The sequence below is a fragment of the Spermophilus citellus genome, assembly GCF_964194105.1.
Source record: "Spermophilus citellus genome assembly, chromosome: 3".
Classification (NCBI taxonomy): domain Eukaryota; kingdom Metazoa; phylum Chordata; class Mammalia; order Rodentia; family Sciuridae; genus Spermophilus; species Spermophilus citellus.
In genome coordinates, this window is record NC_138184.1 from 98,561,000 (window position 1) to 98,633,088 (window position 72,089).

A 72,089-nucleotide genomic window follows, 5' to 3' on the forward strand; every position below is an offset into this window, starting at 1 on the left:
GTTAAGCATGAAGCTGCATGAGGTCTAGGTAGGCACAAGATGGACAGAAAGAGGGTGGCAAGGGACAGAGCGTGAATGCCCTGAAAGATGGACAACAAAGGGACCCTAACAAGACCTGCGTTCTCTGACTCCGTCTCTCCTCTCCCTCTGCAGGGAGTTCAGGGATCTGGGGGTAATCAGGTGAAATGGGTACCAAGAGGGGACAGTAGCTCACTCAAGCTTCGTTTGTGAAATGCTTACCCAGATTTCTATGCACGGATCCTTCCCTGTGTGAGAAACTCTGGAGGTTCTGACACAGGGGCCTCCATCCAGAAGCAGGGGAGGTCCAGGGAACTCCGGGAGTGGGTGGATTCACCTGCTCAGGTGACATCCCAGCAGCAAGGGGGAATCTCTGAGTCAGAGAGGACTGAAGCCACTGTGGTCTTTGAGGGCTAGAGATGGTGCATCTGTGATGAGCTGAGCTGGGCACAGTTTTCAGCATTCACAAAAGCAAGAAGGCCTTACATGATGAAAAATGTGCTGTTGAAGTTATATTGAAAATGATTAGACGGTTTGAAATTTGAGTTTGGCGCCAGCAGGGTTTTATGCTGGTTTCAGCCAGCTGTGCAGTAAACAGAGGCTGGTACCCGGGAGGCACTCTTTGGATTATTGATGCTACAATCTCCTAAACCAAATGTTTGTGGATTTCCATCATCTCATCTATTTTGTGTTGTGTCTAAATAGCCTGGAAAAAAATGAAATTAAAGCCACAGATGAAAGAGACGGTCGCAGCATCTTCCAGTTGGTGGCTCTTGTGAATTGCCTCCAATAACCTACCAAGGTGGGAGGGCCTCGCTTTCTTGAGCCCTGTCTGCCAGGAGAAGAGGAGAAAGCAAAACCAAATGCATGCCAACCCCGGTGGTCTGCAAGCACGTGTCCCCATGGCCCTGTGCACGCCAAGCCAGGCTGGGCTCCCAGCATGGAGGACTCCAGCTGCCATGTGGTGGGGAGTCTCTCTCCCTCTCTAGAACCTTTCCCGAGGCAGGACAGCAAAGGCCAACCTAGGACACTGCTGGACAGTAGACTGGTGAGTGTCTGGCCATAGCCACTGCTCATTTCCACAAGCTTGAAGCAGTTTGTCTTTTTTTTTTCCCAAAACCTTTCCCCTTAGTGGAAGCATCGTGTTTCTAAGATGGAGTGAGGCAGGGAATGCAGCCACAGCCTGGAGAAAGCTGCTGTGGTTCTGAGCATTGCTCCCTGTTTGGCTTAGTCTCCCAGCACAGGTGGGTTTGCATTCCTTCCTGAGTGTCCCAGAGTGTCACCTTTCTGAGACACAATCCATGCCTTGTCTTCTATCTTCTCAAAAACTCACAATTCCTCCTGTTAGACTGACTGTGCATGCACCAGGTGAAAACTACGGCTCTCCCCAGTAGCTTCTCTCCAATGATATCACCTTGTAAACTTTAGAAAATATGCTAAGTTCATAGAAGCTCTCTCTGCAGCTCATAGAATGGAGCGGGCTCTGACACACAGCTCAAGCCTCCAGAGCGCACAGCGGGGAAAGCGTCTGCTGTCAAGATTCCCTGGAAACATGATTTAAACCAGGCGTGGTCAAGGCGTGGTCCTTGCGTTGAGGACTATTGCAAGTAGCCGCTGGTTTACAGAACTAGCCCTGCGGTATGGAAACCCCAGCTGCACTCAAGCCAAGATCCCCACCTACCTCCAATCCAGAGACAGAGTCCACAAAATTAGTTAGTTAAAAAAGAAAAAAGAAAAGCTGGCAGAGGAGGAAGAGGAGGGGAGGAGGAAGCTTTGGTTGCAAGTGAGAATCTGGGCATCGGTGGTGACACTCCTCAGTCCAGGGCTTCAATCTTAAGTGACACAGACAATCTTAAAGCCTCAGACTCTTATACCCCAACCACAGGATAAAAGCCTACATGTCCTCTTTCCTCCAAGGACCAAAAAGCTACCTTTAGAAAGGTAACCACAGGTTGGACAGGGTGACCCCAGACACATGGGCACCTGGGGAGAGGGACGCTACCACCTCCCGTCATAGGCTCAGAATCTCTGCATAAACACAAGACCTTCTGTTCTCCAGGACCTTGTGCAGTCTTGGTCTGCAGCTCTCCTTCTCCTCATGTCCCACAGCAAGGCAGGGTCTTGCTGTCTTCCTCCTGAGTGGCAGCCGGATCCTGCAGGTGGTGGATGCTACAGCAGGACGGTGCTTGTCTGCTATGGATTCCCAGAACCAGGGTCTTGAAGTTCCACTTCCTGCACAGCTGGAGATGAACAGAATTTGATCCACACAGAAATGAATGCCACCTGACAGGGCGGGGGTGGGGGGGCATCTGTTCAGATGCAACAGACCCAGGAGGCTAAGTTCTATCTCTACGCTGTTGACCTCTGCAGTCCTGACCTCCACCTTGAACCTGGAGATCTGTGTCCAGCTGCCTAACATTTCCGACTGGATGGATGCCTCTTCAGCCCCTCAAGCTGTAATCACCCCAAATTGAACTCTTGGTCTTCTCCCCTATACTGGCTGCTGTGCACTCTCTTCCCTGTGAATGTGCCCCCTTCCTTGGGCCACTCTGGGGGAACCCAAGGAGACCTTGCTGAAGCTCTCTCCCTCCCACCCACCTGGGCTGTCAGTGGTCCTCTGTGTTCAGCTGCATTCTGACCACACCTCTCACCAAAGCTGCCAGCACTGTGTTCAGGCAGCTTGACTAAACCAATCTGGTATAAAGAGGAGTCTAATGATCACCAGGTTGGCAGACCCTTGAACATAGGGCCCAACTTCTTCTGGTTCTAGTTCTAGCTGCTCACAGGGGCTAATGGAGCTTGATCCTGTGTCGGAAATGTAATCTGTGTCCTGCAGGAAAGGGCTTGTCTACTGAAATCAGACCTGGATTGGGGAGAGAAAACAAGCCATCGATGCTCTTGTTTCAGTGAGGACTGATGGCAGGATGTGAAGTCGGAATGAGCATTTGTGTCAGAGATGGGCTTCACCCTATGGCATTTAACCAGGAGGTTGGGGGTGCTGGCGGAAACCCACCCCTGGTTGGACTTGGGGCTGTTTTCGGTTTGCAGAAACAAAGAAGCTGTGGGAAGAGTCCCCGGTCCATTCGTGCTGAGCGCTTGCGTTTACCTGGGCCAGCTGTGCGGCTGTGCTGCTCAGGAAAGCTCAAGGCAGGTTCAAAGCCCCGCTGAGCCTTTCAGCTTCCCCGAGCCTCAGCCTCCCTGTCCCTAGGATGAGCTGGTACTGCTGCCACTTCACTTGTGTTTTGTGTTTGTCATGATTTTGTTTTGTTTTGGAAAATAAAAGGATCACATAGCACAGCAGTCAGCAGGCAGTCGGTTGCTGTGGGCTCCAGCCAGCCTGCGGCCTGGGGGGGGGGTGTGATTTTGCTGGAGCCGCTGGGCCTGGGGGTTGCCTCTTGTCTCTATCTGCTCTCACCCTGCAGCACCAGGGTTGGTAGTTACAGCAGACGGCGTCTGGCCAGCAAAGCTTCAAAGATTCACTCTCTGACCTTTTATGGAGAACCTCTGCCAACCCCTGATGTCTGGCCTAGGGTGCGGCCCATGCAGTGCTCAGCAGGCGTGAAGGTGAGTAGTATCTGCGCCTGATTCCACCTGAAGTCTGCACCCACCCTGGAGAGCAACTGAATGGGCTCCTGGAACAGCCCCCTTTCCGGGGCCACCCTCTGCACAAACACTAAACTCAAAAGATATCTCCACGTGAACCACTGCCAACCCTTACCTCCCCTGTGTCAAATTTTGGGGTAAAAAGAATTCTGAAAGGCTAGTCCCTATTACAGCATTGGTATTTCAATAAGAACAACCTGTGATATAACCCTTCTCAGACGCCACCTCCTCTGAGAAGCCTTCCCTGCTCCCACCAGGCAGAGCCAGCTACTCCAGTTCCTTCCTTTCCTGACACTTGGCCCTTCGGCCTCAGCAGTTCAAGTGACCATCTAATTTGTGCTTCGGCTCATTGTCTAAGCATCTGCCTCCTTCATGAGAATTTTGAGCTCGTTGAAAGAAAATCCTGATTCTGAATAGAACCTTGGGATGAAGCTGACCCTTTGAATTTGCTCACATGTTAAACAGGGAGCAACTGGGATGTGGGGGAAGAGGACCCTTAAGATTCATCTACAACCAGCAGCAAAACAAAAAGTAGTGTCCAGGCAACACTGTGTCCAGAAGCTGCAGTCAGGGGCTGGGAGGGCATTGGGCTGCCTGGTGCCCACTGTGGGGTCCTGAGACAGCAACTTCAGAGCTGCAACAGACTTGAGAGCATGATATAAGACTAATTCTTAATGACCACACAAGAACTTGCAATGAGAAGACTTTGCCAGTGTTAAATAAAACAACTTAAGTACAAGTAAAGCATCCTGTGGATCTAAGTTCATGACTGTATACTTCAGAATAGACTTTTGAGACCTGTACTCTTCTTCCACTGAGTCAACCCTACTCAATCAAGCATTTCTACACACCTTGTATCAGTCAGGATGGGCACTATTACATGGTAGTAACAAACATCCCCCAACATCTTGTGACTTACAATAGAAGTTTATTTTCCTTGATATTAAATATCTTCTGTTGATTCTGAGTCATGCAGGATCCCAGGATAATAAAATACTGAGACATGGTGCTGCTCAGGAAGTTCAAGCCCAGGAAGGGTTTGCCATTAGCTGTTGGTGGAAGTGGTATGAGCTGCTCTGCTGTTAAGGTGCCAAGCAGGGTGATTAGTTCATGATATAAGGTGATGGAGAATAGGAAGTGTCTAGCCACTGCACCCATGTCCCCCACAGTTCTCCCCCAAACTCATTCAAATACAGCTCATGGGCTGCACAAGAGAGCAAGCCCAAAATGTAGCCTGCAGTCCCTCATCCAATCTCCACAGACCTGCCTTTGAGACCTTTCTCCTGACCGCAGGGCTGTGATCTGGATGTTTACACCCCACCCCTCATAGTGCTGGCATAACAGCACCCTGGAGAGCTCCCTCCTCCCTTCCCACAGGAGGAAATAAGCTTTCAACCCATGCTGAATCTGCTGGCACCTTGACCTTGGACCTTGACCTTGGGCTTCCAGCCCCCAGAATGTGAGGAATAAATTCCTGTTGCTCTTGGGCCACTCAGTGTGTGGTGTGCTGGTACAGCAGCCCGAACGCACTAAGACACTCCCCACCACTAAAAGTCAAAAAAGGAAAAGCAAAACCTTGCTTAGCATCAAGGATGGTCATGCCAGCCCAGAGCTGGCACCCAGGGACAGTGCTCATTGGGAGACCTAAAAGTCAGTCTCTAAAAGGTCGGCATTGATAGAACTGTTCTGCAGGATAAGACAGAGAAGGAAGGGAAATGTCACCATTCAGTGGTCTGCTGCACTGTTCCTGCTCAGAGCTCCTCAAGGTTTTCCATAACAGTGGAGGACCAGAGCTATTCAGGGGATTGGGGCCTGAACAGGGGTGAGCACTGCAGGTCAGGTGGTCAGACATGCCCCGGGGAACAGGAGCAGGCCGATCTGGAAAAAACAGGAAGTGTGTCCTTCCAATGTCTCCAGTCACTGAACCCCAACAAGGATTTGATTACACAAAATCAAAAAGTTCTTCTAAAGCAATTGTGATAATAACAAAACCAAAGACAGCCAAGTGTGAAAATGCTAGCAATATTAATAAAGCAGAACAAAAGAGGCCAAAATCCAAGGACGTTGAATCTCATCAGAAATTAAATAAATATAAATAATGAAAGATTTGCTCTGCTTACATTTCATCTGGGTAATTACGCCTGTCCCACTTATCTTAATTTTACTAACACTTTTTTTGTCATATATTTTAAATCTCATCAGAAATTAAATAAAAGCAAATAATGAAAGATTCTCTCTGCTTAGATTTCACCCAGGTAATTATGCCTGTGTCTTAGTTTTACTACCAATGTTGGTTTTTTTTTTTTTGGTATTTTTTTTTGCATTGTTTAAATATTTAATTGCAGTGTGTCTCACATCAGTCAATAATGCAATCCTATTCCATGTTCAGTTGCATAGATTATTTTCTGGATTAATGAATGTATACAAATAGAAATTGTCAAAGGAGTGGTCTCAGATTTCCAAACACGATAGCACCCAAAGGGAGATCTGTTGTTACTTCTTTTAATTTTTCTTTTTTTTTAATTAGAGCATTGAATTTATACATAGCAGTTGGGTTCATTTTGACCAAGTCATACATGAATGGAATTTGATTTACTCCATTTCAGTCCCTTCAGGAAAATCGGGTTTTGATCTTAATTATATCTGGCATTGGGGTTAGGATGGGGAAGTGTGTGGTCTCTTTAAGAAATCTATAAATGGGTTTTACTTTCTTCTCCACCATAAAACAGCCAAGTCCCTCTTTCTGTGGAGGACCACTGAGCTTTTCATTCCGTTTCTATTCCAGTTTCTAGGTCAAGGCTGGCTATAGTTTCTGCCCAAAGGAGAAGATGCAGTTCATTTTCTCAAGGCACCGGTTCCCAGAGACACCAGTGTGAATCAGGCCAGAGCAGCCCCCCATCGCCCTGTCTGACAGCACAGGATCCCAGGACAGATCCAGGAGGTGGCTGCAGTGCTGGGTTGCGGGTCAGAACCCGTCACCGTCAGTCAGTCCCAGCCTCGGTGTCTGCAGGTCTGCTGTCTGCGGCAGGACGGTTCCTGCACTGTGTCCATTTCTGCACACTGAGAGATCACCGGGATATTTAAATCAAGAGGGTTTTTTTCTGTCTTTAACAGAACTCTGGTCTTTCCTTACAGAACTCTTTTTATTTTTATAGCAGGAAGCTGCTTTGAGAGCAGTCTTAGTTTTGCATTAAGAGATGAGTAGGAAGCGCAGAGTTCCCTCCCGCACACAGAACGCGCGGCACACTTCCAAAGCACACACTGGCACTGTTCTGTACTAGAACTCGATTCCAGCCGAGGCTGGCAGAGGGCAGAGACGTGGACTTCTGTGAGTGCTGGGCTGGGCCAGACCCGCTGTGGGGTTGGCGGGGAACACCCTCATCCTGTCAGCCTGCGCACAGCTCACTCTGAGGGGAGCTGAACGCACCCGAGACAAGCAGAGAATGACTTCCTCACATTATGAAGTGCATGTCTCAGGAATAGTGACCAGGCATTCAACATGACCCAAAAGGAAACAGAACGTGCTTCCCACAGTCACATGAGTCCTGTAAGAGAGACCGAGCAGGAGAAGAAAGGAGGACACACAGGCTCTGCATTTACGTAACTTGAGTTATGTAATGTCCCCCTCCTGAGCTTTGTATCCCTTCCAAAGAGACGGAGACTCCTTTCATTTGAAGACATTGCAACTGGCTCAGTCACATATTTCAGCAAAACGTACTTCTTGTACCAAGACCAGAAATATCACCACTTGCACCAGCCGGTATCTGGGGACTAGAGCCAGGAATCTCCCCCAAGCTCCTTCCTCTGCCACACTGCCAGGCCCTGGTGGCCCAGCTAACTCACATCCCCCCAGTGTCCATGGCCCCCAGAGCCCCTCCCCACCCTTCATCTCAGTCCCTCATCAGGGGCCAAGGGCTGGCCACAGCGGGTGGTTAGGGAGGTACGTGATCCAAGTCACTCCATGCAGACAGTGACAACCAGGACCCTTGCTGGGCCTGTCTGGGGAGAACAGCTTCTCCACATCAGCAGATGGACGCTGGGAGCTGCTGGCCACCGTATTCCTCCAGGATGGAAGAGCAACTGGGAGGAATCCAACCATGGACGATGGGCCAGGCTATGAGGGACGGCTGGAGCCCACACCCCACACCCCTGGTGCCTGTCCACCCTGAACTCCACCTGTGTGAGGACCGCAGCTCCTTCTCCGCTTGGGCTTCGTTAGTATAATGCCCAACACCATAGATGGAACAGTGTCCACTGAGAAGCTCCCAGCCCCCAAGGGACATCTCCCATGGGACACAGCTCCCCATTACAGAGCCAGCAGAGAACCAACCAAACTCCAATCTCTGCCAGAGGCCAGGTTTGAAGAGCGTGGTGGATATTGTTGGCTGCCCACCAAGGGCCACTCACCAGCCTCCTGGGGTAGAAGCAGAACTGGCTTCCAACACAGACGCCAATCATGCCAGACACCTGCCTCCCAGAGAAGATGTCAGTCCATTCCTCTCCTCCAAGATCTGAGCGAAAAACTGCCAGAGAATTGTGTGAGAGAATCTCGTCCATGGTTAAAATGGGAGACCTGAGGACAAAGTTCCCTCTTGTTGATGGAGCTGGGTGAATTTGTGATTTCTGGAGGCCTGCAGCCATGTGGAGTTCGTGAGGCAGCCAGCCTAAGGAATGCAGGTGACTAGAAAGACAAAGAGCCTGGGTGAGGATTCCATGTTTCCCCTCCAAAATCAGGAGTTCTCAACATGACAACCTCAAGAGATGAAGCCTTCGAGAGGCCATAGGCCACCAAGGCACCTCCTTCATGCGTGGGATCAAGGATCCTCAGTGTACAACAAGCTTGCCACTCTGTCTTTGCCACAGAGGGACCCAGCATCCCTCCCCTCCAGGAGATACAGCAGAGAGCAGAGCCTGCATGAGCCTGATCTCTCTCAGATGTCCCCTCCTCCAGAGCTGCGAGAAAAGAACCCTCTCCTTTTTGAAACTATCTCATCCTGGGAGCACTGACTGTGCAGCAGAAAAGGTTTCCAGAGGTGGAGTGGGGAGACCAGGCTGCAGGCTCACAGCCTCGACTGCAGCACATGCTGACCAGACAGGGACCCGCACAAAGCCACCAGGCCCCTGGCCACTTCTGCCGTCTGAAATCAAACTTCAAAGGAAGCAGCAGAAGCCCTGGCCGCAGCCTGCTGTGGTCTCGAGGGTCCACGTCTCCCCCCGTCCTGCCTTCATTCATCTGCAGCAGATGTCCGTGGGCATCTACTTGGCTTCCCCACTGTGAACTGAAAAGGTGGCACTGTCCAGAGAAGAAGGGAAGATGGCGGAATGTATAAATGCACGGCGGCCAGCATCAGGCCCCAAGTTAAGTGCACCGTGAGCCAAGGGTGGTTTTTCCGTGAGGGCTGTAGCTTGGCCCAAAGGCTGAGCGGTACCAGACGGGTGCTCTGCTCAAGGTGAGGCGGGTATGCTGTGGACAGCTTTGGCATCCATGGCAATGACCTGCTGAGTGCTTTGATGCCAGGCTGCTGTCCTTGCAGGGTTTTGAGTTCAACCCCAAGCTCCGAGAACGACCTTCCAGGCAGAAAGGAGAGGATGGGGCTCTGGAATTCAAGCTCCCCTGGTTTCCAAGTCCTAAGACAGTTTGTGACTCAGCGGGCAGCAGGTACCCAGTGTCACACCTGCAGAGTGACCACACCTAAGCACAAAGTACCAACACCCCACAGCAGCCCTACCTAGCTTTGCACACCAAAAATCCCAAGCTTGCCTCTTAAATCACTTCAATTTTTTCCCATTTCAAGTTTGAACTCTGTGTTGCAAAATATAATAATAGCAACAATATTTTATAAGTATTTTAATCCAAACTTCCTCTGCAGCAAATGTGAACTGGGGTGACTTTGGCCACCTTGAAAGTAACTAGGTCATTAGTGCATGAGGCCCTATGGAGCGACACCCCTGTAATGGAGTCACTCAGAGGCTGTTTGGTGACCTCTGCTGATGAGCCCAAGGAGCAGATGTCACCAAGAACACTGAGAAGCGTCATTTCACAAAATCTCCAGAAATCACTGTCCTGCTTTCAGGTCTGGTGGGTGTCCCTGTGGCCTCCAGGGTTGAGGCCCAGGCAGGCGAGGGAGGCAGGGTCTGAACACCACGCCTCAGTCGGTCTTCTGTGTTGACTGCCATCATCAGGCACCTGTGACTGTCTTCTGCATGAAATCCTAGCTCTGCTCCTGAGCTCACAGGTCAGGGCCTGCTCTTCTGGAGCCCAGAGGAAGCCTGGTCCATGCTCACCTCCACGAGTAGCTAAGGCCCCTTGCCCTTCACTGCCAGGTCCCCTGTTCCTGTCTTCACCACACTGTCACCTCTAAGGCCCTGTGCCTGTGACTCAGCTCCCATGGTCCTCCTGCTCCTCCTGCCCCTGAGTCACCTGGGAACATGGGGCTCTCAGTGATGTGTCTGCCCTGACGCTTTCCTATAGAATAGGACTGAACAGTTTGGATCCAGGACATTCTTGAGCTGCCATAAAGGAAGAACCAAAAAGATCTCCTTGCTGCCTTGGCAGCTTCAAGTTTCCAGAAACATCTATCTGAAAGTCTGGGGGGGGCAACAAGTGAGGAAAATTGCAGCCACCAGTCACCAGCCCCCAGACCCTCCCCCTGAGGCTCAGCTCCCTTCCCCGAGGACAGGTTGCAAACTGAGCCAGCCCTCGGGGGAAATGCGAGGCGGACAGGAAGACCTTGCCCAAGCCCAGGAGGTGCCCTCTCACCCTCGCCTTGTGGACTGAGCACCTGCAAATCTATCCATTCTGCAGGGGCTGGTTTTGATCGACTGCTCTTTCCATTTTGTGGTGATGAGCTATTGACCACAGAATCTCTCTCTGTGATCAGTGGCAGATCTCAGCATGGCTGCGTCACCCACGTCTCAAGCCGTCCGACAAGTGCTGGGGGTGTGGCTTGGTGATAGGGAGCCCTCGGGTTCAATGCCCAGGACCTCCACAGGGGAAAAACCTGCAGCTCCATGGAACACGGCCCATGTCCCTTCCCTCGGCAAGCACGTTGCCCATCTTACATTTTATTAAGTCTCTCTGGATGTCCGTCATCCATGGATTTGTTGCCTGATCTCATCAAGTTATCAGGTTCCATAAAGATGGAGAGTCAGCATCAGGGCCATCCAAGCTCCACCAATGTCTAATAAATGAGCCCCCGGGAAAGGGCAGCGTCTACTTCCCCAGGGCCCTCAACACCTCAGATGTCTTCCTCAACAGGCTCCGTCTGGTTGTCAGATCCCACAGGGGCCAATCGATTGCGGAGTGGCTGAACGTCTTGTAGGATTTTGTAAGGTCAGCCCAGGCAATACCGGAGCCCCTGGGGTCCAGGCAAGGCAGGATGGGGTCCATGGCATACCCACAAACACAGACAGTTATCAACCAGAGAAGGGAGAGGTTGTCGCAGGAGAAAGGTGTGCGCAGACTTTAATCTGTGAATCCTAATGAGCAGTCCCTATGGCGCCCTGCAACTTCCCATGGCAAAGCTGACACTCAGGGGTGCCCAAGGCTGGCCTGACATCTGCCTGTGGCCTCCTTGCTCTTTGACAGTGTCATTCTTTCTGCCTCCTCTGTCATTCTCTTGAGAAGAATCGCTTCACTCTTGCCTCTCCATTTCCTTTTTCTCCCTCTTAAACACTCGGGCCAGCTGCACTCCCAGAGGGGAGACTCTGCCTCCATACAGCTCTCACCTACTCCCTTCATAATCTGTAATTAGACACTTAACCATTTAATTGTCTAATAATATTTGCTGTCCTCAAAAGCCACGATTATTATAGCACCCAGAGGCACGTGTGCAAGGCTCACTTCTGTGTCCCTGGCACTTAGCACTGGGTTTAGCAGGTACCATGTTCCCAGAGTAGGTTGGATGATCCAGCGTGTGAGCCCCTGAGGCAGCCCAAGGAGGTCAGCCTGAGGCACTTTGGAACAAGGATTAAAAGCCGGCCATGCAGAAGCCGATGAAGCTCATCTCACTGAATTCTTGTGCTTTAACTGCTTCCACTACAGAGGTTCTCAAGTAAATGCTTATTTTCCCAGGTCCTAGCTGGCCTCCTTGGGATAGCTTTGCTTTCCTGGTGAAGGAAACATATATCATAAGAGTTCCCCCTTGTCCTTCAATTCCCTGATGGAACAAGGTTGTAAAGGTTGGAATGACAGCAGCCATTCTGTGACCCTGAACCAAAGCCATGCCTCCTGTTTTTGTTTTTGTTTTTTAAATCAGAAACTGAGGCCTGCAGCTGCTCACCTCCAGATCCTGCTAAGTGTGAAGAAGCAGCACCGTCTGTGTGGGCTCCTGGAGTTTCTGTCATATGTAGTCATAGCCTGTCTACCGAGTGAGCAGCAAGTGTTGGGCCTCATCTCTCCAGCCATGAAATTAAAAATAGGATCCGGGATCTGTCACGCCCCACAGCACTAAGATGGTTTCTAAGACAATTCAGATTCGAATCTGGCACCTCCAGGAGGGAGGAGGGAGAGCCGTGAGAACACAGAGCCGCCATTGCTTTATTTTGTGAGCTGGTCTCATGAAGAGTGAGTCTGTCATTTCCTCTCACCTACCCGTGTTCTTATGAATAGCTCAGCTGCTGCGAGGAAGCCCTCGAAAAGATGTGACATGTGCGTGATGCCGTCTTACAAGGCCCAGGCAGCCAGCTGCTCCTTCAAGCCTGACATTAATTATGTCACTCACTGAAGTCTACATCCTGATCTGCCGATTCCCTCATGTCAATTCAATTTCTTTAGAATAAAAAAAATGAGCAAAGAACAATGTTTCTCTATTCTATGAGAATATATAATTAACTCCCAAAATAGCTGTCCTTTATCCCTTGACAGAACTTTTTTAAAGTCTCCAGGGAAGTCAGTGGTATTCCACTTCTGCTCAGCCTTCCCAGCGTGGCTAATGAGCATGGAGTGGGCCGTGAGCCCTCGGAAGCTCGGCCCCCTCCAGCCTGAGAGTGACAGCTGTATTTTCAACCGACCTCCACCACTGTGATCACCGAGCAGACTCGGGTTCTGAGACTTAGTTGCTTGCAGAAGTAAAAACCGAGCTGGATTCACCCTATGCACGTACCTGGGTGAGCTGCCGGGCTTCACAGCTCCGTCAGATACAGCAGTACATTCTGGGCTGATACATAAACCTCCTGACACAGTAGCCATTGTCTGTGAAATTGACACACATATGGCACATGAGCACAACTTTGCTTCTGCCCCACGGTCTGCAGTTCTTAAAGTCAGTAAATCCTATTAGGGGCTTTATTAAGCTGCCCAGTGATGGAGACGGGAGAGCAGATCTTATGGATTGAGCTGTGCAAGCCGCCCCCCAGGAACAGGCCATCCAGTTCCACCTGCTTCTTATTCTGCATTATGAAGCACCAAAATTGAGTTATTGAATTTCTGCTTAAAAAAAAGGAGATGTCTGCCCGACTCATTATCTAATAAGCCACAAATGATCTCCTTTTCCTCAATCCAAGCATGTAATTATAACCGGCTAGTGAGCTCCAAGAGACAGACGTACGCCAACCAAATAAAACTCAAAAATACTCCAAGCAGGGGTGAGGCGAGACCAGGAGGAAGGGAGGGTGTTTCGCAGTAAGAGCTGCCCTGGAAGCCTTGGAAGGAGACCCCAGAAAAGCTATAATCTGTTGAGAGCCACAGCCAAAGGGGCCCCAGCAAACTTCCAGCTGCCAGCAAACTTCCAGCTGCCGGCTGATGATTGGCTCACAGCGGCCCCAGCAACATCTAGCTGATTGGCTCCTCTGCGGTGATGTTCATTGGGCTGTTTCCCTGCCCTTTCAGACCACGGAACTACTCATTGGGGACTTCTTTGGCTCTGCCCACGTGACCCAGCCAATTGGCCTCAAGAGCAGAAGGATTGTGGGAGGGGGTGAGGCTTGTGTGGGTGAGAGGCTTGTGGGAAGCCGGTGGTGGCAGTTGGGCTCTGAGGGTTTTTTCCTGAGGAGCTGTTTTGTTTGGCGTTTGTAGTTCTAAAAATAAAGTTTGTTTCTTTTGACAAGTGGCTCCTGAATTGTGCCCAGCCAGACTGCGGCATTTGGTGGCTCGCACGGGGAGCGACTGAGGGTAAGTAAACTGCTCGCCCATGATGGCAGGGCGAGAGGATGGGTAATCATTCTAAGTTTTCTCTTTTTTTTTTGCTTCATTTTTGTTTTAAGTTGCCTGTCCCTGGAGATGAGTGAGACGGAAGAAAAACCGCTCACATCTGAGGAAAAACTATTTGCATCTGAGGAACAGATAGGGAGAAAGGACGGATGCACATGTCAGGAGGATAGAAAGGCTATAATGAATTTTTGTTATTCCATTTTTATTTCATTCTGTCTGGGTTTTGTTTGGCGTCATCTTGTTGGGTTGTATTATAGTAGAAATACAGGAACAGAAATTAGTAAAAAACAAACCGAAAGACTGTTAAGTAAATTGTTAGAGGAAGGAGGCATCTCAGTAAAATCAAGAACAGTCAGGGCATACGTTGATACAATACAAAAATGTAGCCCATGGCTTTTTAAGGAGGAGTTGTTAAATATATCACAGTGGGACCATCATGGTGAAGATTTAAAAAGAATAGAAAAGAACAGTCCAGGGACTCTGCCAGTTGGCACATTGCCATTGTGGATGTTTGTATCTGGTTTGCTTAGTCCAAAGCCTTCAGTTCAGACAATGGTAGAGGAAGGATAAGACATATTGATTCAAGTAAAAGAAAAGGTCTCTCAAGTTAGTCAGACAGAGGAAAAGATTCAAGTAAAAGAGAAGGTCTTTCAAGCTAGTGAGACAGAGGAAGGAAGTTTAGAGCAGAAAAAGCCATCAGGGGAAAAGTTACAACAGGAGACTGCTAATAACACCTTTCTATCAGAGAGCGTAAGTGTCCAACCAACAGCAAGACCTCTACAGGAGACTGCTACTAACAGCATTCTATCACCAGAGGGCATAAGTGTCCAATCAACAGCACCAGCTCCATATGCTAGGAGGCTCCCAACCCCTGCGGTTGATAGTTGGGATCCTGAGACAGGATCTCAAGTATTAACATGTCCTGTATTTGAGGTAGGAGGGCATCAAATTTACCAGGGTTTAAATTTCAAAACAGTGAAGGAGCTAAAAGAGGCTGTAACAACCTATGGTCCTCAAGAACCCTTCACTGTAAGCTTGGTCGAATCCATTAACAACTTGAACATGACGCCAGCAGATTGGGCTAATATGTGTAAAGCTGTGCTAAATGGAGGTCAATAACTGTTATGGAAGGTTGCCAATGAGGAATTTTGCAAGGAGATGGCTAGGCGAAATGCAGCAGCTGGTTATCCTCAGAGAAATCTAGATATATTGTTAGGAAAGGGACCTTATGAGGATCAGCAGCAACAAATTGCATATGATCCTGGCGTATACTCACAAATTGCTGCAGAGGCGATTAGGGCATGGAAGACTTTACAAGGACATGGAGGTTTACAAGGTCAATTATCTAAGGTAATACAAGGAGCTAATGAACCTTACGCTGAATTTGTAGATAGGCTTATTCAAACAGCTACCAGAATTTTTGGGAATACAGAACAAGCAATGCCATTAATAAAACAACTGGCTTATGACCAAGCGAATCATTGGTGCAGAGATATCATTAGACCATAGAAACAGGAAGATTTAAACACATATATTAAATTATATAGAGACATTAAATACAAGAGCAAGTTGTGGCAGCTGCAGTAAAACAGGCTTTATATACCAGGCCAAGAACATCCTACAATTGTCAACAAACAGGACATTTTAAAAGGAATTGCCCTATAGGAGGAGGGTTTAACAAAACTAGGTATCAAAGGAGTAGAATACCGGGTATTTGCCCACGATGCCATAGAGGGAGACATTGGGCTAATGAATGCCGTTCTCAAACCACCATAGAGGGTACTCCATTACATTGGGCTAATGAATGCCGTTCTCAAACCACCATAGAGGTACTCCATTATCAAAAAACGAACAAGGACAAGGTGTTTATCCACAATATCGTGGACAAAGGCATCTGGCTCCATTGCCAAAAAATGGACAGGGGGCCCCAATGCTCCGGGGCCCCAAACCACAAATATATGGAGCACTGGAGGAACCCAGCAACCCCATCAGGGTAGTGCCCAGGACACATTGTCCATTAGATCCCTCATTAGACAAACCAGAGGGAGCTCAAGGTTGGACAACTGCACCTCCGCCAGATCAGTACTAACTCCAGAGATGGGAGTTCAAATCATTCCCACAGGGGTGAAAGGACCTCTTCCCAAAGGAACAGTAGGCTTATTATTGGGACACAGCTCTTCTACTCTAAAAGGACTTTTGATAAGTCCTGGGGTAATTGATCCTGATTATGAAGGTGAAATAAAAATTATAGCCAGTTCTCCAAGGGGTATATCCATAATTTCACCAGGAGATAGAATAGCACAGTTACTAATAATACCAAGCCTACATGATAAATTTTCCAGTAATACTGTAGAAAGAGGTTCCAAGGGATTAGGCTCTACAGGTGTGGACTGGGCTATGCTTTCTTTAAATCTAGATTCTTGCCCCATGCTAAAACTAAATATTCAAGGACATGAATTTAATGGTCTACTGGATACAGGTGCAGACCTTAGCATCATCTCTCGTCAAGAATGGCCAAAACATTGGCCATTACAACAAGCCACTCAAATGCTTCGAGGCCTAGGAGTGGTGACTAATCCCCATAGAAGTGCAATAGTATTAGATTGGAAGGATCCTGAAGGATGTGAAGGAACTATACAGCCATATGTATTGGATCATCTTCCTGTAAATTTATGGAGACGAGATGTCTTAGATCAATTAGGTTTGACATTAACAAATAATATCAATCAAAATGCACCCACTGTTATGGCTAGACAAGGTTTTAGGAAAGGAAAAAGATTAGAAAAACAAGAACAAGGTATAGCAGCACCAATACAAATAGATCAAGGAACAGACAGACATGGGTTGGATTTTCACAAAGGGCCACTGAGACAATAAAAATTACATGGAAATCAGAAAGACCAGTATGGGTTCCTCAGTGGCCCTTGACTAAAGAAAAGATACAAGTAGCCCATGACCTGGTCAAACAACAATTAGCGGAAGGACATATACAACCTTCTGTATCTACCCATAATACTCCCATTTTTGTCATCAAAAAGAAATCTGGTAAATGGAGATTATTGCAAGATTTAAGAGCCATTAATAATGAAATGGTCATTATGGGACCTGCTCAATCGGGGATTCCTCAATTGTCTGCTTTGCCAAAAACTTGGTATGTTTTAGTTATAGATATTAAAGATTGTTTTTTTTCAATTCCAATTCATCCTGAGGATAATCCACGTTTTGCATTTACTATCCCTGCACTGAATCATGAAGGTCCTGATCAGAGATATGAATGGAAAGTACTCCCTCAAGGGATGGCTAACAGCAAAACTATGTGTAAAATTTATGTTAACAAAGTAATCCAGCCACTTAGAAATCAAAATCCTGAACTACAAATATTTCACTATATGGATGATGTATTATTAGCACACAAAGCTAAAAAAAAATGCTAGAATGTTATGCCACACTTACAAATTTATTAAAAAAAATTATAATGTAGAGATAGCAATAGATAAAGTACAATTAAATGTTCCAATTAATTATTTAGGAGTTCTATTATCCTCAACCATGGTCCATCCACCAAAAATTCAAATACAAGTAGATCAACTCAAATCACTTAATGACTTTCAAAAGTTATTAGGAGACATAAATTGGATAAGGCCTTATCTAGGTATTCCAACAGGAGAATTAGGACCTTTATTTGATATCCTAAAAGGTCCATCAGATCCAAATTCACCCCGAATGTTAACGCCTGAAGCAAGAAAGGCATTAAAAATCATTGAAACGTATATGGAAAATATGCATTTGGATAGAATTGATATAAGTTTGCCTTTATTATTTATTGTACTACCAACAAAAAATATTCCTACAGGAGTATTTTGGCAAGAAGGTCCATTATTATGGATACATTTATCTTATTCTCCTAACACTATTCTTACTAGGTATCCTGAGGCTGTAGGACAATTAATACTCAAAGGAATAAAAACAGCAAAGGGAGTATTTGGAATTTCTCCCAATAAAATTATTACTCCATTTACTATGAATCGAATTGATGAATTAGCTAATGAGTTAAATACTTGGGCAATAATCATGTGCAAATCTAATGTTTCATTTGATAACCACTTACCATCTAATCCTTTATTGTCTTTTTGGTCATTGCATCCTGTAATTTTTCCAAAAATGACAAGAAAAACACCTATCATGAATGTTCCAAATATATTCACTGATGGGTCAAATAATGGTACAGCAGCAATAGTTACACCTGATCAAACTTTTACATTTTTAGTACCCAAACAATCAGCTCAAAAGGTAGAGCTTAATGCAGTATTACAAGCTTTTGTGATTCTGTATTTAATTTATTTTCTGATAGTCAGTATATAGTTAATGCTATAGTATCCCTTGAAGATGCTGGTAGGATTTCCCCTTGTTCTACTGTTTTCTCTTTGTTTTCCACTATACATTTTTAATCTGGGACAGAAAAGATCCATTATTTATAGGACATATCAGGGCACATATAGGATTGCCTGGAGCCCTTAGTTTGGGCAATGATTTAGCAGATAAAACTACACATGACATACATATTTTCTCTACACTAGAAGAAGCTATAAATTTTCATAAAAGTTTCCATGTCAATGCTAATACTTTACAAAAACGTTTTAAAATAACTAAGGAACAAGCTAGACAAATAATAAAACAATGTCAAAATTGTGTGTCCTTTTTACCACAAGTTAATCTTGGAGTCAATCCTAGAGGATTGATACCTAACCATATTTGGCAGATGGACGTCACACATTTGCCAGAATTTGGAAAATTAAAATATTTGCATGTTACAGTTGATACTTCTTCTGGATTTTTGATGGGCTCCCTTCATGCTGGAGAAAAAAACTAAAGATGTTATAGCTCATTGCTTACAAAATTTTGCCACTGTGGACATTCCAAAAGAGTTAAAAACAGATAATGCCCCTGGTTATACTTCTACCTCTTTTAAACAATTTTGCTCATCATTTGGCATTACTCATATAACAGGAATCCCATACAATCCACAGGGACAAGGCATAATTGAAAGAGCTCATCAAACTATTAAAATGTACTTATTAAAGCAAAAAGACGGAATTGGGGAGGGGTATATATTCCCCAAAGATAAACTTAAAATAACCCTTTTTACTCTGAACTTTAAATATGGATTCATCAGGACTTAGTGCTGCAGAAAGGCATATGTGTCCAAAAAATGTACATAAGCCCAAGGTACTTTGGAAAGATATTCTAACAGGACAATGGAAAGGTCCTGACCCAGTAATTGTCTGGAGTCAGAGGTCTGTTTGTGTGTTTCCACAGGAAGAACAGCAGCCGATTTGGATTACGGAGAGATTAACTAAAGTCCTGACCCAGTGATTGTCTGGAGTCAGGGGCCTGTGTGTGTTCCCACAGGGAGAACAGCAGCTGATTTGGATTCCAGAGAGATTAACTAAAGCGATTTCTACAGACCAAAAAGAAAATGATTTGGCTCAAATCCATAACAGCTGATATCCAAAACTCTAATTTGGCTATCCTTACATCTGCGACAGAACCAGGATGCTTTTTTCAATAACTATTTTATTATTGCCCTTTCCCATATCATGAAGTTCTATTTTGTTTTTTGAGCTCATACAGACCTAGGTTAAGTTTTCCTGATCAGTTCTATTTTTTTTTTTTTTTGACTATAGAGTTTTTAAACATTGCAATGGAGGTTTCACCTGTAAACATTTATAAGGCCTTTACTATTATGTTATGTGTTATATGTATTATATTATGTGTGCACACTTGTGTTTTGTGTTATATGTTTGAATGTACGTATGTCCATATATCATATATGATGAGCGCTCATGAAAAAAATGGATCCAAATATTCTTTTTATTCATGTGATTTAATTTTTTTTAATTTAAATTGGGTAAATAACTGTTAAGGATTGTTTTAATATGTAAACAAAGATGGAGGTTAACAGATATGTTTGTTTACTTTCACCTTTCCTTTTCATTATATTTAATAATTCTCTTCAAGACAATGTAAATTGTTAAGAAAATTGTTTTCTTGACAATGTAAATTGTTAAGAAAATTGTTTTCTTTTAGTGCCTTCTGGAATGTTACATAATTTTTTTCTTTAGCCATTATTGACAGAATTCCTATCTTCATCCCAGTGCTGGTGAAGACAAAGGTAAAACTAATCTACAGCTTCTGCAATAGCCATCACTGAACTGCTTGCAGAACTTGCCTAGACTATGTGTCACTTGTATGCATTGTGAACTCACTTGTATGCATTGTGAACTATCTGTTGGTGCAGCGACTTGTGGTAGTGTTGGGGTATTTTTGCTGATGATGTCATCGGTGGTACAATTTTTCCAAGAGCCATCAATTGGCTTGGTGTATCTTCCTCCCTTCTGCTTGTCATGATCGTTCAGCTAAAATTTGGGGGCCAACAGAGGTGAGGCAAAGAACCTCACCCCCCCGCTAGTACAAAGACCTCTCCACAGGTGTGGCTGTATACTGGACCGGTAGTCAATGACGGGTAAGATCCAATTACAATGGTACCAACCTAAGACAGGAGGCTGATGCCCTGAGGTCAGCTCATCCGAAGACGGGTAAGGACCATATGTAGTATTGGACAACCTAAGGCAGGCACGGTCCCTATGCCACATGCTTGTTGTTTAAACAGAGAGGAGGAGATGTTGAGAGCCACAGCCAAAGGGGCCCCAGCAAACTTCCAGCTGCCAGCAAACTTCCAGCTGCCGGCTGATGATTGGCTCACAGCGGCCCCAGCAACATCTAGCTGATTGGCTCCTCTGCGGTGATGTTCATTGGGCTGTTTCCCTGCCCTTTCAGACCACGGAGCTACTCATTGGGGGACTTCTTTGGCTCCGCCCACGTGACCCAGCCAATCGGCCTCAAGAGCAGGAGGATTGTGGGAGGGGTGAGGCTTGTGTGGGTGAGAGGCTTGTGGGAAGCTGGTGGTGGCAGTTGGGCTCTGAGGGTTTTTTCCTGAGGAGCTGTTTTGTTTGGCGTTTGTAGTTCTAAAAATAAAGTTTGTTTCTTTTGACAAGTGGCTCCTGAATTGTGCCCAGCCAGACTGTGGCAATAGTCAAGTAATTTCTCTCTCTCTCTCTCTCTCTCTCTCTCTCTCTCTCTCTCTCTCTCACACACACACACACACACACACACACAGACACACACACACAGTTTTAAGTTGAACCATAGCAAAAAAGTTAAAAATTAAAAACTAGCAAATTGCAGGGAGAAGGCCTGGCGAGGGCCTATGCCTGAAGGACCCGCTGTCTCACGCTTCTGCAGGAAGCAGAACCTTCCTGCAGGTGGGCTGTGCACTGGACAAATCCACAAGGGGATGGAAATAAGGGAAAATTTTCTGGTGCCTTAGTAATTTCTGATTTTAAAGAGGAAGACATTCAAGACGGATGGAGGCAGGAAGTTGAAGGCTGTTGCTGATTCCTTTACGCTAACAACTCTGTCGCGCCCCCTCGCCCGCAAGGAAGACACAACAACAGGAATCTTCTTTCAGCCGTTTATTCAGGTCCTCGTTATTCCTTCTTCTTCCCCTTGGATGTCCCTCCCAGCCTTAATAAAGCATCCCAAGCCCCAATGCGAAGCTGCTACGTGGAGCTTTCTCATAGGGTGTTAAAAAACCCTGTGCCAACTCTCCCAAATAAGGAGTTGTTTGTTACAGACCACAGTGGAGCCAGCGCCATCTTGTGATGGTGACCACAGTCCGCAGAAACGGCTCACCACACAACTCCACCTCTTTCCTAAAAGAAAACCCCCACGAGGAACCTGAAAGCTGGAGCAGGTCCTCCTGGATCACACTTCCACCAAGCAGAGGCGCCAACAGGTCAAAATGCTCCACAACCGAAAGCCAGCTCCTGAGGTCTCCAGCGGGTGACGAACCACATGACAACTGTGAGCCACGCAGGCAGCACAGACAGGGGACGTCTGGCCTGGAGAAACTTAGAGTGGATGGGGTTCATCAACCCTATTTTATCCGTCTTTAGCACAGGTGGTCTCAGCACGGGGGTTAACGGGAAGCTGAGGAACATCCATCCTGCCAACATTTACCACGTGTCTGCCCAGGCCACACACCGTTCCCAGCCAGGGTGATGCAGGCATAGCTCCTGCCTACTCGAAGCTGGCATTCTAGAGAGGACCCTGGGTGTTAAACAGATAAGAAAACAGGATTATTTCAGAGGATCATGGTTGGCGGTCCCAGGAGCCTGCAGAAAGTCCACACAGCTGGAAGGCGGGAGTGCGGGGCAGACACTGGGCTTGGCGGTATCTTAGAGAGGACATGAGCTGGCACCCGGGGGGCGGGGGTGGTGGATTTTCTTCACCTTCTGCCATGACTCATTCAAAACCCAGTCTTTCTCAAAATTGCCAAAAAGAAAAAAAAAAAAAAAAGATACCTTTCACCTTTGCTCCCAACCCAAATTTCCAGTTTAATACCATCATTGAATCAGGTCCTCTGCCTAAGTCTCAGTGGTGGCTCCTCTGGGTCATGTGGCAGCTCCACTCTCCTCCTATTTTGTTGAGGAAACTGTTTTCCAAAAAGGCTGCAGTAACTCACCTCCTTCCCACCAATATGGCGTCCAATTGCCTTTTCTCCACATCCTCACCAACTCTCCACATCCTTCATGATTTGTTAATAGAAAAAACAGGCATGGTAGGTGGATAGCCTGATTGGGTCCTTGCACAACCTCCCCTTTCTACAATGTTGCACTGTATACCATGAACACAGCACAGCTATTATTGGTGAACCAGCACTGTTCAGGCTGGAACTTCTAGATTCTAAGCAATTCAAAAGGCTCCACAAAGTCTCTTTTTCTTCCAGAGAAGTGGATCCTGACATTGACCTGACATCCCACCCCCAAAGGCAGGCAGAATCTCCTTCAGGAAAAACCCAGAGGAGCACAAGTACTAGATAAAAGTTTTGATTTTCATGTAAAGGGTGAGTCACAATATAGTTAATAAAAATGAAACGCAAGTACATTCCCACAGTGACAACAAAAATCATTGCTAAGGACCCTGGAGGTTGGCAGATTTTTAAAACAGTATTTCAAATTTAATTCAATTCAACAAATATTTAATGAGCTCTAACAAGCTGCCAGTCCTGTGCTGAGACACAGGCACAGCCAGTCAGCCACTGTCTACAACAGGCTCATTATCAAAGTGACAGGCCCCCATTCAGATAAGGCTCTGAATAAAATGCAAAGAGGACAGAGAGGGTGCAGATAATTATCTGAAGGAGTTTTGCAGATTTAGGCTCGGAAAATATGCAGCCTCACCTAATTAAAATACCTAATTTCATAATTACAGGTTATAAATTTTAACAGGAAGTAGTACATTTCTTTCTATCATTAAGTAATCCACCCTAAACGTGACAGAACTCTATTTTTAATAGAATTAATCAGGCTAAAGGATATACACCAATTACAGAAGAAATCCAGGGAAACTGTCACCAAATGATAGCTGTCCAGTAAGGACAAGAAGATCACAAAATGCGCTTCAAAGGTTTTCTCAGCATAGTGCTCTTGGACATCAGGAAGGTGGTAACCCAAGGGTAAGCAACCTTAAGCCTTTCATGTAGATGAGGCAAATTAAACCAGTTATCCATCAAGGAGTTGACCACAAAATTACACATAAATGAAACGGATCCACTGGGCAGACCAGCACTTAAAAAAAATGAAGTAAAATTCTCTAAATCGATGGAAAAAGGAAGGTAGACATGGATGGATCCTTGGAAAGCCATGTGGGAAACACAGATTCTTACTGGATGGCAGGAAGTAGCCCTGTCCACCTCCAGGACTCTGGAACTCAGAGCCTCACCTCTGCCTTTCCATGGTCAGCTCCCCTTCAGCCTCTCTAAAAACCAGAAAAACTCTGAGCTAGACACAATGTCCCTCTCAGGTGTGGGTTGCCTGTTCCTATGCACCTCCCCGCCAGACTGCCTGAAAGAACTGGAGTTTGTCTTCACCTCTTCCAGAACATCTGTGCACCAGGGGCTGCTAGATTTCTGTCCAAAACCCTTCCATGACTCCTTCTAATTTTTATGGGTCTGGAAACATAGCCAGATTTTTAAAAAGTCCTTGCCCTTGGGATAGATCAGCCAAACACCACAGCTCAGGCCACGGGGACACAGCAACAGGTGCCTGGTGAGGCTGTAAGAAAGCACCTTGGAAAGCTCTGTGCAGCAGGTAGGGCTGGATGATGAGGGGACCCAGACTTCTCCTAACTCCTCCCAGAACTTTTAGATCTCACCTCCGGCACCAGCTCCCCAGGCAGCTCCCCCATGCCCCCCTGAAGCTGCAAGACATTTTGGTGCTGGAGGTCACCCTGGTGGAAGTATTTACACCATGGACATTGGCAAATGCTACAGAGGGCCAGCTGTCAATCATTTGACAATATTCCCCTGTTTCTCACCCAGGACCAGGTGACCTGCTCCACCGTCCTACAGAAAATTATAAGAACTGTGCTCAGCTTAGATTCCCACCTCCTCCCTAGCCAGAAGTGCCTGTTCCTTTCCCTGCTCCCAGCCCTTCTCACACAGAGCGCTTATTTAAATCCTCCTGCCACAGGCTGCAACCTGACAGGGTTCTCTGCTGGGGTCTCACCCAGCCCTGTGCAGCCTGGCTTCTCCTCCTCACAGAGGTTCGCCCTCCTGATTGCTTTTTCTGACCAGCTCCCTCCTCACCCTGCTGATAACCATCACTGATTGCTGCAAATCCTCATATTGCTCCCTGCCTTTTCAGATTAGCTTCTTGGGTTACTGACATCTGTGCCTATGTCCCATCATGGTGCAAACACCCTGAGAGCAGGACTTGGTCAGCTGGGGGTCATTGGTAAATCCTCATGAGCTGTAACTGAGTCTTACACAGAGGTAGTTCTAGAATCTCCTCCATGCTATAGATGAAGTAACTAAGGCTGAGAGAAGCTAGATGACCCATCGCAGGCGACTGCTGGTGCTGGGATTCCAACCAGACAGTTCCAACAAGGGTTACCCAGCCTCCTCACTCACACCCAGGTGGGGGGAGCTTTGCTGATGGCCTTGCCCAGCCCAGGGTGGCCTGTGGGGACCTGGGTCTCTTTCTATGTTCTATGGGAGGAGTAGAAATATGTCTGCTCCATTAGCAGCTGGTTCCCAATGCAAGTGAGAGACCAGGAGATCAAGTAAGAGGGTGGCTCAGTAACCTCAGACTCCCACCCCATCCCTAGCCATCCACAGAACCTGACATCTTGGTTAGTTTTTGTGGTAGGCTTCATTTGTCATGAGTGAGCTCTGCCATTAACATAGACCAAACACATTTGTGACTTTCCACAATGTCAAAACTTATCGAATGACAATAGATTCATAGGCCACACCAGTTTCATCTGTGGCAGTTCACTGAGTACATGTGGGTCACCTGGTAGTTATGTGAAGGGCAATCACAAGTTCTTTCATTCCAATCTTAATCTCTAATGTCTATCACACTCAAGTCACACATCATACTTTATGTATGTTACACAGAAAGACCAAGAAAGGATTAAAGCAGCCACAGGGGTTCAAAGGCTGACAGAGAGCAAAGACAGAGAGAGATATGAAAGCAGAGTCTCTGAGGGTGGTCAGAGAAGATTAGGGACCAGCCTGAAAACTTGTTCAGGGTGCAGAGCTGTCCATGTGCAGGAACTTATGCTAGGCGAGGTTCCTGACAGACAGCCTTTTGACAGTGTCAGCTTGGAGTGTCAGCTTGAGATGTCAGCTTGGAGTGGGGCCTGCACGGCCATCATGGGCAGGAGAAGCTGCTCTGCTCAAGTCCCAGGATGGAGATTCAGAGGTTCGCCACTGGGGTGATTTCCTGGGCAAGGCTCATGATGAGCCACCAGGTGACAGGGTCAAGGTGCTGACCTGTCCAGTCTCAGGAGATTCCTCCTTTGGTGGGTCTGAGGTGAGCATGTTGAGTCTGGTGAGGTTGATGAGCTCCCATGCCTGGCGTTCCTGGTAGGGTTTGGGATGACCACACAAGCAGGTGCTCCTTGATTCAGTTTGGTAAGTTGGCACTTGAGTTATTTACCAGTCTGTGCCTTAGGGTGGTGCCGGTCAGATGGAGGTTGTTTACTTGTACAAACAAGGACTGGAAACATTCCATCTCAGCCCTTAAACCCTAATGGAGTGACGCACAGCAAACTACTGCTTTATACGATGGCACAGCAAAGGATTAGGCACAGCCTGAAAGCTGCTGTTCTACACGTCATGGAGTAACTATCTGCTCTCTATTCCCCCCCCCCCCAAATGCCCATGACTGAATCCTTGGAACCTGTGACTATGTTGCATTGTACTATAAAATAAATTTTGCAAATGGGATTAAACATGAGAGATTACCCAGCATTCTAGTGGAGGACAAATATAATTGCAGAAGCCTTAAAGGAAGAGGAAGACTAGAGCGAGACAGGGAGATGGAGGAAATGACTCGGGAGAGCTGCGGGGTATGAGCAGGACTCTGCTACCATGGCTGCCTTTCAAGAAGCCGGAAGGAGACCATGAGGCAGGGGCTGAGGGCGTCTTCCAGAGGCCAACAAGGACACACATACTCAGCCAGAGTACAAGGCAGGGCCTGAATGGACACAGGAACTGCTTCTCCCCAAATTTCCTCCAGGAAGGTGTGCAGCCCTCTGACCCCTTGGTTTCAGCCTGGAGAAACTCACCTCAGATAAACTGTGAGATCATAAATCTGTGTTGTTCCAAGTCATCGTTTGTGGTAATTTGTTATGGCAGGAGTAGAAAGGTAATGAAAAATAGGTAGAAAATAATGTTTTGCCCAAATAACAGAGCTTGACAATCTTTGGGGATTCTCAGGAATTGATAAGCTCAGATCCATAAAGAAGCGTGCAGGAGAAGCGGCAGATGTCCTCATCAGTTAGGTGCAACTTGATTGGCAGGCCAGGAATATTAAAACACAGACAGTATGCCGGCTCCTGTCTTGTCTCAGTGCCCTGCAGCAGAGCTGCAGCAGACGACTCAGTATGCTTGGAGATGTACCCGGGCACAGCAGAGTGTGGGACAGACCCACTCATTAAAGGAAACCTCTACATACAACCTAATGAAGGGAGCCTTTCATTCCTCCTGAGAGCCCCAGCTGCATGCCTTACTGTCCCCAGAAACCATCCATCCATGATCAAACATGGCAGACCCAAGTCAAGTGATGAATCCTGGTCCAGAATGTGTTTCCAGAATCTGGAAAGGCTACAGAGAACTCCCGAGACCCACACATCTCAGGACCTAACACCTGGATCCCTCCCCTGCTTGAGGCAATGCTCTAGGCAACTGCCCAGAGTTCAGTCAGCAAACGTGGTGTGGGATGAGCCCAGGTGCTCTGTAGGTGGACAGGCTTATCCCATCAGAATTGCTGGCTTATCCAATCAGAATATTCCTTCCTCTGTGCTATAGCAATTGGCGCAGGAATGAGCTTCTGATTCCATCAAGCCAAGGACAGGCAGCCCTGGGGTCTTTGCTGAACATCAGTGCTCAGGAGAGCAGCTAGCACAAATGAATATTTAATAAGTGAATACATAATGATGAATAAATGAAATGTTTAATAAATGATGCATGCTGTTACTTAATTGCACACAAATCAGACTTTGCCAATATATGCATTTATTTTGGCGATGGTTTAATTAACGTTCTCAGTTGCTAATTGTGAATAGGTTAGAGCGACTCACTTGTCTTTTGAGGGGAGGGAATGATTCCTTGATAGAATGTGTGTGCCATCGGAGCAGGGAACACATTTTTATTGGTTCCCACTGTATCTCCAGGGTCCTGTAGAATTCTTGACACACCATAGGAACTTAGGAACTATTTGTGGAAAGAATGACTGGCACTCTCTTATTCCCAGCCTCAATACTATCACTTTTCCTGGATTTTATGGCCAGTCTCCCTGGGTGTGTAGTTTGATTTCTGGGTCACTGACTTGGAAATCCTGAGTACAGCTATTAAAAAAATATTCTCCATGTGACTGAATAAGAAAGTTGCTTTGTCGAGTCTTTCTCTGCCAAGGAAGCCCTGGCAAGATGGGGGCAGGATTCAACCCCGTGGACTAAATATATATGTGCACTCTAAGCTTAGTTGAGGCAGAGCCTCTGTTCATTCACCATTCACCAACCACTCCAAGAAAAGCCTCTTGTCTCAGAGTTCACAGAAAACATGCCACAGTGACCACTGTACCATGAGGACTTGAAATCCATAATTATGACCAGTACCAGCCAGTAAGTACCTAGCACAGAAAATAGGGTAACATCCAAGTCCCTACCACCATGCTTAGGAAGATTGACCATGTGGAAACCTGGGGCTCTAACTAACACCCTTGCAAATTAGTGATCCTTGCTCAATCGTGTGTGTGTGTGTGTGTGTGTGTGTGTGTGTGTGTGTGTGTGTCCAGGTTCCAAGCACTTGAGCTTAACTGTCTTGTGATGCCACCTCTGAGCCCAGCACAGCAGCAAGCTTCCCCACAGACCCTGGGTTGCAAGGACCTGGGTCAGATCCGGCCCCCTTGGCTCTGTCCCCCTGGGAAAGCCACACACCTTCCTGAGATGCAGTTTCCTCACCTGGAAGGCGAAGGTGATAACTGTGAGAACTTCTGAAACCCATGAGAGGAATTAAAGATGAAAGAGGAGTGAATAGCCCTCAGGAGCTCTCAAAACTCTGAAATGTGTCCAGCGTTGAAAATTCCAGGACGTGGAGCTATTTGACTAATGTCCCAAGAGTAGCGTTAGACCCACACCAGGTTCAGGTCAATCCCTGCTCACCTTCCTTTCAGATCACCTCCTCCAGGAAGGCTCCTCTGGCCATCCACCTGGGCAGCACTGACCCTTGCCTCTCTGATGTCACATTCTGCCCACGACACTTCCTGAAGCCCTTGGGAGGCTTTTGTGTGGTGAGAGACCATCTAGCTCAGTGGTTCCATCTCCCATTACCATTTGTGACCTCTCAGGTCCTCAGCACCCCTCGGGGACTAAGGAAGGACTATTGTTAAGAAACCAGGGGCAACATCTCCAAGTTGCAAGCTCAACCCAATCGCAACCCAACATTACCCTGCCCCCTGCCCACACCACTCCCAACCACTGACAGAGATTCTCAGGGCATTGCCAAGCACAGATCTCCACGTGAAACCTGAACCAAATTATACATGGCTGAAAAAGAAATTCAAGTTTCGCTGCAACTTTCACTTCTCAAGTTCGGACTGAATGCTTTAATGTACAACTGAGCAGAAAACTCACAGGAAAAGATACAGAAATGTCCCCCAGACACAGAGAAAGTGGTCAAGCTCACTGCCACTTCTGGGAATATTAAAACAACACTGAGGTCATATTTGTCACCTAACTAGCTGGCAAAATTGAGAACTATCCCAGTGCATCCCACAGGATAGGCTGTCGGGACCCGTACCTGCACAGGTGGATGGCAAGGACGTGGCCAGACCCACCCCTGCTAGGGGAGAAGTGAGCTATGCTTAGCTGCTCTTCATGCATTTAACTTTTGACTCAATGACCCCACTCCTCGAAATCCACCCTGAAGATACTGACTGTGTACACGTTATTCTTGAAGAAAATGAAGAAAATGACTGTGTACATGTTATTCTTCTTAGTGTTGCTTACACTTGTAAAACACCAGAAACAATAAAGATGTCTATTAAGGGCACACTGGTTGAATGATGGCATATCTGCAAATCAAGGGCCCTGCAACTGTTAACAATAAAGAATGCTGTGAACTAAATTGGAGTAATTTCCAGGATATACTGAGAAGTGCACAAATAACAGAATACCATACTATCCTCCACGTGAGAAAGAAGTGGGTCTGAGAAAAGGCACAGACATCAGCATTTGGTGAAAATAATTATAGGAAGGATAAACCAGAAAGCAAGAGACGGAAGGGCTGCAGGAGATTTGGAAGAAGTGCACTCCACCTCTTCTGCGTGGTAGGCAAGAGGGGCCACGTCTCTCAGGCAGAGCTCGCTCATGGAACTGCAACAACATTTCATACATTTAAAAATGAATGCATGAGTTTTAGAAACCAGAATGTGGGGGATTTTAAAATGGCATGTGAAGTGATCATCCCGCCTGTATCACAGATGAAAACCAGCCACAAAAAGGACAGGAGAAAAAAAGGCACCAGGCTGAGTAGCTTATCAACTGCGTTTTGACTGTATCTAGGAAGCCCTGTACAGCAATGTTGAAATAACTGACACTAGGATTGAACAAACAAGTGAGTCTACAGGATGACATAATAGCCAGATTCCTTGTTTTCAGGAAAATAAGTTACAAATAAGGGAGGCTAGAACAGACCTGGGACAGAAACAGAGGCATCAATTCAAATCATGTTTGTAAAGGTACACACACATGGAGAGACTAGATGGACAGATTAGATAGGTGTATGATAAGTAGGTAGATAGATAAATAGAGAGATAGACAGATGCTGGATAGAGAGATAGATAAAAAGTGAATGGATGAATGGATAGATGGATGGAAAGTCTAGATGATAGATAGATAGATAGATAGATAGATAGATAGATAGATAGATAATAAAAAGTGAATGAGTAGATGGTTGGATGGGTGGGTGGGTAGATGGATGGGTGGATGGGTGGATGGATGGATGGACAGTTGAATGGGTGGATGGATAAATGGGTAGATGGATGGAAAGTTTAGCTAGATGATAGATAGATGATGGGTAGAGAGATGATAAAAAGTGAATGAGTACATGGATGGATGGATGGACAATTGGATGGATGGATGGATGAATGGATGGATGGATGGTTGGATGGGTGGATGGGTGGATGGATAGATGGAAAGTTGAATGGGTGGATGGATAAATGGGTAGATGGATAGAAAGTTTATCTAGATGAGAGAGAGAGAGAGAGAGAGAAATGATAAATAAAAAGTGAATGAGTGGATAAGTGGATAGGTGGATGGATGGGTGGATGGATAGATGGATGGATGAATGGATGGATGGACAATTGGATGAGTGGATGGATGAATGGATAGATGGATGGAAAGTTTAGCTAGATGATAGATAGATAGATAGATAGATAGATAGATAGATAGATAGATGATAGATAGATAGATTTGCACATGTTGGCATGGGTTAATAGGATAGGTCCATTTCCAGCCCTCTACTGGGGCTCAGGAGCAGTCATCCCCAGTAGCCATAAGCAGGCCACATGCTGAGACCTGGGAGGCAGGAGTGTCATTCCTTGCAGTCCCTCCTACCGCGTCAGAATGCTCTCCACTTGAAGTAAGTAGGCTCACTGACAACCAAATTGGAGGGTAAAATGTCAAAAATTTGTCCTTCAAGGAGACATTCGAGTCCTCTGTAAGCGTCACAAGCAGAGGAGGAAAGGAAGGGAAGTGCAGATCATCAGCTGCTTTCCCTCTCGTGTGGCTCCTTGTCCAGAAATACACGCCTCACGGACATTGACTTCACAGAAATTGAAGGCAGCATCCCCTGTCTTTGTGGCTGTGACGAATCCCTCTGGGAATTCTGGGAGGTTCGCACACCTGTCGTACCATACCACTAGTAAAAAGTAAGACACTTTGTGTGAAAGCTTATGTGGAAGGTCACGAATGTCAGATGACGGGCCTTGTCTAGTCCCAGCACCGCTTCCTGCAAACTGCGATAGAGAATTTAGGAAGGTTTTATGAAGCCCCAGGGATGTGTGGAGAAGGTCCTCATGCCTGGACAAGACCTCACTCCCCCGTTTAATTCCAAATCCAGTCTGCCCCGTGGGCAGCTGACACAACTGCTGTCAAGGCCCTGAAAGAGACCTACAGCGGGATGTGCCCTGGTAGTTCTGACACTGCCTTTGCCACCCCATTGCATGAGCCATGTCCCTAGAGGGGAGCAGGGGAAAGGCTCCTAGAGGCCAACTGCAAAGGGCCTCCAGTCACTGCCTTCATCATGGGTCATAGAAAGAACTAAGTTCAGAGCTTCCGAGGGAGAGCAAGAGCCTACTGTGTGCACCAAGAGGAGCTCAAGGAGGTCTCCTGAATGGGGAGTGCCAGGGAACCCTGCTCTGGGACACCCCAGGGAGCTTCTCAGGGAAGGCTCATGGCCTACAGAGTCCAGAATTCACCAGGACACCAGGAATCCTGACAGGGACACCATGACCCAAGGGCTTGGGTCGATGAAACTGCCACATGTAGATCTTGGCTTGGAGCATGCGCACGTGCCTGCAGAAAATGTCCAACCTACAGGCATGACCTCCCCCTCCACAAATACAGACAGCAAAGCGTGAGCCATCACAGCCTCCAGTCTGGATCCCCACCACCGTCGCTAACCCTTCAGCTACCCACCCATGCAGCACAAGAGACCTGGCTTCTCCACTTTGTCACCTGCACTTGGAATTGTCTCCGTTTCTTGTCTTTGTCTACCTATTCCAACAGGTGTGTGGTCTTTTCATTTCTTGTTGGACTCACCTGAATCCCTCAAGACCCGTAAGGTGAGCACCTTTCCTCACACAGTTGTTCTCCATCTACATTCTTCAGTGAGGTTTTCTCTTTGCCCAAGTTCTCACTGGATGGCTTTTCCACCATTGATGTTGGCCAGGTGTGTGGCCTGCTGATACTTTATTCCCATGTCTCATCTGCTTACACAGAGCAAGCACTTCTGACTACGGCCAGAGCCCAGTGCATCTTTGTTTTCTATTCTTTTATGGATCCTGCTTTCAGCCTCATAGTTAAGAATTATTCACCAAGAACAGTCCCAAGAATTTTGTTTCCTTTTAAAAGTTACATGGTTTTGACATTTTACATTTGGGTCTAGGATCCCCGAGCATGAGGGTAGCCCAGTGGTTTGGTGCTTGCTCCCCTGTGCCAGGCCCTGGTTCAACTCCCACCATTGCAAACAAACAAACAAACAAAAAGTAAATAAATGAAATAAAACCTGCGATCCATTCTGAGTTGAATTTTGTTTATGGTGTGATGTTGCGGTTGAATTTCACTTTTTGGCCTTTGCATGTCCAATGGTGTTAGCACCATATGTTGGCAAATACTGCACTTCTGAAAATCGAGACGTGCTCAACTCTGCTGAGGAATCTTCTTATGCACAGTTTTCTGAAGGCAACCGCTGCTCTCCTGCTTGGTCTTCACTTGCCAACCCTCTGTCTGAACAAGTAGGTACAAAGGGTGTGATTCTCAGCTTTGCTGGAGCGTTTGGGAGAAAAACTCTCTGCTAAAACTGTAAAGAGCAACATTGTAAAGGACCCAGTTTCTGGAGCTGTCTGGAAACTTTGTCTCATGGGAGTGGTGTCCCCTGGATCCTCAGCCTGTTCTAGTGACTCCTGAAGACCAAATCTGCCTTTTAAGGTCATTGGGCACCACGTCTCTGCCAGTGTGTGTCCAGGAGCTTGGTTCTCAAGAAGGAGGGCAGAGGAGGGGGAGAGAGATGCCCACTGCCAGGTGGATTTGGCCTGGCACCATCTACAGACCCAGGAGCTGGGTTCTAACCCACAGTCCCTGGCAGATGCCTGACTGGCAGTGAGTGTGACGCTCATGGCCCTGCAGACCCTCACCCTAAGGCCATGAGGCAGTAAGAAACGGGTAGTCCCACCTCTGTTCCCCCAGGATCCCCACCCCAGGACCTCAGCAGACACTGTGATGCACAGCCATGGTCGGGTTAGGCACCAGGCTTGTTCCTGGTCTGTCCTGGAGGTGCTGATCCTGTGTGGGTGGGAAAGGACCCAGGTACCAGCTGTCTAGGATTCAGGGTTCACCTTCATGCTCCCTTCCCGCCCAGGGTGCCCACTGTCCTCTTCGGCCTGTTTCTCTCCTGCTCACTGCCAGAAGCAGCATCTCAGCAGACAGCCCACAGCCTCAGCTGAGAGCCCACTCTTATGTAGTTGTAGATAATGAGCTGTGGAATGCATGGGAGAGTCGCAGGTTGACTTTATGTCACTGGTAAAGTTTCCTTTAAGTTACTGCTGTGAGATACAGAAAGTCTGGTGGTGCATTCAGAATGCAGTATTTAGCCTTAAATGTAAAATTGCCTGGGAGGTAAGAAAAGCAGCAGGAGGGAGCAGAGTGGAGAGTCGAAAGCAGTTAACACCAAGTGTGCCAGATCCACAGCCCCTCGACAAGCAGGAGGTGGGGGAAGGGCCAGCCTGACCCCAGGGCAAACCTAAGATGCGCTCAGTCCAAGAAGGCCTTCCTGCCACAAAGAGCACAGCGAGGTGGGGACAAACAAAGGTTGGGAAGGGTCGTACCGAGGGCTCCTGACCTAGGCAGCTCTGCAAACTACTAAAAACAGGTGAGCTCATGACCCTGGGCAGCTTCCACCTTGAAAAGTTAATATGGTAAGGATGGGTGCCATACCAAAGGGTACAGGAGCGAAAATGCAAAGGAGACCCCAGGTAATCCAAAGAAAAAGAGGGGACTTGTGAGAGAGAGAGAGAGTCTGGTGGTTCATTTTCCAGATACAGCACTTAGCCGTGAATGTCAAATTGGGATGTAAGGAAAGCAGCAGGAGAGGGCAGAGTGGAAAGCTAAAAGCAGGTAACACTGGAGTGTGGCAGGTCAAAGGCCCTTGACAAGCAGGAGGTGGGGGAAGGGCCAGCCTGACAGGCAGAGACAAACCTAAGATGCTCTCAGCCAGGAGAACAAAGGCAGGTGAGGACAACTAAAGGCTAACTTCTTCAAAGAACCCAGTCGGACACAGTAAGACTTAGGTGACATTTGGGGAGACTGTACAACCCGAGGAGGAACCAGGTAGGGACCCTGGGACTCTGGGGAATAAAACACTGACTGTGACTGTCCTGGGCCTGCCTGCCACCCAGACCCCCGTCATGCAGGACCCTCAGTATAAAGCCTGGCTTTTGTCTCCTAGTTCATTGTTTGGGTTTGGGTAGGTGAGCGAGTTTCTCACACTCCCAGAGCAGATGAGTAAATACCTCCCAGCAGATGAGGAAAGCCCTGGGTAGGAATGCTGAGGCTTTACCCGTAGGAAAGCCCTGGGTACACAGACCTTGAGAGTAAGCAAACAGAAGGAGAATCAGCTAATTGGAGAAATTCTTCAAGAAAAGGGGATTTACGGGACCAAGTATTGACAGGACCATAAAGGTCAAGATAGAACTAGAAGCCATGGCCCCACATGCCTCTTTCTATCTCAGAAAGGGGGATCCTTTAGTGGGACAGGCACACTAGGAGAACTCCTGACCAGTACTGACCCCAGGATGGACTGACCTGTAGATGAGGCCCCCTGAATAGGAGGGCCACCATGACAGTTCTGGAGAGGACCAGCTAAGGTCACCAACTCCACCACCTGGCAACCTGAAGGAGAACCTGGCCACCTGATGCGCAGAGTGCAGAAGGTGCTCCCTGCCCCTCCAGCGCATCCCCGTCACACGTGTGGGAACAGCACTGGGTCCTTGGGGGTTCTCTGCTTGGCGACCACCCGCTCTCTCTCTCCAGAGTGCTTTCTGCTTGAGCTTCACTTTACTTTCACCTTCATTTCACTTTACTTTCTCCCATGATGAAGTTCTCTCAGGTGGCTTTTGGTGTCTGACTTTAAATTTGGATTTCTTTAGTGGGAACATAAGGAACCGGGATTGAGCTTCAGCTTCCCACACCCCGTGACCCTCACCAGCTTCTGCCATGGGTTCAAGACCACAGAACCATCCAATTAATGTCAAGATTGCCTAAGAAGGCTCAGATTTTGTTGCAAGTGTAATTAATTAATCACATGGAGTCCCCATTATTTAATTTTCTCACAGAGCAGTAAGAGCTAACACTCAGGCGCCTGCTTGTGAGCTTTTTTTACATGTATTAAGTCACCTAGTCCTCCCCAGTTGTGACTCTACGGGGTCACAATTTTAGTACTTTTTGAAGGCAATGCCATTTAAACATCAAAATGATACGTGTATGTTAAGTCTTTGCAAAGCATAGAGCATAGGGAGGCCGGGAAGTCGGTTGGGTGAATTAACACCTGTGAAGCTGGTGATGATGCCAAGTGCAGCCAAAACTCATGGAACAAATTTCTAGCCTGAAACTTCACTCCTCATGACCCAAAAGGAAAATACAAGACACAAAAAGTATGTTGAACAATTCTCAAGATTGTCAGCTGACGTGATATGGTCACTGGACCCTGGCTACTTCATAGCCTATTAAAGTTTCACCTCACTATGGCATGACAGCATCCACTCAAAGGGTCTCCTGATCCAAGCCAGGTGAGGTGACTGACAGGGCTGCTGGGATGGGACATCTTAAACAGAGCTGTGTGCACCCAGGTCCTTTCAACTGTGAGACTTTTGAGAAGAGATGAATGAATCACCTGCTCCCCAGGCCACACATCCAACCACAAAGCTCAAACAGATGTAGAACAATCTTCATAGACATTCCTGTGCAAAAGGAAGGACATGAGAGCCCTGAAGGAGCCACCGGCCCATAGCCACTCTGGCATGCAGTCAGGAACACCGTGGAAGTTCCCTGATTGAGACTTGATTAATCCTCCCCGGCCCCAGGTGCCACTCTTGATAGAGAAGATCAGAAGAAAGCAAGCATTTGTGTCTGTGTGGCTCTCTCAGCATTCCCCCTGTCAATTTGAGGGACACAACTGCTGATTTGATTGGATGCTGCCTCTATCCTTTTAAATTCAAGATGACAGTGTATCCATAGGTATAATTCCCTTAGATCTGGATGGACCTCCTGTGAATACCACAGAGGTTCACTCCATTAAGTAAGAGCTGCAAACATGAACATCTCTTGCATAGCCATAATCCCATAAGCTTCCTAGAAACCCTGAGGTTTGATTAAGAGATGGACTCCCAGTCCCTCTGATGGGCCTTTTGTGTGATGCGCAGCCCTCTTCAGTACCATGTTTGTGCTTTCCAAGGTCTTTACCAATGTTCTTACAGCCAGACCCTCAGGTCATCACTAAGCAGTCTTTTCCTGGTAGTGCCCTGCATTTCTCCCATGCCTGGGGACCATTTTAATACTTCCATTCTTTGTCAGCAGGAGGCTGAGAATTTTACAAACCATCAGGTCCTGGCTTCTTTTTTAACAGTCTTTCCTGATTTGTCTCTTGTCCCGTATGTTTTCCAATCCACAGCACCTTCAGCACGATGCTCAGGATCGGCCAAGCACAGTAGTCACATCGCTACTCTCCGCATTCCCACGGGTGAGGGCAATACTGAGTTCCTGCAGAGATGCAACAGGACGCCCTCTGCCAGCTTCCCAAGACATGTTTCCCACTTTCTCCTGAACGCTCAGTACCCAGAAGCAGATGCCTCCACCAAGACCACCACAATCCACCAAGGCCACCTTGGCTTTCTCTAATATGCTATTCAGAATGCCCCTGCCTCTGACCCCTGCTCACTTCTAAGCTACTCCCAAATTCCTGTGCTTCTACTACGGCAGCTCCCAACTTTCAAGTACTAAGATATTCTTTTTTTTTATTTTTGCAAATAAATTATCTCAAATCATGATGGCTTAGAACAGCAGCCATGCCTCAAACCCTCATTGATGGAACACCTTCACCAGTTGTCTATGGCCGAGATCTTATACTTGGCTGCTGTCAGTCTGTCATCCAGGGCTGCAGTCACCCAAGACTTGGCTGCAGAAGATAATCTGCTCATGAAGAAGCTCATGCTGGAGGGAAATGGGGTCTCTAGGGGAAGGGAAGTGAGGCCGGCCAGCAGCCATGCACAGTTCAAACCTGCCCGGAAATGAAGCTGGAAGTCATTCTTGGAGGAGGATGTCTTGGTTTGGGCACTGGGAGGAATTCAGGCTGCCTCAGATGTTGTGACAAATAAAAATCAAATAAAAGGACACTTTAGAATGAGAGGAAAACAATAAAGGGAGCTTCCACCCACATGTCCCAGAGCCCCTATCAGCAGATCCCTTCCTCCCTCCCTCCAGGGCTGAGGCTGTGCTGGTCTGAGACTCGGGCTAGCACAAGAGACACAGAGAATAAAATAAGTTTTCCTGAAGGTAGTGCCAGGTGGGGGCCAGGAGGAAAGAGATGCACACTCCGACTGGGTAACTTGAAGACAGATAGATAAAGGGATGCTTTAAAAGGCAAGAAGAATATTTAGTATGACCACAATGGGTAGCATATCAGGGGCAGTGTGAGCAAAGAGGTTATCTGTCTCCTGTGCTGCAAGATGGAAGGGCAGGAGAGATTTCTGGAGCCAGAGAAGGCTGGCCACATGCACAGGACCATTAGAGAGAAGCTGCGGCCTTTGGTGGGGGGGGGTCTGGAATATCTCCTGAGGGCAGTGCACTGGGGAAATGCCCAACCTCTGTTCTTCTGGACTTGTCTCCAGGACACACCAAACAGGGAGCCAGAGGACAGAGATGCTCATGGTGCAATCCACACATTGGCATCTCTGGGTACAAGGAGGGCAAGAGGGTGCAGAACAAGTCTTGATGGGGTTAGAGGATGCCCAGCACTCCCTGTAAGTTGGAGACACAGGAGCCCCATGGGGAGATCCGAGGCCACTTCCTGCCCTTCTAATGGCAAGACTATCATAGGCTGAGCTCATCACGGGGCCAGGTCCCCCAAGCAGTCCTTCTACCCAGGATTCGGACCCCTCCTGACAAGACCACACCCTGCCAGACAGGAGTAGCAGAGATGAGCAGGCTTCATTGCTCCGCCCAGGCTTACCTGTCAGATAAATCACACTCTCCCAGGGCAGGAGGGAGGGTCGGGAGAAGATGCCATAGGACCTGACTATTCTCAGGACAGACAGAAAGATGCTCATCCCAGCACAGAGGCACATTCTCGGTCCACCATTCTCCACCAGAGGTGTGCAAGGTAAAGTGCTGAAGATGCATAGGTACAGTCACGGTTCACTTTGAGAACATCTTACTTCCCATCAGCAGAGGGGTAAAGTGCCTAGAGCAGTCAGCCACACAGGCTGCCAGAGGCCATCAGGAATTCAGACTGGGAAGGGGCAGGAGATCCATGCTCCCCACACATCTCACTCCAGGACAGGTCAGCAGGGTCACCTGCTCGTGAGCTGCATCTCTCTCATGTTCCCAACAGAGACTATGAGGGAAATCTGAATAAGCCTAATTGTGCATCATGTTATCCACCGTAGAGGGGAAGTCTATTTTTTTTCAATAGCATCCAGAGAAAAAGTCATAAAAATTTTAACGAAGTGTTAACAGTGCCAGAATGAGGGCATAGGGGAGGGAGATAGTTTCTTTCTTTTTTGACATGATAATAAACAATTTTGCCAATGAGCTTATCTTGCTTTTGCAACCTAAAATAAATAAATAAACAAACAATTAAATAAATAGTTTTCACGTCGTTAAATTTTATTTGCCATCTGGGAAGCTTAATGAAGCATCCAGCAACAGCAGTTTTGCTGAGATTTGGGTCTGGGGGAGCTGCTGAAATCCCCCCTGAATATACATAATAAGATGTGAGTGGTCACCTCAAGCAATAGGGAGCACTCAAGTTCAAACCCCTGAATTCCAGGGAGGATTTTGAATAGGCTGCTGTTCTTGATCAACCATGTCAGTTGTGTAGTGGTTTCCTGAATTCTCTTTCCTTTATGAGCTGTGACCTCAAACATGACCATTTTGACAAAATCCCCAGGAATTTAAAGGTACTGAGGAATCCAGCCCACACAACAGCTCTTGAGCAATTAAATTTGTAACCACAAGATAACAACTCCAGCCAGGTATGACCTTAACTGAGAAGGATTTCATTACCCCAACTGTGATAATTATTCTCTCAATAATGGGCTCAAATTATGCAAACAGATAAAGTGTAAGAAGTGAAAATGAAAAAACAGCCACCTCTATTTCCTTCCTAATGAGTTCTGCTAGAGACCTCTGTGCCAGAGCCAAAGGCAGGGAGGTTCCTTGAGACAGTCGAGCTCTGTGCTCTACAAGTTGTGGATCAAGACCTAGCAGCAGGCTAGGAGACAGTCTGGTATGTTGCCATCAGCCTTTATAAAAACATGAAATAGATTTCCAGAGTCAGCTCTGACATGACTATAACTTGGGAGTCTTCACCTCCATCCTCATACAAGTAAAAGATGAACAAAGTGAACATCAATAACTTTTCTTCAGTCTATCAGAGAACTGAGGTTTCAGGGAACTCGACCCTGAGGTCAGTGCAGGCAGGTGCATCAGAAGCTGCAGCTGAGATCTGTTTGCCTTGAGCAGAAGACCTTGGTGCACAGGCTGGGAGAAAGACTTCAGTGGTCATCATGGTGGCTGCTGTGGACTAATGTGAGAGTCAGAACCCCTGGGAATACAGGAGGAGGGAAGACATCTTTCCATGGCTTTCACTGTCAACAGTCCCTCCAGAATCAGATGGTGAAAATCAGAGGAAAGCCCCCTGGTGGTTTGGCAGTCAGAGAGAAAGGAATGATCACTGTGGAATATTCCCAGAATGTTCTCCATAACAAACTACTCTTCAGGAAAAACAATTTTCCAAAGTCTATTCCTAGTGGAAAAAGGATATGTCTCCCATGCCAGCCTCCTAAGATCTGGAAGGAGACAAAGATTACCCTTCTCTTCATGTCTACTCAATATTGTACTTGAAGTCCTAAGCAAGGCAATATGACAAGAAAAGAAAAAATATGTCTTTTTTTTTCCCTAAAGAAAACATTGTTGTATATGCAAACAAACAAACAATAAGAATCAATAATGCTTTAGTGATTATAATAAAGCTACACACACAAAAGCAAATTACTTTTGCATATTCCAGCAATGAAAAATCGGATTTTGAAATTTAAAATACATTTTTGCATTAGCACCTCAAAATGAAACGCTTAGGAACAAATCTAAATAAATATATGAGATATGTATGAGGAAAACTATAAAATTCTCATAAAAGAAATGAAAGAAGAACTAAATGAATGAAGCTAGAGTTCATGCTCATGGATAGGAAAATAATGTTATTGAGATATAAATTCTTCTCAATTTGATTTGTAGATTCAAGGCAATTCCAATCAAAATCCTATAAAATTGTTTGTGGATATTGATAAATTGGTTCTAAATTTAAATGGAAAGATTCAGAATGCCTGACACAATACTGAGAAGAATAGTCAGAGGACTGACACTTCTCCACTTCAAGACTTACCATATGACTATAGTAATCAAGTATTATGGCAAAAGACTAAGCAAATGTCAATGGAACAGAGTTATAACCAAGCAATAGATCCGTATAAATGTAATCAGCTGATGTTTTTATAAAGGAGAAGAAATTATTTAATGGAGAGAGTCTTTTCAACACATGGTGCTGGATCACCTGGACATATACCTTCAAGGAATGAATGTGGACACTGACCTAAGACCTTTCACAAAACTCAACTTGAAATGATTCCCAACATAAATTTAAAACACAAAACCATAAAAAATACTTTCAGTAAAAGAAGATAACAGAGAAGATTATCTAAGTAACCTTGAGCCTGACGAATTTTCAGATATGAAACCAAAAACACAATCCTTAAAAGAAATGTTAAGTTGAATTTCACTAAAATCCACATGACAGTGTTCAAATAATGAAAAGAAAATCAGAGACCTAGAGAAAATGTTTTGAAATCCATATTTTGAAACTCATATCTAATTAAAGACTTTCATCCAAAATATTCAAAGAACACTTGACATTCATCAAAAAGATCAAACAGTACAATTAAAATATGGTCAAAGGACCTGAGTAGGAACCTTAGTAAAAAGGATACATAGGTGGCTAGTAAGCTTATGAAAAGAAGTTCAACACCATTTGCCATCGGGGAATTACAAATTAAAACAACACTGAGATGGGAAAAAAGTCCTAAAAGCTATGGACTGTCATGGGTTGAGTTGTATCCTCCAAAAATAATATGTTGAAGTCCTGCCCCTCAGCAGCCCATGGTGTGACCTTATTTGGAGACCTGGTCTTTGTAGCAGTTATCAAGTCATTCCAATGAGATCGTTAGGGTAGATCATGATCTCATACAACACAGAGATGGGCACACAGAAGGGAGATGATGTGAACACAGCCCATGATGGTGACGTCAGGGTGATCATTGACAAGCTAAGGACCACATAAGGCTACCAGCAGCTAGGAAAGGCAGGGACGAGCACCCTCCCTGGAGCCGTCAGAGAGAGCATGGTCCTGCTGACTCCTTGGTTTCAGACTTCGGGCCTCCAGAACTGTGAGACCACAAATTCCTGGTGTCCTAAGCCTGTGGTGTGTCATTAGAGAAGTTCTGGACAACTCACACAAACACCTGTGGCTGCCCAGAATACAGAGTGACAGCCACTCCGACTCAGCACTGACAGAAATACAAAAGGCTCTCTCCATTGTGGAAGGAATATCAGCAGATTGTCACAAATATATTATGCTCCAAGGTGTTTACTCAACTGATTTGAAGTACTATATTCACGAATTCATCACCTGTGAATAATTGTAGAAGCTTCCTTCATAATTGCCCAAAATCAGGAGAAGCAGACAATACAAGAAAGTACAATAAATTACTATAATTCATACAACAGAATAGTATTCATGGACAGAAGGAAACAAGATCTCAAACACATAGGTACATCTCAAAACACACAGGGCAAATCATATGGTTGTAAATTTATTGCTATCCAAGTAAGAATTGAAGAATTAAGCAGATGGACGATTCCAGGAGCCAAGTTTCTCACTGTTGGGATGGAAAGTTGCAGATAATGGAGGGGAAAGGGGGAGAATGGTTGATGTAGCAATGGGTTAGACTGGGCCCAAGAGTATGGGCTCAGGCTTACCTTAATACAAACACCAGTAACTACTTCTAGAAATGTCTGTAGGTATGTATACGTGCAGGGTTAGTATGCCCATGTGTATTTCCTTCCCTTGCCAGTCGAGAGGCTGAGAAGCAATGACTTCCAGCAAACCTAATGCTCAGAGTGTGGTTTCTAATACCATTCTCTAGGAGAGCAAACCAAATTCCCCTGGAGAAGGCCAGATCCTGGGACTTGGGCAGGATAGATGCAAAATGAACTTGGACTCTCTTGCATTACATGAAAGGAAGTGTTTTGAATAAACAAAAGAAAAATTACCCTAGGAGGTGATGTCAAAGCAATATGTGGGAGACAATGGAAAGTGCTCTCAATGGTCAAAGCTGGAACAATTTAAGTAACAAAATATTATACAAAATATAAAATAAATATCCACTTACCCCCGAATATAAAATAAATATCATTTACCTATACTGGCATAATTAGAAATTGAATAGGTAAATAAATGGAGGAAAAATGTATCATTTAGAAGAATTCTTAATAGTTTATATATGTGCTTATGTATGGGAAGTGGGCTGTGGATGAGAACCTCATTCCAAAGAGTATAGCATGGAAAGAGAAAGGAAAAGTCACTTTACACTAGAGGAAGTTTAAAAATGCTATCTTAGTCAGATGATTGTGGATGGCATCCATAGTGATAAGACATGATAATATTTTGTGCCCTGAGTACAACATGGTAGGAGGGGCACTTTACCCCTGTGGCCTTCCACAGGTAACACCATATAATAAAGAAAAAGCAATCATATGTAACCTACTAGAGGGTAGAGGAAGGATAGAGGAAGTATAGAGGTGAGGCTGGGCACAACCAGTCTTGGACAAGCTACCAAGCACACAACCAACCAGTGCTCCTAAAGCTTTGGAGGCTGTCAAGAACAGAGAAGGTCTGAGATACTGTCACGGCTGAGAGAAGGGGTGTGTGGGATCTGCCAACACCAGTTGTTTTGTAAATGTAAACTACTTCTAAAATAAAAGAATGTACTCTTATAATACACACATTTGAATGATTTTCTGGAAAACTGTTGCCCCCATGATCATTCCAGATGATGGTGCTGAATACAGACTCAGGTGATTCTCATCCATCATTCCAGATCCCAGCCATGTCCCTAGCTCAGCTGTGATATGGAATTCATTTTCAGAGCTTCTCAGAATCTCAGCATCATTCTCATCTCTTCCTGGAGAAAGATCAACATGCTGTCTTCACTACTGATTGAAGCTTGATCTCCAATTTCAGCACAACCAAGGTTTCCAGTAGCTGGTGCATAATTAATGGAGTCATCCCTCCAAGGGCAGGAAATGTGGCAGGAGAAATATGAGATGACATCTGAGGACAGAGGGAAAAGTCAATTGGTAGAACCAGAAAGCCACGTGCTTTGTGATGTACTGTCACGATGAGGTCCATTCTCGGCTTTCTCTACTTGGCCATCTGGATGTGCAGGGGCTGAATTCCTGACTCTGATCCTTGAGCCAAGCACCTGACAGAGGTAAAGAGAAATCCTCACTTTCTCCACACACCTTGCTCCAAGAGTGAGTGACCTACTGAGGAAGAGACTATGTTATGGCTTGGATGTGAGATGTCCCCTACAAGCTCACGTGTGAGACAACACAAGAAGGTTCAGAGGAGAACTGATTTGGGCTGTAAGACTCTTAATCCAATCAGTGATTTAATCCCTGATAGGGATTCACTGAGTGGTAACTGAAGTGGTGGGGTGTGGCTGGAGGAGGTGGGAATCCCTCACGGCTTTGGGTACATATTGAGAGCCATAGCCGAAGGGGCCCCAGCAAATTTCCAGCTGCCAGCTGATGATTGGCTCACAGCAGCCCCAGCAAACTTCTAGCTGCCAGCTGATTGGCTCCTCTGTGGTGATGCTCATTGGGCTGTTTCCCTGCCCTTTCAGACCACGGAGCTGCTCATTGGGGGACTTTTTTTTTGGCTCCGCCCACGAGACCCAGCCAATTGTCCTCAAGAGCAGGAGGAGTGGGGGAGGTTGAGAGGCTTGTGGGAAGCCTGTGGTGGCAGTTGGGCTCTGAGGGAATTCCTGAAGAGCTGTGTGGTGCCGTGTGTGTGTGTGTGTGTGTGTGTGTGTGTGTGTGTGTGTGTGTGTCTCTTCTAAAAATAAAGTTCGTTTCTTTTGACAAGTGGCTCCTGAATTGTGCCCAGCCAGACTGCGGCAGGTACATATTTGTATCTGGAGAGTGGAGATTCTCTCTGCCTCCTGGTCACCATGATGGGAGCTGCTTTCCTCCACCCCCTCTCCCACCATGATGTTCAGCCTCACCTCAAGCCCTGAGGAATCCAGTCGGCCATCTATGAACTGAGACCTCTGAAACTGTGAGCCCTCAAATAAACTTCTCCTCCTCTACAGTTGTCCTGGTCAGATCTTAGAGTCATGGCAACAAAATAGCTGACTAAAACAGACTACATCCTGAACCCAGTCACTGAGGCCGGGATTACTCCAGGTGGCCTGATCACCACCCTGTGCCTTGGATTCTGAAGGTGCATCTCCCAGTCCTGGGGCAGAGATGAGGCCCCCATGGAGACCAGCTCCAGGGCCCCTGAGATCCCTCACCCAGGTTTGTCCTTACTTTCCTGCCCCCAAACTCACAAAGGGAAAGTCAAATGGTCCTCAAAAGGTTTGTCTTTGATTTCCTTCCAAATTCCTTCAGCTTATTTGGCTTTATTTGTAAAAAGATAATTTTGAAACATCCAGTGTCTGCCTTTAAACATGCACACGTCTCTCCCTGGCTGCTGTATGTGTAGCACATCTTGAGTGGAAATTCGGGTACACTGACAAACACGAGGCATTTTCATCGACTTTGAACACGGATAACATGGAGAACATTTGAGAAAAAAACTTCCAAAAGTCGTTCTCTTTGGAAGCAGCTGTCTGCTCCTGAAACCGAGGAGAAGTGACAGAAATATTTTTAATTGAAATTCCTGCGCTGTCTCCTCTGGAAAGACAGACCATGGCTCCTCTGCTTCTCAGCGGTGCAGACTGCTTCTCCACAGAATATCCCAGGGCTTGATCTCAGCAGAGTGAAGCAAATGCCAAGGCAGAAAGCACAGCTCTGTCTCCAGCTTTCACAACAGAAAGGAGTTGGGGTTTGTAACAAATCCACTGATGATGGGATCCCCTGTCCCTGGAGACTGCAGCCCTCTATCAAGATCAGTGAGAAGAGATACTCTTAATAATCACATCAGCAGGGGATGCGCTGGGGAAATAGTTCCAAATCTCAAGTGTTTTCAAAAAATGCATGGATCAGACTCTAGGTCACCAACACCCTCCCTGGTTTTCATCTATTTTCAAAAAAAAAAAAAAAAAAAAAAAGAATTTCATCAGTTTAGAAAGCTCTCGAGACCCTGAGTGCGCCTTTCCTATATCCCTTTCTGCACTCCCAGAGAGCTGCTCGGTGCCCAGTGTTCCACAGCAACATGGTCTCGCGGTAGCCTGGGGTGAGCTCATGGGTGTGGTATGATTCACTCTTCAGCTAGGCCTATCTTTGTGAAGACTTGCAAAAGCTGGCATTCAGACAATTAATAAATGTGGTGATAGTTACAGTCCACACAGATTCTCCTCTTGCTTTAAACATTAGCTCTCCTGGTTCACGACATCCTATTTGCTAAGGGTCATGGACTGTAAGAATTTAGCTTAAAGGATATTCTTACGTGGGGTGGTGTGGAATTAGAAAGCCGTGTTGCGGAGGCATGAGAAATGTGAAGCCAAAATGTTAGGTTTGCATTGGAGATTAGCAAGAGAAGAGTGACATTTTCTGTTCATGTTAAAAAGAAGATTTATCAAAATGATGTCCCAGTGGCTGATGGATGTGTCTGTGGCAGAAACTGGCCTTTGGTTTCCCTTTGCAGAGAAGGCAGGTGTGCAAGAGAAACCTGTTCCCAGGGTCTCCTCTTAGTTGATGTCAGGAAAAACGGTAGCATAAGTGGAGCTTGAGAAGGCATCCACCAGCATCTAGGAGCCAGAGAAAATGCGTAGGCTGCTCTCAAAGGAGCCTCCCTGAATCCCCACTCCCTCCTTCCCTCCCACCCCTGGCCCTGCAGAGCCTCAGCCCATATGGCTCTTTCCAGTCTGCCTGTCACCCAAATACCATCTTGCACATCTTACATGAGTCACAATTGGAAAACACCCACCAGTTATGTGAAGTAAGACCCTAGGGGCCGCCCTAGAAGTCTAGGCCCTGCTGTTAACACGAGTTTCCTTTTACACATTCGGTATCCTTTTCAGATAAATCTGGGAGGAGTTTATTTCAGACTCTATAAGACATAACAGAGCATAAAACACGATTCTATTTCCTTAAGAAAATATTTATGGGAGAAAACAACTACTTTTACATCATGTATGCATGGGAAATGATTTTTAAAATAGTTTTGTAGGAAAAATACATAATGGTGCTTTTCTAACCATAACATGCCATATATCATATATAAGAAAACAGAGCAGGATTTGAAATAGTGGCCAACTAGTGCTGAGAAATTATGGAATCACATAGCTAATAGAAATACATCAGCGGCACTGAGTGCTGACACAGAGAGAAATACCCCAAATGTTCTTGGAGATGGAGTCTGTCCTCTGTAGGAGTCATTATGAAAACAAATGCCAGTACAGTGGCTCATGGCCTACCGGTGACTAAAAAGCAAGGTGCACTGTGAAATAATTGGCACCCACATCAGTTCTCACCCTCTACTCAGAGGCAGAGTGAAGCGGTCAGCAATAATAATAAAAAACATAAATTTTGAAGGAATTCCCCACCCAGGGAATGTAGGCAACTTAGATGTGGATTATATGTAGACAAAACAATATTTCAGTCAATATCAGTAGAAAACACTGAAGGGGAAAAATGGATTCCAATATCATGAGCACACACGCAGAAGAAATTAAAACTTCACTCACTGTAGAGAACAGCCGAGGGAGAAAGTGGATGCAATCTTGGAAAACTAAGCTTACTCAAGAACTCACCAGGACTTCCATCAGTGTTCAGAACAATCCAATATTGTAGCAGCAATAAATAAGAATAAAATACACATACAGAAAATAACACTGAACATTTTCTGGGGTTTCTTGTTATTTATGCAGAAAAACCACCCTCAGATAGGTGATTTCTAGCTGTGCTAGCTGAACTAATAGCAATTAGCTCTCCCACCCGAGAATAGCAACATAGTTACTGTCCTGAGATCCACTCCCTGTAGCTCTACCAAAACTGCCAAGCAGCTATTGGCTTTTGGCTTTTCATGTAGATTTCATGGCCCTAAATAATTTTAAAATAAGTTGCTTTTGGAAAATGCCATCAGACGGTGCTCCAGTTTGAAAAGTAGATGGCACCCTTATTTGATCAGAGAGATAGAGGGAAAAAATACAGTTACAACAGCACCCAGGTTACATTGTCTATGTGCTGCTTGATTCAGCTTTCTTGACCAGATATGTTATCACATATCTAATAAAACTTGTCCCTGGGTCTGTAGGAAGTCCTAAATGTCACTTACCTCCGCCTTCCAATGGCTCTCCCCAAATCAAAGTTCGTAAGAGGTCTCCCAACCTGCTGCTCTCCAATTCCACTCAGGAAGGTTGTGTTCTTTGGTGTCCACGGTGAACATTTGCAGCAAAACCTGTCAAGCTATTGGCTGCCCAGGGGCCAATCAGATGCTCTCAATGGCATTAAGCTAGAGTGGGGGTGGGCACGTGTATTGTGATGTCACAGGTTCCAGACCTGCAGCCCCTTGAGCCAGGACCAGAGGAGATACAAGTGGAAGCACAGAGGAGGGAGCCACCATGAGATGACAAGGGACCCAGGGCAGTGGAAGATGGCAGACCAGGTATAGGAAGCCACCCTGGACTCTTCCATAGCCCAGAAGCAAAGCAGCAAAAGGGCCCAGAGGGGACTTCTAGAACTTAGTGTTGGGCAGGTCAGAACTTAGAGGGATTTGAAATTAGACCACAGGAGTAGAAAATAAGGACATAATTTCTTGACCCCAATCCCTGACCAGGGTGGAGTAGGGGGACGGGTGGGGGGGAGAGAGAAAGAGGAAGAGAAAAAGCGCTCAGCTCACCCCCTCAACAACAGCTAGAAAGAGAAGCAGAGTAAGTTAAAGTGGGAGGAGCAGAAAGACTGTGAAGGAGGTCAAGCTGAACCCAACGTGCAGGTGGAGAGCTGTGCTGGGCAGGGCGGCCACTTGGTACAGTCCATAGCCAGTCCCCCTGGAAGAAATTAAATGGACACAGCTTCTCTCCGTCTTCTGATAGCAGCAAATAAAACCAAAGGGAACATCTCTGGAGTGGGTTGTCTCAGGAATGATCTAGAAGAAACGTGTACAGGGATTTTGCTAGATGAAGGTTACAGAACCCCCCTCCCCATCACCTCGGGCAAGGGGGGTGGGGTGGAGCAGAGCTGAGCTAATCACTCTCAAAGGCTGCTAGCCCCCATCTAGAGCTCAGATCCCACCCCTGTCAGTGATGGCCAACCCTGGTGGTCTGCCTGTGCCCTTCTGCTGAAATTATACCCCCCGGGGACAGAGGGTGAAGAGTCCGGGCCCCAGCCGCCAGACAGCATGAGTTCACCTGGCCTGCACCCAGGTCCTCCCATGACCAGTTGTGTGCCTCCTTCAGTGACATCTCTCCACCTGGCCCAAGGGAAGGAATTGGCCATCATTTCTCATTATACGGCTCCTTTGTTTTTGAAAGCAACAGGTGGCCATGGAATGAACAGTTCCTATTCCAGTAATATTCTCCTCCTGCTCCTTCCCTAGTAATTTTCTTTGCTAGGAAAGAAGAAAAGCAGGAGGCCTCTCCAAATTAAGCATGCTGTGCCTAACAAGGTTGAGCTCCCTGGATGACGGTCACTTGGGGCAGAGATGAATGTTGGGTGGTCCATAAGGCCACAGCACACTGCTGGGACTTCCCTTGCAAACCTCATGAGTATGTTTCTTTGTCTCTTTCTTAGTGACTTCACCCTCTGTCTCCATCTCAAAGTCCTATGCATAAAACAGCAGAGAAAGTCAAAGGTGCTGTCTGGGTTATTTATGAATCATGAGCAAAAGGTCACGGTACCTCTCACACATTTTCATGTTCTGGAATCTCCATAACAGTCAGTGCTTAGGACTCAAATGTCACGCTCAGGTCATTGTCGTACAATGTCCAGCAACTGGGCCAGAATGGAAGTGCCTTTCTTCCAGTAGCCCTCCCTGCTGCTATTTTACCCCCCTCCTGGGGAGCCAGCTGTGAGCCCAAAACCCAGGTATCCATCTGCAGACATTGTGCTATCTCATTTGTCCCCATGGACTTGGAGATGAGGGACCCGGGGGTCTGCATCCAGAATCCACAAGGAAGCCTGAGCCCCTGCTCCTGCCCTCTTGGCCCCTGGCTGCCTGGGCTCTGCATGCTGGCCATCCAACATCTACACTCTTGCTCCTCAGGTCCTTGCCACTACTGGTCTCTTCACAAATGTCCCTCTCCCTGCTGGAATGGGATTGTCCCTCTTTTCCAAGCAAACACTTTTCATTCTGATTACAAGGAACATAAACCCAGCAGAACGGGCTCAGACTGAGAGGGCTGCAGGCTCCAGAAACCATCTGGCAGAGAGAACCAGGTAGGGCTGAGGCTCAGCAGAGCCGGAGCTGGGCTGCACCTGCTTCTTGGAACCTCCCCCAGACCCCTGTCCATCCTGCAGCCTCCTTCTCAAACAGGGCTCAGGAATGATCTAGAAGAAACGTGTACAGGGATTTTGCTAGATGAAGGTTACAGAACCCCCCTCCCCATCACCTCAGGCAAGGGGAGTGGGGTGGAGCAGAGCTGAGCTAATCACTCTCAAAGGCTGCTAGCCCCCATCTAGAGCTCAGATCCCACCCCTGTCAGTGATGGCCAACCCTGGTGGTCTGTTCATGGTTTCATCAGGTGAAATTAGCCAAAAGTGGAGAAATAAATAAAAATGAAGTGTGTGTTTGGTTACTGCTAGAAGGAGACTGGCGGTTGAAGAACTCGTTTGCCATTCTTCCACTGGTTTATTATTAATCACAGGCACCCTTGTTTGTGCAATGTTTTGTCATTCATGAAGAGCTTTCTCACAAACCATGAAATTGTCACTCAGCCACCTGAGCAGGTGAGTTGCCCCATGTTGTTCTGGATGTGGTGACGGGACTCAGTGAGGCTGGTGCAGACAGACCTGTGTGGGGATCTTGTGCCAGACACACTATTGGAGCATAACTGTAGGTCTGTAAGCCCAGGATTCCTCTGTCTCCTCTGCTGTGACATGATGGAGGGCACCAGCAACGGTTTCCACCCTGGGTCTGTCACAGGATGGGATGCTACAGGTAGATCTTTCTGCATGGAACTGGGGACAGGGTCCCTGCACTGTGCAGAACAGCAAGGGGAGAAGCCCACAGGGCCGTGGCTTTGGACAGCACCAAGGCACCACGTCACAGTTCGTAGGTCAGAAGTCTGAGCTGCGTCTCACCAAGCTACGAGCAAGGCCCTGCAGAACCGTGTCCTGGCTGGAGGCTCCAGAGGCTGCTTCCTTGATATCTGGGAGGTTAGTTTCCGTTCCTTCCATGGTAGAACCCCGGTTCTGCTTCCTCACGTCAGCTGAGGGTTGTGGTCAGCTGCTGGAGGCAGCAGCACTCCTGGGCCCCTGGTTCCCTTTCTCCATCTTCAAACTCAGCCACAGCAATTCCAATCTTTCTTGAGGGACATCCGACTCCTCTCCATCCCTCTCCATTGGTAGAGCCCACCTCGATGATCCGGGATAATGCCCACACTTTCAGGTCCATGGATCAGGGACTTTAACTCCCTTTGCCATGTAATGTCACCTATTCCCAGGGATAATGCCAGGAAGGAAAACTGTGGTTCCAAACTCCCACCTGCCACAGGGACTGGCGTTTCCCATCTGCAAATCTGAGCCTCTGGAGACTGCTTCCTAGAGACATGGTTTGTCAGGGTTTGAGTGGCTTAAGGGCTACAAGAGCAGACCTGAAGCCAGGCTTGTCCATCGTGAGTCCTTCCCCAGGGCTTCCGGCTGTGATCTGGTGGAGTGGCTTGCTCTGCATGCCTCTCTCTCCAATCAAGAAACGGACATAATTGTCTTCCCCATAAGCCTCTTGTGAGGATGTGCAATAAATGTCACCTGAAATTATCATTACATTTATTTGCACTGCCTTCTCTACCTGTTATGGAGAATCTGTCTCTAGAACAGTTTGTGATCATCCCACATACAAGCAAGGGATAATGACGTCCTCTTATTGTGGACAGACAGCATTTTATCTACATCACCAGGAAGCATTACCACAGTGGACATTTCTATGGAGTTGATATTCCTGCTGTACAGATGAGGAAATCAAGTGAGGAGGGGAGAGCGGCTTGCTGCACCTCCCAGAGGTCCTAACCAGGGAAGGAGGGGAAGCCTCATCAGGATGGGGGACAGTGGAAACCCAGGGCTCACACAGCCGCCAGGGCTGCAGCTGCAAGTGGAGATGGGCTTGACAGCTCAAGTGTCGGTGGTGGGGTGGGAGGACTAAGAAACATTGGAGTGGACCACTGAGAACCACCTCTGAGCCCTGGAATGGGGGAGGTTAATAACAGACCAAGGACTGGCCCCTACCCCAGCCTAACAATCTGTTGTGGAATTGCTGGAAATGTTTTTGTAAAGTTCTCCAGTGAGATTCTCATGCACTATGAGCATTGAGGACCACTGGACTAAACTGGGAATTCCATGAAGACCCAAAGAGTGTCCTCTGTCACGGTACCCCATACAGTATCCCAATTACATAGCATGCAGCCGGTATTTGATCTAATAGAGCTGTGACTATTCCTGCTCCAGGCACCTGAATTCTGCTCTATACCCCACATGGGGTCTGCCGTCTCCATGCCCAGTGTCTGGTGCCACCATCTTCCCTGTGCTTTATGCTATTATGAAGTTCCACTATCACGAAGGACTAAATCAGACACCTGTGCGTCCATGAAGGCAGCCCTGAGCTCCCCAGGAGGAAGGCACTTCTTTCTCCGGCATGTTTCCCAGAACCCACCCACACTCCATTTGCAACTGAGCTCATGGGAGAGCATGACCTCACCTACCCGCCTGGATCTCCCTGAAGGCAAGTCCAGCCAAGATGACCTCAGCCCCCCAGAACCTAAATGGCATCCAAGAACACCACAGGTGCTCAATAAATGCACTAAGTATCATGAGAAAAAACTGGACCCGGGTAGAAACTGGTGTCATGATGCTCTCACCTCAGGAAACCAGTCCTGCTGACCTCCACTAACTGCAAGGACGTGAGGAAGGACTGGGGGAAGTCTGAAGAAATGGATTTCAGAGAGATCAGGACCTGGGGTTTGGGAGCTTCAGACACCTCAGGGGAGGCCCCCCATGGGGTGGTGGGGTGGACCACAGACCACTCGGGGAGCCCCCATTGGAGAGATTCAGCCCCAGGCCTCCTCCCCTGGCATCTCCTGGCTCTGTGTCCCCAGAAGAGCCTCTGATTGGCCAGGCTCGGGTCCCAGGACTATGGCCAGGGTAGGGCAGGGCCCTTTGGCAGCTGTTCCTAAAGGGCTCTCCTGAGGCTCCCTGAGGAATAAGTGAGGTGCTGATGGGAAGGAGGACGGAGCAGAAACTGGCCAGGCAAGACCAGGAACCTCCGCATGACCCCCTGCTCCATGGCTTCAGTTATTTTCCATGGAGTAGAAGAAAGGACATGGGTCTGGAGAGGAATGGGTCTGGGCTGAGGGGTTCCATGATCATTCTTTTCTACAGATTCATCTCGTGTCCTGCCCTGGGGATCATCTGCAATGACCTTCCACCTTTCCCACCCTGTATGAGTCACACCCAGAAGTGCAGTGTGAAGCCTTCTTTTCCTCCCCACCACGCGCTGGGCTGTGATCAGGCTGCTGTGGCCTCCATCCCTTTATAACATTGCCATATTTTAATGGTACTTCTGAAGAAAGGGCAGCCAGTTAATAAGCAATATTTGTTTACTAGAATGTATGTGTATGTTTTATTTGGATATATGGGTTACAGAGCTGGAGGGGACCATTACACTGATAAATTAGTGCTATCCTAAAAGACAGTGGACTTTCTGCTACTAAGGAGGGGAATTGCCCCAGCTGGAGGTTCTAAGCACCCACTGGCTGGGTGATGTTGGGCAAGTTATGCCGTCTACCTGGCTCTCCGTTTCCCCACCTGTAATGTGAGAATGGAGTGTCTTCTAACCCAGAGGGTGATGGTGAAGGTTAGCTGGGTTAGTGAGTGCACACACCGTACAGTGTCAGGCCTGTAGTAAATGCTGGGTTTGCTCTTACAAGGATTTTTGCTATGATTTGGCTTCCATCAGAAGAGTTCCAAATCCTCTAGATGAAAGGGCCCGTGCTCAGTGTGTTATGGCTGCAGACCTGTTCCATCCAGACGAGGAGGACATGGTGGGCCTGATCCTGACTCTAACTGCTTTCTTCTTCCATCCTGATGCTTTTATTCCCGACGTGGGGAGAAGCAGCATCTCTTTTTATTTTATGGCCTTGTTTTCCTTGGTTGGCATCACACCATTAAACCAAATGCACATCCTGGCCTTTAGAAATTCAGCGCAACCAGAACGTTAATATCTCTGCAGATGGATGGGGGCACGGGAAGTCACCAAGATGGCTTAAAATGAGATCCCCTTTCCTCTCACTCAGGAAGACAAATGGCAGGAGTCGATTGTCACCAGTCAACAGGACCATTAGCATTTCCCTTATTTAAGAAATATGTCAAGCTCTTCGGGAGCTGCATTCCCACTGGCTGGCTGGGGACTTCCTATGTGACATCCTTGCAAGTCTTGCTCAGTTGTCTGGAACCAGATCAGGGAGTGACCACTGAAAAAGTGCCATTGGACTGCAAAGCGCACAGCGGCTGGATTGGCTGACATGGTTCCCTGGACGGTTGACAGCCCCTCGACTGCTGCTGCCCAGTGTGTCCTCCTGAACTGTCATTAGCACTGAAGTTCTTAGGTCCCCTGCCTTTTGCTAAAAGTCAACTTACTTAGGCTCAAATCTAAATGCAAACTACCTTAGCACCCGCCACTGCCACGAGGTATTGCTATTAATAAACAGGAATAGCTTCACTCTTCCACATGTCCATCATGTACCAGTAGGACCATCGTCCCAGCAGGGCCCACCCATGTCTTAGCTTGTCACGTCCCTTCTGTGGGGGATACTGAGATCCCAGCCTCAAGGAGCACCTGGGTCGAGTGGCCAGCCATGCCCTTGGCAATCACGCTCACGTAGGTGAACAGGGAATGGTCCTGGCAGATTCCTGGAGGGGAGGCAGGTATCATGGATATACAAGGCAGCCAGGAGCAGGGCACAGAGGACTGTGTTGCTCCCACTTGAAAGTCAACATCGTGTGATAAGCAAAGGACACTTGACTGTGCATTTGGTGACTTTGTGGCTCAAAGGCTACCAGGAGCCACCAAAGGCAATGAATAGCAAGGTGACATGGTCGTGCTTTCTGTATTCTCTGATTGGACCTCTGTATTGGCCCCGTGCTGCAGTCCCCAGATGCAGAGATGGTGCTGATGTGGAGCCACACAGAGTCTCTCCTCCCCACGCACCTGCACAGGCAGGGACCGCACAAGGACTGTTGGGACCGACCTTCCCGACCCCACCCTGTATATTATCATCAGCTCCAGGACAGGCGAGCTCTCCAGGCATTCTGACCCACAGAAGCTCTTCACTAAGTGGCCATGCAAGATGACAAGCTGTCTTCCAGCGGATTTCAGAGACGAAGCACTTCAGAAATGACAGGTTTGTCTGAGCACACCAGGAACGATGAATGGATTTGTTTGCTTTTGAAACTGAAAAACACATTAGTGTTTCTTGTTAGTTTGTTTAAGAAAAGCCTGGGATTGACAGAGACCCAGGAGAGATTAGAGTTCAGATTTCAAAGAGATAGGGGAACACTAATGGATCAGCCAGGGATGCATTTGGCTACAAAACTCACATGACCTTGGTGTAAACTAACAGTTTTTCTCATGTAGTAAGAAGTCCAAAGCCATGCAGTCCAGCAGGGAGCCAGCAGGGACCCAGGCTTTATCCTCATGGACCAAGGACATTTAAAAACGATCATGTCCCAAGAGAGAAGGTGCAGCAAACCAAAAGAAGTACGGTCCACACCAGAAAACCACAACAGCCCCTGAGAAGTAGCCCACTCTGTTGTCCACCTCAGCACCAGAAGAACCTCATAGGATTGCTCCGGGCTGCAGAGAAGAATAGAAAACCAAGCTACTATCATTCCAAACTTCTTCAGTAAAATCAACCAAGAGACAAGGTGATTGTAACAGAGTGTGGAGAGAGCCAGATTTTGATACATCATCCATATTAGGAAGGATGTTGGAGGACCCAAGAGTTAGGTGAGACCTTCAGCATGCCACCCAGAGCCCCTGCAGGCCTCCGCAGCCTGATCGCCTTTTAAAGCAGAGATTGCTCCTTGACCAGATGCTCCTCATAGAAGTGCTCATGTGACTGGTGGCCTGCTGTGTTCTTAAAAAAATAATAATTGTCAATGTTAATTAAAACAACAACATATGAAGAAAAAATTCTGCTCCTCTTGTAAGATTAGAACATCTGGCCCCAACTGTGCCCAGTGCCATCTTCCCAGTGGGGAGCAGAAGAGTTGACTCCCCTTTACATGGGAATGCCCGCTCAAGTCCCCCTGGTCCAGATGCTAAATAGGCCACAGTCCCTACCCCTCGACAGCTCTTCCCGCGTTCATTCCACAGCACTTACGACCTGTTCAGCTGCAGACGCTGGGCTATGTCTTGGAGATGCAGAGATGGACAGAACGTCCTCCCCTCTGTCAGAGAACACAGTCACAGGGAAAGGGCAGCAGAGAGCCACTTCTGATCAGGTGTACTTGTGTTCCAGAAAATGTCTACAGTATTATAAGGGCCTAAGGGAGGGATGGTTGCAGACTGGGTTGGTCTGGAGAAAACTCTTGCGTCAATGAGAATAAAATGGCAACGAAGGCAGGAGGGCCTGGCCCCTGCGCCCAGGGAGCAGAATGAAGCGAAAGTTCATCACACCCTCAGGAATCCCCAAGCATCCCTGCCCTGTAAGGCTGTAGCTCAGGGAACACATCATGGCTCAGGAGTCCCTGCCTCTGTCAGCGGCTGGCTATTTAATGCTCTCTGATCCCCTTAGCTCCATTTTGTCCAGCTGAGGGCCCATTCCGCGGGGGCAGGAACTCTCTTGTTCACGTTCCACCTTCTCAAAGTGGCAGGAAGGTGCTGGCTTCATGAGCAGGACCTGGTGATGGGCCAAAGCAGGTGGTATGGCTGCATAGATGTGCATGTGCCCAGGGGAGGATTTCAGCAAAGCCCGTGCCCTTGGTGACCCACTCCTGTGCTTGCAGATGGTCACCCTCTCAGGGTCAGAGTCACGCACTCAGGGGCTGAAAGCAACATCAGGGACAAAAGAGGGCCCTTTGCCATTTGTTGATTCAATAGGTGCATCAATGAAAGAGGCAGAAATCATCAAAATGAAAGAAAATGACATTTCCAAAGCTGCTTCCTTACTTTTGAAGTTGGCAAACATAAAAGTCATGTAGTCATCACTTTATGTTCCCTTTCGCACCTGCCCAGTGCTGCTACTGGAACAGGAAACAGTCACAGACCCCATGTAAAGGAATGGGCACCTTCTATTTCCAATAAAACTTTCTGGCCACTTAAATTTCAATATCATTATTTTTAAATGTTGTCAAAATAAAATTTTCTTTCAATTTCAACTATTCAAAATGCAAAATTCATCCTTAATCCCTGGGTTATACCAAACTAGGTGTCGAGCCTTCAAACCACAGATAACTGAGCCGCACGCCTTTGACATGATCAGGTCCTGGGTCCCTGGAGATCAGCTGTGCACTGTAGACCTCCGACCTTCATCACAGAGGCTGAATGTGTGGAGGAGCCTGTTCCAGCTCCATCTGCTATGGTCACCAACGGCTCTTCTCTCTTGATTCCTTGGTACTGAAGTGCAGGCAATGAAATTCCCACGGTCTGTGCTGGGAAGCCAATCAAACACTGGACACTCCAAAGAGGTGCTTTTCCATGATGGTATGCAGTGCCATCAGGAGTGGCCAGACTCCATATTCACACATCCCTCCCCCCAGAGGTCATGGTGGGGAGACCAAGCTTCTGCTCACGGGTCACACTGGCAGATTGAGGGAAGGTTTGTGGGGTCAAAGCACCTGCTTGCCCTCATGGGTGATCCCATGGCAGTCCCAGGAAGCCAGTGAGACCCTCAAATTTGAACTCCCTCCCAAACTGTCCCCGGAGAGGCGCTCATGCACCTAGAGCTGCTGTGGCCCCCTAATCTGGTCACCTCTGAAAATTACTCTCTCCTTGTCACATCTTAACCATAAGCATAGGGAGAGGCCTGTTGCCAGGGCAACTGGCTCTGGGTGGTAAAGCGGCCACCTCCCCTGCCTACAGGCCCCAGTGCCCTCTTTGGATCTTGCAGAACACAGGTGACCACGCCCTGAGACTCCTCTCCACCCTGGTCTCCAAGCTTTTGAGTTTGAAAACTCACCAGAGTCTGCTTTTCCTCTGCTCCTCTGAGAGGCGGATCATTGTAGAAGACACTTTCACTTTACAGCCTAGGAGTATCTTGCGGGGGACCTGAGAGTTGTCCCCCCTGAGATGGGACCCTCAATGAAAACTGGCCTCTACAGGAGGGAAAGAGCCTCAGGCTGTAAAACTGCCCCTCCCATGAGGACCGGAGAAAATTCACCATTGGAAGAAGCCATGGCAAGGACTCAGTCCCATGCTACTCTTTCTTCCAGTGAAATTGAGTTCAGGCTGAGTTCTGGTCTCTCTCCCCATTGGAATAGTCTGGAATAGTTTGATTCTCTGTGGTGCAAATTTTGCTTCAATCTGGCCATGTTTCCACACCTTCGAAGTGTGGGATGGAGTCCACGCCCCACCCTGATATTCTGCTTTAGGTCAGAAGAGTCCAAACCTGTTGGACTCTGTGAACCTCACAGGGCACTTGTTAACGTCCTGACCCTCCAGAGCCCACCTCCAGCCTTAGGGACCGGTCTTCCCCATTGGATCCTGTCGTCTGCATTCTCACTCAGCATCCTCAGGTCATTTTGTGTGTCTATTTTCGTGGTCAGGAAAGCCTGGGAAGTTTAATTCATCAAACTCCAAAGAGTCCAGAGGCAGGGTCCCTACTTAGCAATTTCTCCCAGGGTCTGCTCAAGGCAAAACTCACCAGCCACAGCCTCAGGAAATTCTTCCAAAGAACAAAAGATAATCCTGCTGTCCTCACCCATTCCGCACACTTTGACCCCTTCAAAATGGGGGGAAAAAGAAAAAAAAAAGTTTAATTTACTGATAAAACTGTTTTTGGTTTATTACCCACTCAGGGCTATGGCAAAGTTCAAGGAGATCAGAAAAAAATAAATAAACAAAGCTTTTTGTATGCAAAACACTTTCCCCCATTAGAGTGAGACAGAGTGAAGGGCAGTTCAACCAGTCAGAGTCATCCAGACCTAAAGAACAGGGGTGAACCATCAAGGCCACCACACCAAACAGCTTTACGACTCCTAAGGGACACGGTCAGGGTGGACTCCTGATGAAAGGAGGAGCTGGGCCCGTCTTCACCATATGACTCTGCCAGATGTGAGCACCATCCTCACGGACTCCCCAGCCTCCATACTGCAAGGAATCAATCTGTTCTTGACAAATGGTGATGTCTCAGGCATTCAGGAGCAGAAAATGGGCCAAGACAGAGGCCAGCTCTGCTCCCTGGTTTCATAGGCACTGAGAGCTGAGCCTGCCAAGGTACAGCTCAGAGCATCCTGAAGGTGCCCACACAGGCACCCTCACCACACCACGCTCCTGCCTCCATCGAGTCCACCAGGAGAGCCAGCCTCATCCTCCCTATCATGTGACTGAGCCAGAGGCCAGTGGGGCCTGAACAGCTTCAGAGCAAACAGTTGTCCACCTGCCAGTTTCTCTGCTCCTTGAGGGCAGGCCATCTCCCCGGGGCTCTGAGAGCCTGGCCCAGTCTGTCCAGCATGGGCAGCGGTCATCCTCTCAAATGCCGAACTTCAGATCACGGAATCAGGAGGAAAAATGAAACTATGGGAAGGTTGTCTCCCAGGTCAAAGTCTTTGGGCACTTGGCTACCTATCAATATGGGCCAAAGAACAAACTCAATTTACAAGGAAAAGAAATAGGAGGTGAGGAGAGGCTTGGCATGTTCTGGAAGATTAACTTGTAACATTTGAATGATTTGTATTTTTGAATAAGGCAAATTTTGACTTTTCAGTAATACTTGTTTCTTCACATTTTTATTGGTGCATTATAGTTGTACCTATTGATGGGATTTCTTTCCTATTTGTACATGCACACAACATAATTCAATCTGGGGTAAGATCTTTACAAAGTAACGTCTTTATGTTTATATAAAATATGTATTTATTTTGTTGCAACCCATATATAACATGAATCAGATCTTACAGACTAATGAATGTTGAAAATCTGTCTTCTTCTTACCCTTCCTTACTTTTAGTTCCCTGTTAAAAAACAAGCATCCTCTGTCTCCCCAAACATCATAATGAGTTTACCTATGCGTTTCCCTGTCACCTTTAGGCCATTGAAGTGTTCTTTATTCACCTGTCCTGCTCCCCCAGTGAGAGAGAAGGTTGCTTTCAGGTCCCCACCCCTTCCTTGACTCCTTCCCGTAAGATGCCAGCGTCACTTCTGATCAGCACACTGGTGCACCGCTCTAGAAAGCAGACACACCTGAGCTGAGAACATCTCATCTCTCCTCCTGTTCTTCCCCTTCTTACCCCCCTCAAACCTCTCTCAGTCACCTCTTTACCTACAACACAGTGGTAAAGTTATTATAGTTTGTGCGTGATTTTGCAAATCTACCCTAGACTTTAGTGTTTTCTCCTGAGTTGACTTTCTTGATCAGAAACCAATGAACTTTCACCTGCAAGAAGCCACTGTCTGACGATGGGCAAGGTTGAAACCAAGGGCGTGACCTCCTCCACCAATGGCACTTATTCCATATTCTTTTCAAGCTCTGAGCTCTTCTTGGACACATTGACTGGACTCAAAGCTGTAATTTAGGAAGGTCTCCATCACTAGGTGAAACCAGTGCTTCACTATGCTGCCACATAAAAGGTTATTTTCATCTGCTATCTCTTTCTTGGGTCCTTAGGCCACGTGTTAATTTGGCATTGAATTTGGAGGAAATGTTGTATTTTTAACAGCTGCTCCTAGATGTTCTGTTGTAGGTATGGATCCCAGACAATGAGGTCAGTTCTAGAAGAAATGGAAACTTCCTTATTTATATAAGACTCTGTAGCTTATGTTCTCTTTTAGTTTTTATTGTTCAGAATGTTTGAGGAAATCTTCATGAACTTCATGTCAATTTTCAAATGGATCGTGTCTCGGATGCAGCGATGAGGGTGTGGGGGCCGTCACCATCATGGTATAGTTCTTGGAGAAACTTGTTACCTTCTCCAATTAGTGTGGTGGTTGTTACTTACACTTGTCTTCTAGCCAGGAGGCTCCCCTTTCCAAATCTCCGCTTTTCTTTCTCCACTCCTTTTAGGGAGAGAGAGGCCAGTGTATATTCGGAGAATATTTTGACCAACTAGGCTCAAGTGAAGACTGAGCCATCTGGCCTAGAAATTGTCTGATATCAATTTCTGAGGGGAAGAAATCTCTTACTATAGTTGTACCATGCTTCCTGTGTGCCCCACGAATTCAGAATTTACGGTAATTTTATGATGATTACATCCTTGTTTAATTGTAGAAGTCAGGTTAAGCTAGTTTACAATGCAGTAACAAATATCTCCATCCTGATCTCAAAAATTTGTTACATCTTATCATGCCACATGCCTTTTACAGGATGAGCCACTGTCCTGAAAATTGCTCCTCACATGGGAGTCCAAGTTCTCAGAAGGATCTTTAGTTGGCAGCTAGAGCTTTGCTCAGAGACAATAGACATCACTTTCACCTGGACACCTACAGTCATAGGATGTCATAGGATGCACACAACCTCATGGGAGCAGAATGTGCCATCGTCCCATGAGCCTGGGAGAAAGACACAGGGACCTTTTGGTGACCCACTCCTGTGTCTGTGGAGCTGCCACTAGATAATGATGAAAAGAGAGTAAGAAGAGGAGTGAGGGAGAGTGTGGGCCACAGGCATTCTGGGTCCCAGCAATACCCTGTGACAAGAGCTTGCTCATGAAAATATAGAATATTCTCAAGAAAATCTGCCCAAGAAAGTTCACAAAAATTATGAGTGCAAATTTTATTTTGTGAATATGAAAAAGTAGTTTAATGCATCCTACTGGCTGGTTTGGACACACAGGCTGCTGGCACCTGGGGACTCCTGCTTCTCCATGGGGACTGGCTTTGCTCCTTGAGGTGCCTGCTTCTTTCATTAAGCAGTAGAAGTATGCTCCTGGGGGACAGGACGCTGCACTTTCCCCTGCCCACCCACCGGCCTCCACAGGTGCCTGCACTGGCCCTTGCCGACCACAGGCGTTCCTGGTATCAGCAGGTTAGGAAGCCCACTCAGCAGGTCGTCTGGAAGGGACCTTTCCCAGGCGAGACTCGAGCTACACACACCTATGTCTACTGGTGATGCTGGAAATCATTCCCCTGAATTCTTCCCTTACGTAGATAGGCAACATGGTCAGCTGCACATAGGTCAGAGGTCACCGTGCTTGTCACCCACATCTGTGGGCTCTCTTCCCTGTGGGCCAAGACATCAGTGGAAATGGTGCCAGTGAACAGGCTGCAGAACTCCACAGACGTGGCCCCCTGGCACGGGCAGAGTGGAAGGAAGCCCAGCTTCTTTGGCTAGGCGTGGTTTTCTCAAAGTTCATCTACAATGTAGCACGTGTCAGAACTCCATAGAATATGTTGTCATAGAATATTCCAGTTTGGGGATATACCACATTTATAGAGCCTTTATCACTTGAAGGGTTTTGGGCTGTTCCTGCTCTTTGACTACTAGAAGTGATGCTGTTACAAAGAGCTAAACATCCCCAACCAGTTGTTAATTTAGTCTCACAGGAGCTTCCCAAGTCTTCTACCCAGGCTGCACCTGAAGCTAGAGAAGGAGGCAGGGAGGGGTGGGATGTGGCTCCATGGTAGAGTGCTTGTCTAGCATTCAAGAGGCCCTGGGTTCAATCCCCAGCACTGCAACAAAAGGAAAAAGAAAAATAATCCTTGGAAACATGGGAGGGAGAGTGAGACAGAAAAAACAAGGTTGAGTCAGATGAGCTAAAGAAAAATCCCTTAGTAAATGCTACCAGGCGGCATGATGCAGTTACGTTGCAGACTCAGGGAGGTTCACTGCTGAAAAATCAAAGCGCAATACCCCACAGGCTTAGTGACTCTCTGAGACCCGTAATTCAGAGCTGAGATTATACTCTTTTCCTTTAGTGAGTGTTTCATGGTCAATTTGTTATCTGTAGGGGAATGAGACCCCAGTCTGGGAGCTTTGGTGACATTACAGAGCCTGGCTGCTTCCAATAAAAGCGCAGAGAACAAAGAAGGAATTTTAACCACTTGTGAAAATAAGCCCAGCTGGTCTCAGGAACCCCAGACCAAGACTGTGACTTGCAGGTAAACTCTCAGGCCAGTGAGGGTAGCAGTCAAGAGGGAAAAAGGCCAGAGAGGTCCTCAAGCCAGGGGCCAGAGAGGAGCATCTCCATGATAGAGTTTGAAAGTGGTAAGAAGGTGGGCTTGGGGCTACATTGGGAGTCATGCATTTTTAAATCTCTTAATTGGCAAGTGAATACTTGAGGTCAAATTTAATTTCCAGTAGAGACTTCTGTTTGAGATACAGTAAAGGCAAGACCAAAGCAGCAATATTATGATCCTCAATAAATTTAAACTCCCAGAGGCCTGCCCCCAATAACCCACCTCCTCCAGCCACATCCCTCATGTCTACAGTCACCACCTAGTTAATCCCCATCCGCAGATTAGTGCACTGACTAGGTTCAGACTCTCTTAACCCAATCATCTCACTTCTAAACTTTCTTGCATTGCCTCACCCATGAGCTTTTGGGGGATGCCTCACATCTGAACCCTAAGGGAACTTGCGATGGTTTCAGGTAGGGGCTCTGTCCAGTCTGAGGAGGGCCTCAGCTTATGTGGAGCCCAATACAAAACACAGGTGCAGCCAGGCCACCCCCACCCATGCTCCCGCCTCCTCTTCTGCAGATGGAGAAGGTGATGCCGCCCAGCTCAAACACGGCCAGGCAGGCCCGAGGTCCTCTCAGCTCCCGGGCTCTTCCTGGAACACTGACCATCCTGTCTTGTATGAATGACGTTTTCACATCTGTCCCATCTATCCTCTGTTTCCCAGCATTCTAAAGACAGCATCTGTCTTGGTGAAGGGAAACTTGGGCCTGGGATAAAGACTTAGGTGAAGGTAATTTAGCTTGGGAGGTGGTCCAGGCCAGAGGGAAGATCTCTGCTTTGGGCAGTGGGGGCTTGCCGCCCGCAGGGCCTCCGGGCATCATAGGAGGCAGGACAAGAGACGGATCCTTGTAGACTGTTCCACCCTCCTAGGTGGGGAAGGGTCTCACGTGGAGCGTTCTCACTCACACACCTGAGCTCTACACTAAGCAGGAGCTGAGGGTGTTCCCCCACCTGTGGGAAAGCCCTGAGGTGAAGGAGGAAGGATCGTAGCAGCCACCAGACATGAGATGAGGACCATGTGAGTCTCAAGGCACCCAATCTGCTTCTGCAGCTGGGACTGAAACCAGAAGTGAGCTGAGGGCCAAGTGTGTGAGCATGGAGTGTGAGTCAGAGTGTGAGCACAGCTCCTGTGGTTTGGCGGGGTGCTCTTCTCCCCCAAAAGACCACAGAGCTGGGCCTCCCTGACTCTGGGGTGCCCTGCCCCTCCCTGGAGTGGGCATCATGGTGATGGAGTAAGGAGCTTTGATTCTCTTGGCCTGGGTCACTTGCTGGTCTCTGGAGGACAGGCAAGGCACTGTTTCCAGGGACAAGGTGAGTGGATGTTGGGTGTCAATGACATAGAGATCCGCTGTTATCCACAGAGACTCAGAACGAGTGCCTTGATGTGAGTTTAGATCACAAGTTGAGGAGTGTGGCCATTTGGGGTCTAAATTGTGCCTTCCTGGGTCCACCCACAACTCTGCTCATCTCTCACTGCCAGGGCACTCCAGCAAGCAGCATGACTCAGCCCCCGTGTGTGAAGACAGGGACACGAAGTTCACATGGGAGAGCACGTAGCAGAGCCAGCACGGCGTGGCAAGCTGTGTGTTGGGTACGTGGTGTCCGCTGTCCCTCCCTTGCCTTCTCTCTTGGTGATATCTTGGATCCTTGTCTGGGAAAGGGAAGCCAAATGATCCATTGCTGGGTCTGATGATTGCTCCTGTCCCCTGGGCACCCACACAGGTGACGAGGGGCCTGTGGACCAGCGAACCTGTGACCCAGGAAACCGATGTCATCCTGCTAGTCAGGGACATGTTCATAGCAGTGCCAGTGTCCTGGGCATTTGCTCTCTGAAGATGTGGGGGCCCCCCGCCACGCTGCTGCTCAGCGCCTGGCTTGCCGCTGCAATAGGTAAATCAGATCGATCGCTCCTCTTTGTGTTTCCTCCTTTCAAGCTATTTGTACTTTTTCACCTTCAAAGACACACAATCAATCAAACATGAGTGATTGCTGCAGCAGGTATCGACCATTTGTTTTTTAAACATTGAAGGTTTGGAGGAATCTGTGCAGGGCTCTGTAGTAATGGGTTGAGAAGGACTACCACTCCCAGAGTTGTTTTCCTATGGCCTCTGAAGATCTCTGTGCCTGTGTTGAGGATTCAGTCTGCATTTGTACTCGCTAAGGATTTTATTTAATGTTCCTAGAAGAATGAAACCGCAGTTAGATCATTTTTAAAACGCATGTTTGGGGGCATGCCCTGTGTGTCAGAAACTGGGAAGGGGAGGAGTTCTAGGCTGTTTCTTCCCCATAATGGAACTTACTGAAGAGCTAAGGCTAGGGATCTGAAAGTGCTTATTTGAAAGTAAGTTTCTTAAGGGAAATTGTGGTGCAACCACCATGTCACATGTGCTGCTTTGAGGATGTGTCCCTGGGAAACCTGGTCTGTGGAAATTGTATGCCTCTGTATTATAGTAAGAAAACTAAAGTGTGCCCACGGGCGAAGACACATAATCACCCCAAAGCAAAACGGGAAGCCCCAGCTGTCCTGGGCTGCCCACGGCTCCACGCAGCAGCAGGAGACCTCCATCACATATTCCTGATTTCCTTGGCTGGTTTCCTACTGACTGGAAATGGCTCAATGGCTTCAAGCCTCACATCCTTCCACGAGAGCAGGAAGAGGAGGGAAGACAGAGAGACCTCCACCCACCTCTGACCTCTCTTCCTTCTCATGGAACTCCCCCAAAGCTGCCCACAATTCTCTCATGGATCATTGATAGAATCAGGTGCATAGAGTCCCCCAGACCAAGCACGGCAGACATCATCACATTTAGCCCAAAGGGTGAGACCAAATGCGATTCATATTTGCAGCTTAGGGACAGCGGTATCTTCTTTGGGCACCTGAATAATGTTAGGGTGCTGTTTGCGTGGGAAAATGAAATAAGTACTACATAAGTGATCCTTGTTATTTCATTACAGTGTTGCCATATGGCCCCAACCTGATTAGGGGGAGTTCCAGAGCCTTCCTCTTGCCTCTTCCTCCTACATCAAATTGCTCAACAACTTTGTTTAATAGAGTCCAAAAGGAATCCGTTTCCCTTTAAATGCTAAGAAGGAAAGAAAGGGCCTCTGATCAGTCTCCTGCTGCCATTGCTCCATGCTGACCCCAGTGTCACTGACCAAGTGTGGCCCATATAGATCTGCAGCTGCAATGCTCTGTGGCTGCAGGACCCCTGCTGGCATAACATTAGACTGCTTTGTGGTTCATGTCTAGATATTGCTTGAGGTGGACGCCGCCTGGTCCCCTGCACCAGCCATGGGAAAGCAACCTCGCTGTGGCCTGGGGTTGAGCTCAGTTGTCATCCTCGACCTAATATTTTCACAGATTCCTTTATTTTATGATATTAATTGTCCTTGCCTCTTCCTTGACCTTGACCTTCTGGTCCTTCTTTATCTGTCTGCTCTAAACTCCAAATCTGAGGGGTGAGGACCCAGGGGATCCACTTTCCCTTCCAGGAGGCATTATATTCATTTTTGAAAATAATGCCCTCTTTCCAGCAGCCATCTTGTGCACCGTGGAGGAACAGGTAAGGCCTCTTGCTAATCCAGTAGAATACAGCACTGTCTTCATGGGAACCTTCTATTTTTTTTTTTTTTTGTAGCCTTCTCCATGGCAACTGGCTGATAGCAGGAGCCCAGAGTTTTAAATGAACAGATGGTTATCACCATCAGGTCTTGCTGTTTGACACTTTTGAAGCAATGAACATTTATATAATTAAAAGTGAAAATCTAAAAGAACTTTTCCTTGAACAAGAAGGTGCCCTCGGGTTGGTTATCTCCCCACATGACCAAAATGTATCAGACAGCTTTCTGTTACTGCCACAACTCCCTGAGATAATCAACTTGTAAAGAAAAAAAGGTTTATTTTGGCTCAGTTTTAGAGGCTTCAGCTCATGATCAACAGACCCCACTGTCTTTGGAAATGTGGTGAGGAGGGTCTCCACGAAGGCAGTAAAACCACTCCCCTCATGGCCACAGAGGAATAGAGGAGGGAGAGCAAGGCAGTAAAACCACTCCCTTCATGGCCACAGAGGAATAGGTGTGTGTCCCTAACAATCTAGGACCTCCCGCTAGACCCCACATCCCAAAGTTTCTACCATCTCCCAATAGCACCAAGATGGGGACTACGGCTGTGACACATGGGCCTCTGTGGGACATTTAAGATCTAAATGATGGCAAAGAATGAGCCTGGAGCAGTTTTAAAAATGCCCCTCGCGGGCGTCACCTCTTACCTTAGTCTTAACCACCCCGTTACACACCGAGGGACCTCTGAACAGCAGGGCTCTGCCTCCTCAAGTCAGCCCTCCAGGGTCTCCCCAGCCGAGCCGTCTTCTCTTGGAAGCTCAGGAGTCCTGGCCATTGTGGGGGAGGCAGTACCTGAGTCCAGCTGCTCTTAGGGACTGTCACTCTAGGGACCAGGCCTACTCTTCTCCAGAATGTGGGGACACCCCTGCACCCTGCAAGCTGCTGTTTGCTCCTTCGGACCCCATTCCCACCATTCCTGCATGGCCCGTTCTGCCAATGCTTCAGGTTACAGCTGGGCAGTCTCCTCCCCATCAGCGGTTGTGACCACGTGTGCAGTGTGGTGTCAGGGTCCAGAGAGTGCCTTCAGCAACACCTGACTCCACATGGCTCCATTGCTTCTGAAAACTCAGCTGTTTTGGTGGCTCCTGTTCAGATGAAAATATGTTGGTCTCTCTGATCCAGGGCTCCACACTCATGGAGTCTACCAACCAGGAATTGAAAATGTTTGGGGGAAAGAATCCATTCTAAATACTCCAGACTTAATTTTTCTTGTCATTTTTTCCCTAAAGTCCAACAATCACTCACAGGGCATTTACATTGAATTAGGTGTGTGTGACTGTGTGTGTGTTTGTGTGTGTGTGCGTGTGCGTGTGCATACATGTTACATGCACACAAACATTGTTTGTACACACACACACACACACACACACACATACATATGTATACCATTTAGAGATGATGTGAGGTTTACAGGAGGGTCTGCGTGGGTTTTGTGCAGATGCTGTGCTTTAATGAGGAAATTGAGTATCCTGGGTGGTTGGTGACCTCAGGGTCTCCTGAACAGATCCCTTGACCATTCACAAGAACCAGTATGTTATTGTGCCTGAAATTACACCATGAAGGTGTTTCCCTCAGGGGTGCTTTAAAAGAGTGTGTGCTGCCTGAGAGAAACTGTGAATTCAATGACACTGAGGTGTAATTGACTTGCTGACTTAAACTTCTTGCACATCTCTGGATTCATTTAAGATGTCAAGGGGTTACTTCAAATGCACTCGGATTTTTCCTAAATGGGATAAAAATCAGCTCCGCAACCCACCAAATTATACATTGAGGAACCAATATTTGCTCCTTTTCAAGTTTAGAGATGAACACTTTTCCTTGTTTTCAGAATAATTTTATTTTTGCTGTTGACGTTGGCTTTTTTCACGTTCCTCATACAGAAAAATTTTAGACCCACACTTGGCTAATTAAATTTTAATTAATTGAAATTAAACACAATTAAAAATTTAATTCCTTCATTGAGCAAGCCTTATTTCAATTTCTGAATAGCTGTATGTTCCCAGCAGTTACACACTAAAGAGGATGGGTAAGAGAAGAATTCCACATTCCAGAATGTTCTATTAGGCGACTGTGAAGCAAACCTCAAACCCTAAGTTACTGTCCTCTTCATAGCATTGGTGTTGAGTTGAAATGGCCACTGGAACATATTCTATGTGAGATGTCCCCAAGAGCACAAAGCTCCTGCCCAGGGGGACCATACAGGCACAGATATAAGAATGTCCACTGAGGCATTATTTGTCCACTGGCCAACAAATGTGTCCACTCACAGGAAACTGGATAATAAAATGTGAGATTCAGGTCTATAATCTCTTCCCATTCCCTGAAATTAAAAAAATCTCTGATGACCAAAGGGCTGCTCTTGGGGGCAGGAATGTTTGTGTTTTTATCCCAAAGCTCATTAGGCAGCAAAACCTGAGCTGCACTGGCACGAGGCTCTGTTTTATTTGTGCCACTGAGTGTAAATTCCCAAATGACTTGCTGCCCCCTCATTGGGGCGCTTGATTATTCAGTGCTGCCCCAGACCACCGCGTGGTTGATAAATGTGTTACTCGTAAACTCCGAGCAACTTTTAAATCCTGAACTTTAGCTGGACCCACAGGGTTTGGAAAACGGATGGTGGGTCTATCTATTCATCAACAGCCACCCACAAATAAATCAGATGTGCACCTGTAAACATGGTACATAAAGCAGATGAGAGAAGGAAAAATGCAGAATAAAATAGCATTCTGTGGCCAAGGCACTGATTCCCTGCAGCATCCCTGCGGCTGGTGGACACACAGGTGTGTGACACAAGCATGGTATCAGGGGGTGGTCCCGTGTGGGCATCCACCACGGTAGGACGACTCCCACCAGGGCAGGCTGTGCACAGGGCCAGATGAGGGCCAGGTAAGACTGGGGGTCACCTTGGTCCCATCAGCCCAGTTCTGTGCACCTGTGGTATGAGACTCAGCATTCGAACAAACTACAAGAAAGGGTCTTAAATAGCCACTTACTGCTGACCCAAAGGACCCCCAAGCTCATCCGCCTTCTACCTGACAAAATAAGAGCTCCCCCTGCCACTCGTGGGGTGAATCCTGAACTTCAGAAGGAGGACTGTGGGTGTCCCCAGGACCCCCATCCACTCATGACCAGGTCAGCCACACTGCAGACAGGACATGATCGTGGAAGGCCCCACCCCACTCATGCTTCTTCCCTATGAACAAAAGACCGCCCTGTGGTGTCCTCTGCTTTCTCTACAACTGAAGACCTACAAGATAAACCAGCCTGGTGCCTTCTCCCCACCACCCGGCCCCTCTGTGTCTCCTGCTGATGGGTTGTACTTGTCAGGGCTGCGAAAACCCGTGCAGATCAGTGCAGCCAGGATAGGTGGGTTGTGTGCACCATGACAACTTGAGCTCCCTGCATCTGTCAGGGGGAATTCTTCATGACCAACAGGAGCATGCCTCATAGCACACAGCTGTGGTTTCCTGTAGCCTCTGGACCCACAGTCTCCGTGGGGACCTGTCCAGTGCATCATCTCGGGTCCCAGTCTAACCACATTGGAAACCGGGCGACCCCAGCAGTTTTTGTTCCTCAAGGCCTCCAGGTGGTTCTGATGTTAAAAACCACTGACTATGATGTCAACCAGCAAAAAGCTTAAACATCAACAGCACAGAATGTCACCTGTGGGTTGCTCTTTACACCAGCAGCTGTAGGTGGGCCCAAAGAAGGTGTCCACCACCTGGGGACAGGCCCTCAGATGATCTCTGCAATCCAGGGTCTCTGTCACTCCCATCAGGGCTCTCCTCCTGCCTCAGTGTGTGAGAGGTGAGTTCAGGTATCGATTAAATTAAAATGGGCAGCGCACCAGCCATGGCATTTGCAGGCAAGTCACTAAGCAGGTGTCTGGCTAATGTTCATCCATTCCAAATGGATTCGCCCCTCACTTATCACCTGGAGGGAAGGAGCCCAGCTAATGAGCAACATGCCAGAAAAAAAATGAAGGAGAACAAAGCAAATTTTGTGCAGTGTTAATAACAGTCCTGAAAAACAGAGGGTCAAGCAATTGCCTTCCTAGGCCGCCTCTCCTCTGAGGCGTGGCATGTTGGCGCAGCTGCCGGGAGCTCTGAAGGAGGCCCAGACGCAGTCAACTGTCTGGGTGAACTGGGATCCCGAGCTGAAGCCTCAGCCCCTGCTCAGATTTTCCTGGCCTTTCTAAATTTGAAAGCAGAATTGAACCAGCTGTCAAACGCTCACAGCCTCATCACTCCCCTGCAGTAACCTGCTTCCTTCTGAACAGCTCTCTTGCAGAAGCTCTTCTGTGCAGCAAGGAAGTTAGATGTTAAGAATGCTGCTGAGGGCCATTACCAAGTAGATATGACGCATCGATATTTCCTTGCCAGCGTACCCCATGTTAAATTTGCTGTTGACCTTGCATGTGTGTTTGAGAAAGGTGACCCTGCTCAACGACCAGGGAGGATCCAGGATTAGGGTGTGTCCTGCAGTTTGAGGAAGTATCCCGCTCCTTGGGTTAAGGGCGTTCCCAGTTTAAGACCTTGGATTTTAGGGAAGTTTGATGTTGAGGATTATTGCTGCTGGATTATTCCTGCTGCCTGAGCTCCTTTTGAGTTCTCGAGAGATTCAGAGAGCATTTTGGAAAAAAAAGCCTCGTGGGTAGGTGATTTGGGTGGCAGCAGAACTGGGATTGCCCCAGTACATGTGTGGAGGCCGGTGTGAGTTCGGGAATAAAGATTTGCTGTTTGAATCTACAAAGCTGTGTGGTGGCTCGTGATTCTGTGCCCAGCCAAGACTGCGGCAGAATGCTGTCCCCAAACGGCAATTATCCTCTGGTCACTCATCTCGCTGCGGGGACCAAATTGTTTTGTAATTTCTCATTAGGCAGCAGATAATTAAGAATACAATTAGCAATCGTAGAAATGGCAAGCTGTTGTCCCAGAAAGGATTGAAAATATAGTAAGAATGGAGGTGATCAGGTAAAGGGGCTGTTGAGGAAGAGACCAGCTAGGGGAAGCCAGTAGGAGGGGAGGAGGGGAGGAGGCGGGGAGGGGGGGCGGGCTGCAGAGCCAGAGGGCCAGCTGGAGCTTCTGCACCACTAGGCAGCTGGTGCTTCTTTGAAAATTCAACGCTGACTTTAAAAAATCAATAAATCATCATATCCTCGTGCAGAAAAAAAAACAGAGTAATTTATATACATAGGAAAATTAAGATGAGTAATGTGGGCTCTGTGCAGACTGAAAGAGCACA